Below are 60,012 nucleotides of genomic sequence, written 5' to 3'. Positions count from 1 at the left end.
TAGGATGTAAAACCCGGTTAATTAACGGCTAATTAACCCATAAATGAGAATTTATTCTAGAAAGCCTAAAATGTGATTTTTATGGCTAAATGTGATAGAGGAGACTGAGACGAGAATTTTGGTACCAATTTTATAGAATTCTGACCAAGATTGGACCGAACGGGCCAAACCGGGCCAACCGGACCCAAAGTGGGCCCTTGGCCCAACATAGCTTAACCAAAACCCTAGTTTTCAGCACTCTCTCTCCTCATTTGTTACACACACAAGCTGAAATTAGAAAGAAAGGGAGGAAGAACACTCTCTCAAGTTCTCTCCCTTGGTTGATCTTCAAACCACCATAACTTTTGATCTAGAGCTCCGATTGCCGCCCCGTTTGCGGCCACGCGTTCACCGCGGAGAGCTCTACAAAACCCATACAACCAATCTTGAGGTAAGCCACGTGTTGCTGTTCGAAATCTCAGCCCTTATTTTCGAGTTTCATGGGTTGAATGTTGAGATTTTGGGTTCTTTGATGTTATAGGACCCAACTCTCTTGAAGGAGAAGGTTAATCTTGTCTCCTTGGACCTTGGAGGTGGTAAGATTCTCAACCCTAGTGTATTTTTTTGTTCTATGATGTTTGGGTTTTGAGATGTTGTGTATGGGTATGATGATTGTGGCTTAGGTTGTGTATATGTAAATATTGGAGCTTGATTGGTGACTTTGAAAAGTTTGGGAAGGGTTGGTGGTGAAAAATCTGTTCTTGGAGGTGTTGAGGCCTTGAGAGCTTGTGGATAAGTGGTTTGGAAGGGCTCCGGTGGAGCTTGGGAAATTCGGCTAAGGTATGGTTTCGGTTTCCCGTATCTAATATGTAATGTGGTAGGAAATACTTAGGCTAGAGGCCCTAAGATAGGCATTGAATGGTTGATGTTGTTGAATGATTGAGATATATGATGTGGTCATATATGTGATGATGATTATTGATGCCTTGGTGGTATGATGTATGAGAAATATGCATGTTGTGATATATGCTTGATGATTGGTTATGGTTGAATTGTGTGTTGGACCATGTTGAAGGTGAGTATGATGTTGATTGTGTACAATAATGGTTTATTGGAATTGGTGTTGTTGAAAATTGGCATGAGGAATAGTATATGATATGTCAATATGTTTGAGTTTGAGCCACTTGGGTGAAGTGGGCTAAAATGATGAGATAGTGATTTTGGTAAATTGTGGTAATGTGTCAATGTGTGAGTTGAGGAGGCTTGATGTTGAGTTTGATACATTTTGATTGTTTTCAAAGAAAAGGGATGAAATTGGCATGTTTTGATTGACTTTGAAAGGAGTTGAAAATGGTTTGTTTTGAAAATGGCATATTGTGGTTTTGTATGAAAATATGGTTTTTGGGCATACTTTGACGGGACATAACTTGGACTACGGATCTCCGTTTTGTACCAAATCTATTTAGAAATGAAATTGGATCCGGGATGTCCATGCCGTTCGAAGAACGGGTGAAAAACGATTTAAAATGAGGAAGTTATGTCCGTTGGAAGATTGGGGTTTAAATCTGTGAATTCTGCAGCTTTTAACTTAGAAAATTTTTAGCAGAATGACCCCTTGCGCGTGGGCGCACCTGGCGCGTGCGCGCCGATCTTCCGAGAAGTGCCATCCACGCGTATGCGTGATGTGCGCGGGCGCGCCGATTGTGCTGCACCCAATGCCCAGTCATTTTCCCGAGAGTTATGCCAGAACTGTGCCTGTGTTGTGCCTGGGGCATGAGAGCACCCACGCGTACGCGTGGGTGACGCGTGCGCGTCGATTGGCAAGTTTTGAATCCACGCGTTAGCGTGCATGACGCTTGCGCGTCGATGAGTTTTCGAGGCCATCCACGCGTGCGCGTGGAGTGCGCGTACGCGTGGCCCTGTTTTCATCCCAAAGGTGATTTTTGAGTTTTAAAAGCCAAATCTCATACTTCTAAGCCTCCGATCTCACCATTTATGTCTTAAATCATTATGACATGCCTAGCTATTAGAAAGGGGCTAGTGAATGAGTTAACTTGCGAGTGAAGCAAGGGAAATATGTATGATCAATGAGGATCAAGATGATTATGTGAGATGCGGAGGATGGTGGTGGAAGTGCTTGTTATGCCATGGGCCGAAAGGCTGGAATTGTTAATGAATTGGCTGGTTATGGATTTAACCGTGAGCCGGAGTAGCTGTGTATGCTATGAATATTGGCTGGTTCTGGATTGAACCGTGAGCCGGAATGGCTGATATGGATGTTGATCCATGGATGAGAATTCATGCATGTTGATGCTGAATTATTGATAATTGTGATTTGCACTTCCACTATCAGAGATACGAGTTTCCCTGGGTAGTAGCAGTGGCTAGCCACCACGTGCTCCAGGTTGAGGCTTGAGACTCTGTTAACCCTATGTCGTAAGTGTGGCCGGGCACTGTGAAAGGCCCGGATGAGCTCGAACCCCCGTAAATATTCACCAGTGAGGGTGATGGATATGGATCATGTTTATGATCAAGTTTATAACGAGTATAACTCGAGTTTGGGGATGCACGACAGAGGGACAGTCCAATGGTTAGCGACCAGGACTTGTCGGGTTGGCTCTATAACCGACAAGATGATATCATCGGCCACTAGGGACAGGCATTCATCATATGCATACTATGTGAACTGTTTGAGATTGCCTATTTGACTGCATATTACTTGCTAATTGTCTAAATGTCTTATCTGCTACTATTTGTATATTCTTTGTTTGATATATCTGTGTTTGCTATAATATACTCCTGCTGGTGGTTGGGAGGTTTGAAGGAATTGGAAAGGGAAGTATTAGTTAGACTGAAGAATCTTTAGTCAGATACCCTGATATGGTTTAGCTTGTTTATAAGCTTTGATATTATCTGGAGGGAGTTATAGGATTGCCTTTGGCTTTCCTCTATTATTATGTATTATATATGTGGAAGCTGTTACCATGCTGGGGACCTCTGGTTCTCACCCATGCGGATTTTGTGGTTTTCAGATGCAGGACGTGAGGTGTCCCGCTGATGCATGCTGGAGACTCTATATTGCGAAGATCCTTTATTCTCGGGGCTATGTTTTGGTTTATATGTTTTTCTTAGATACTTTGATCTCCATTAAATAATACAAACTGTGATGACTCCTCTTATGGGAGATTTTGGAGAATAGGTTTTATGTATTTGTGTCCCTTTGGGTTTCCTTAAGGTTTTCCTTATTTTATCATATGTATATGTTGTTATGCTCGGACCGGTTATCTTCGCAGCCGGATTTTGAGCCTTGATATTCCTGTTTTTGACACTCTTTTATATATATATAATCTCGCGTTGGTTTATCCTTGTTCGTTACGTTATCGATCGGAGTGTTGCGCTTTTGAGTTGCGGTTTTTGTTTACCCCTTTTTCTACAAAGGCTCCTAGTTATAATTAATCATTCTTACTACTATACGTACTAAATTTTTATTTTTAGAGGTCGTAATACCTTGCCATCTCTGAATTATGACTTAAGCATAAGGCTCTGTATGGTAGGGTGTTACACCAAAGCTCTCACAAAAGGCTTCAAAAATTTTTTTTATAACACCAGCTTGCTCCACACTAGCTTCTGAGAAAATTATCAAATCATTAGCAAAGCATAGATGAGAAAGCTTCAGGCTGTTTTTATTAAGGCTAATTGGTTTCCAGAAATCATGTTCCACTGTAGCATTTATAAGTTGAGACTTGAGACAATCTTTTCATATAGAGCACAAACAAGTATGAGGATAAAGGGTTCCCTTGGTGAATTCTCCTAGTCGGGAGGAATTCTTCAAGGGCGTCCCCATTCCAGAGAACTCGCATACTAGCTGAAGATACACACATGTAGATAAGGTTAATAATGTGATTCGGCATACCAATATCCTCCAAAGTATCTTCAGATGAAGGACCACTTCAACCTGTCATACACCTTTTCAAGATCAATCTTAATTGCCATCCAAACTTTGGGCCCTTTCTTATTCTGCATAGAATGAATAACTTCTTGCGAGATAATAATATTGTTAGAACTTTGTCTTTCCAGCACAAAGCTACATTGGGCTAGACTTATGAGATGATCCATGATTTTCCTAAGATAGGTAGCAAGAAGTTTGGTAATAACCTTATAAGAGACATTACAAAGGCTAATGGTTCTTACCTGTTTCAAGTTGGAAACATGTTCAACTTTTGGAATAACAGTAATCAACGTATCATTTATCTCCCCTACTTTACTTGGATTAGCAAAAACATCTTGGATAAGCTTGCATAAATCGGCACCAACTATGTCCTAGTGTTTCTAATAGAAGATAGCCTGAATCCCATCTTTTCCTGGAGCTTTGAGGCTCCCCATTAGAAAAATCGCTTCCTTGATTTCCAAGCTAGTACATTTTTTTCCAATAAGCTCCTTATCAACTTGAGAAATTGCGAGAAAACATCCATTCAAAATGAATTTAATGTCCAAAGTATCATCAGTAAATAAGTTGCTATAGAAGGAGGTGGTCATGTTATCCAACTCAATTTTGTTTGAAATCCAATATCTATCACTATCCTGGAGAGATTCAATTTTATTTTTCCTCCTCCTAGCCATAGTAATGCCATGAAAATACTTAGTGTTACGATTACCGAAGAGCCAGTTACATCTCGATTTTTGGAACCAAAGGATCTCTTCTTGGATGAGGATCTTTTCATATTCTTCGCACAAAGATTTTTTCAAGTTCTACAGAAAAAGATTACAGTTGAGATTTATGTTAGCTAAAATTCTTTGTAACCTTGGTATTTTACTTTTCTTGTGATGAATGTTATCGAACACATTGAAGTTCCACTCCTTCAGGGACTTTTGAAAATCAGCAATACAACCAGACCAGGAATTATTAAAATTTCAGTGTTCATTAACCACATTAGCAAACTCAGGGTGTGTCAGCTAAGCAGCCAAGATTCTAAAAGGTCTCCTACCTTTATTAACAGGACATGGGAAATCTAATTGAAGATAGGGGGATGATCAGATTTAAAGCTTGAAAAATGCTTTACCCTTGATTCCGGAAAGGAGGTTTGCCATTCAAGATTACAAATAGCATGATTGAACCTTTCTAACAGATTTCTCCTCTTTTAGCTAAAAGGATAGACGGTGAAACCAAGATAAAATAAACCACAATCAGCAACACAATATTTAAAATTCATATAGGCTGTTCTTGTATTATTTTCATTCCCCCTAACGTTCGTAGTCATGGAGAAGAGTATTAAAATTTCCTAAAAAAACCCAAGGCAGGTTGGCTGTACTACTTAACTCCCTGATGTTGTTCCATAAATGTCTATTATTAGCTTTTTGTGGACTACCATACACAGCCGACAGTAGCCAGGGCCTCAAATTTTCTTTTACCACTTTCATGTGCACAAGCTACGCATTGTGTCAGATAATCTCAACATGCCAAAGATTACTATTCCAGAGGCACCAGATACCTCCAGAGATGCCCCTTACTTCTTCAATGAATACCTTATCAAAACCTAACTTCTCCTACACTACCTTCCCTCGATCACCACTGATATGGATTTCAAGAAGAATGACAATACTTGCTTCATATTCTTTCTTAAGATCCCTTATAAGAGAGGGAAACGACCTACCACCCGCACCCCAGCAATTCCAGGTAATGATATTCATTAGAAAAAGAGGAGAAAGATAGGAAAAATTCCCAAATTAACACTGGTCATCAACTCCATCAACCACTAGAAACTTATCCAGCATAACACTATCTTCCTTATCATCATCATCCACCAAAGTTACCATGTTTTCGTCAGAAGGGTCTCCTTGGGGCCCATGTTGGGGCAAAAACAAAAAAACAGATCTTCTTCTCCCAGAGAAGCGAATCCTCCTTCACCACATGGTTCTCAAGTATTTGGTTTGCCATCCTTTTAGCTTTGTACGCTTCAATTAGCTCTTGATGTAACCTTCTCATGTTATCCAGCATCTCCTTCTTCATAGCAATGATTTCAAGATTCTTTGAGGATAAGCGAGTCTTCTTATAGGTAATTATATTGTCATTGGTAGGTGTTTGAGTCCCCAAGGCTTCCTTTTCTTTTGACTTGGGTTGTCTATTGCTTGGCATGAGCCCAATTTTTCGACTAGTCTTTTTTCCACCTTGCGGGTTCTTTCCTGTACCTGGCCTTATAACCTTGCTTGTAGGCCTTTTGAAGGCCCCATTTTCTTTTTGGTTTGGAACCATGTCCATCCCATTTTACATGTTCTCTTTAATCCCATCTTCCACGTCTACAGTATCCTCAATTTCCTCTTTTTCACTTTTCTCGTACAAGGCATTATAACGTGATCCTTTTTCCATTGTAATTTCCTCCGGAACTATAGCCCTATCTTTATTTGAAATAGAGACCTTCCCATACTGAGCATATCTGTTCACCGGCGCATGTTTGTCTTGTTTTTTTTTGTGGTTTTCTAACCATCATCCACAGTCCGAAATTGGGTGGGTCTTGATTATCCCATGGTTTTTTTACGTTAGCCGTATCCTCTGGGATTCTTTCTTCATTTGGCTCTTGTCCTCCGTTAGCGTCGGCCTCCTTGTCGGAGACCATATCATCCGCAATGTTTTCTTCCTCTCAAAGTTCTTCCTTTTGCTCCGTTCTCTTGCTACATTCCTCTGCCCTGTGCTCGTACATCCCACAAGAAAAACAAATGAGGTGGAGACCCTCATACTCAATGTTCAACATGCTCCCCAGCACCGAGATCCTGGGCACAAACTTTTTGGTTAAGTCAATTTTGACACAAATTTTGGCGAACCTTCCTAAAGAATGTATTGATGTTGCTCTGTCGACCTTCAGTATTGTGCCAATAGCAGATCCAACTCTCCACAAGAACCTGTGGTTGTAGAGCTCTATTGGTAGATTGGGTATTCGGACCCAAGCTGCCATTTTTTTCATTGTTTTTTTGGATTTCAAAAAGAAAGGTCGCCACCTCTAAACAATAAGGTAGTGTCTTTCCACCATCCACGATCTTCCAAGCAAGGCATGCGAGTAGTCTTCTTCCTTTGTAAAGTGAACAAAAAAAAATAATCACAATCCATATCTGTAAGATTGATTTTACTTTTTTTTTTACCTAATCTCTATTTAAACGATGTTCCATGAAGCTAAGATGGACTCTTTTTTCAAGAACCTTCACGATCAGCGTTCCTTGTCATGGCTTACACCATTTATGGAATTCTTCTTTTGAGACGAAAATAACTAGACAAGGGTCAAATGGCTTCTCTTCCTTCCCATTCGATTCATCATCTTTATACCACTTATCTTCTGAATTTGAATCATTCTCATCGATATCGTCCTCAGCCATAGACGAACTCCCAAAAGCCACTAGAGAATCCTTATACGAGACTTTTTGCGTTGTCAAAGACGGTTGTTGATTTTCATGGATTTTGATCCTCTAAAGTTTGAATTTTACCTTAGAGAGTAAAGTGTGATTTTCTACCTTTGAATAGTTTCTCTTTCATATTTATTTTTGATCCCACCTATAAAATCAAAGATGAGAGATCACACTTTACTCTCTAAAGTGAAATTCAAAATTTAGAGGAGCCAAATCCGATTTTCAATACCCAACTCCACATCCATAGCTGGTTGAATTCGGTTAACGTTATCACCTAGTTCAGCATCGTCACGTGTTTTAACTTTCTTTGTACTGCGCGATTCATGAGATCCTCTTCCTGAGTGCAAATCTTTATATTTTTTGTTGAAAAAATTGGGTTATTATAATGGAGACATAAAGATATCAAAAAAGCCGAAATCATATATGGGCTCGAATGAATATTTGTAGTAGGCCCATTAATGCCTGACTCGATTCCTTCGTAGTTGTTTAACGCTTACAAGTTCGTGACCAAAAAGAAAAACACTTACAACTTACGAAAGCTGGAGAATTCAACCAAAAGCATCGTCATCAAAACTTGAAGAACCCCCAAACAACAAAAAAGAAGAAGCTTCTTATCTGATAGCAGTAAAATCAAGGTTTTTGTTTGCTTCTCTGTGATATCATATAACCTCTATTCGGTTTCTGCTTCCTGCGGTTGCTGATTTTGGAGCCATGAGTTTCATCTTCGGAAAAAGAAAAACCCCCGCAGGTACGTTCCTTCACTCTGATTCTCGAACTACTAAAATCTATCAATTTTATATGTTACTTGATTATGGAATTATTAAAATAAAATATATGTGAATTTTATATTTTTTACATTGAATTGTACCTTGGAGGCCTCTAATTCTTAATTGAGGTTGCTCAAATTCCTTGGATGATTATTCAAAATTTGCAGAGTGCTTTAATTGATTATGTTGAAACCTATTTGTCCTTGATATTATGCTAGTAAGGCATCACAATATATTTACTTGTCAAAATTTTATGCAAAAGTGGAACTCTTAGAATGATGGCAGATCCAACATTGTTTTGATATGGTGGTATTTACTTACTATTTGTTGATTTCCTATTATATGATGTTAATTGTTACTTTTCAGAATTGCTGCGGGAAAATAAGAGAATGTTGGACAAATCAATTAGAGAAATAGAGCGAGAGAGACAAGGATTACAATCACAGGAGAAGAAATTGATTTTAGAGATAAAGAAAAGTGCAAAACAAGGCCAGATGGTATGATGACTGTGTTTTGATAGTGTGTGTTGTAGCATTAATTGTGCTAGCTTAGCTATTTTTAATGCATGCAATGTTTTCCAGGGTGCTGTTAGAGTGATGGCAAAAGATCTTGTTAGAACAAGGCATCAAATTGAAAAGTTTTATAAGCTTAAATCGCAACTTCAGGGCGTATCACTCAGGATTCAAGTATGTCATTGTTGGTGTAGTTGTAAGAGTTCATGGCATTTTCATGCTCCTTAGAGAATGATAAAATCGTTATTACCATTTTTCAGACTTTGAAGTCAACACAAGCCATGGGGGAGGCAATGAAAGGTGTGACCAAGGCAATGGGACAGATGAATAGGCAGATGAACTTGCCATCTTTGCAGAAAATCATGCAAGAATTTGAGAGACAGAACGAGAAGATGGAATTGGTAACTGAGGTGATGGGAGATGCAATAGATGATGCTATGGAAGGGGATGAGGAAGAAGAAGAAACTGAAGAACTAGTGAACCAGGTTCTCGATGAGATCGGAATTGACATGAACCAAGAGGTATATAATATTATATTATGCCTTATTGCCTGTTCCACCTAGTTTAACAGGTTCAAAGTAATTGAGTTTGTCACCATGACATTGCCTGATGAATTCTGATTTGATATGCAGCTTGTGAATGCTCCCTCGTCGTCTGTTGCAGCGCCAGCTGCAAAGACTAAGGTGCCTCAAGTTGAAACTGCTGCGAATGATGATGCCGGGATAGATAGTGATTTACAGGCAAGATTAGACAATTTGAGAAGGATGTAATTTTGATTCTGATCCAGGGTCTCCAGTTCTACTGTGAATGATGGAGGTCGTGTTTACCATACTACCATGTAGTATAATTGAATTGAACAGAAGATCATGAACAAAATGGGTTTTTAAATATTAAATCCCCGAGTAATTATTGTATATGTTCCCACTAATGCTTCAATGCTGCATCATTTGAACATTTTCCCCCCATTCTTTTGACAGTCTCATTTGAACAATTTCTATGTAGCAAACTAGCATTAACCTGTTAGTTTTGACTTGTGCTGATTTTCGCGTGCACGAGTACAACGCAAGCTGTCATATAAGATACATGTCCAATGACTAATGAGTTTCAAATTAATTTTGGTCCCATCTACCGAAAGAAAACGAGTAGATCATTATTATGAAAATGAACTAATTTGCGCCAAATATGAGCATGGTTAAATTATATATATATGGTAGGTTCCCACTTCGCAATCAGAGCTTTCTTATCACTTTTTTTTCTTCCTTTTGAAGGACACCCTTTTTATCACTAATCTGGTGTTCGGCTCAGTTACTTTTGTCCTTTTAATTCTGTGTGTAGTGCTTTGGCAAACAAGACTTAGATTGAGATACCCAAGAGCATATCGGGGTAAAGATAAAGAGGAAAAATGAAAAATCTTTGAAGAGTGAATTTTTGTTTACAAAAAGAGGTAAGTAAAAGGACATAGCGAATTCTGACCAAAGAAAATATTGATTTTCACCACAACCTTGATGATAACCTCACAAAATATACGCAAGTTCTTAATAAATGTAGGAGGAGAATAATTGCCTTGCATGGGAAAAAAATTGGGTAAAATTGCCACTGTTAAAATTTGATCATACAAATTGCCTTGATTATATACCAAAAACCAAATTACCAACTAGAATCAGCAGCAGAAGCAGACAAATATAACCAAAACAAAATGGAAAAAAGTAAGACATGGACGCATGATGTACGAAATGAATGGTCTATATTCAACTTGTGATATTGATATTTTAACCCAAATGGAAAAATGCACAAAGAAAAAAAGGGATCAACTAAACTCATTGTGACACTAATGCTAATGCTATCCCTAATCTATTTATATATTTGCTACGGACTAAGATGCTGCTAGTATAAGTTCTTTTACTACTATTAATGGCTCAAGTACAATATTAGCAACATGACAATTACTCTTAACGATGATATATAAATAATAAATCAAAATTAACATATCAATTAATCAATTTAACACATACTATGTAAAAAAAAAAAAAGAAAGAAAGAAAGTAAAAGAGAAAAAATGGGAGTGTGTGTGTATATATATATCCATGAAACTCCCCATTGTCACGTAACATTCCAACGAGAAAACAAGTGGGCTGCTTTGTGTCGCTGTTCCTTCTTCAGAAAGTTGTCAACGACTCGTCCCAATTTCCCCAAAGCTGGCCAGGCCCCACCACCCTTAAACATCACACACCACCGGATTCCGGCAACTCCTCAACGGAATTATTATTATTATTAGTCTCCGGCGGAAAACGGCGGAAGAAAAGCCCCACCGGTGTACGGCAAACAGGGCAATCAAAATGAGAGTGAAGCCACATATCTATACACTGAGCATGAAAAGAGTGCTTGCATCTCGGAAGCTTCCTCACTTCTTCACCTTCTTCGAAAACGGATAAACAAACGGGGCACTCATCATAAGAACCATCATCATCAACTTCTTCTTCTTCTTCTTTTTGGGCTTTCTCCTTTTTCTCTGCTTCTTCTTTCTTGTACTTGAAGCTTGAGAGCAAGTTACTTTGCGAATTCTCGAAGCTCATGCTTCTTGACACGACAACCTCGACCAACCCACTTGTTGTTTCGGGCTGCGGTTGTTGTTGCCGGCTGCATCTTCTGATGACGCAGTAGTTGTAAAGTGCTAGCGCTATTGCGGCGGTTCCAACAACTGCCAGGCCATAATATAGCATGATAATGTTGGACTTTGTTGAAGAAGATGATGAAGAAGGTGGGGGTGAAAGTGTGTAGGGGCTTAGAACATCACCCATTTTTTTTGGTACTTGGGAGTGAAGAGGATTATAGGGAAGAGCAACTTGGAGAATATATTGTGTTTTTCATTAGATATAACAAGTTGACAACTAGATATTAAATCAAAAATCATGTAGCAACAATTATAATATCTAGATGGCACAATTTTAGAGGGATTAGGCTTTTTATTAAATTAAATTAATGTTAGTTGTTTATACTATAAAATGCCGTGGCGGTTATGTTGCCATGGAAAAGATATTATTATTTTTCCCCTCCTTTTCCTCCTTTTTCTTTCAAGTTACTATCATAAAGAGTTAACCATATAGTCTTTTATAAACCTTTTTAATCATCTTTTTGAGTGTATATTTATTAATTTAAAAGAAGTCTAAATAATTCAATTAAAAAGATATATCTATTAACTACCATAAAATATGCCATGGGGGTGTTCATTGTTTGTTGGAGACGAGGACACTAAGAAGTGTAAAAAGTGCTATTAACCATTAACCAAGGGGTGCAGAGATAAGTGATCAAATTAAAGATGGGTGAGAAGTGAGAAGTGGCAAACAATAGACGAGTCTGCTGTCCCTCTTGCACATTCTGTTCCGTTGCCTGCGGAATTGGTAATACTGTCTAATTATTAGCATTTGAAATTGGTCTTGGATCCATTGAGAAAGTAACTTTGTACTTTAGTACTTAGTATTTACCAATGAACATGTTACTGGTCGTTTATGATTGATATCCTCCGTGTATTGTCTATTTCCAAAAGGGATATTCTGATGATACATATTTAAAATTAGATATCAGAAAAGGGCATTCAAAATACGAAATTACTAAAGACAACACAAGTCGGTTGACCAACATTATAGTATTATACCCTTTCCCCGATACTAGAAATCAAATGTTAAGAACAACTTTAGCCATCTCAATTCAACTAATCTACACGATGTTTTAAATTACAAAAAACAAATTAACTAAAATGTTAGGATTCATTATATAAGCAGGGGGAAAAGATATTCAATGGATCTCTAGCAGATATTATTCTACATTCCTTATTATGAGAAAATATACTCAACACTCTTGCCTTTGTCACGAAACGGGCGAAACCCATGGCGATCTTATCATAAAGGATATTTTCGGGACAAGTAAGTACGCTGTTGGTCATTTCACAGAATATTTTCAATTTAGGTTGCCCAAGACATTTAACCATAACTTATATTAGATTTGCATTGAATTAAACAAGTCTTTTTTTATTTAAACTCGTGGTTATATTTCTTGCATACGTCAACTAGAACATATATTAAAATAACACAAAACACATCATTAATGTTTTAATGTAACGATGAATTTATAAATATGAGCTTGCTTAGAAGTAACCTAATTTTAACTAACAAGCGGACTAAATTAGACAGCGTGCCATTTTTCTAAGAAGGGACAATGAATATAGGTATTTACCAGGAGCCCAAACAGCAAAATATTCAGCCCAACAAAACTTTGAACAAAACAAATATTCTTACAAAAAACGAGGATTGATGAAACTTGAAATCCAATTAAAAACGCCCAGATTATACGTGGTGAATAGAACCAACAAGATAACGTTATCCAATTATTTTCAATGGAGAAGCTGCCACGTCGGACAGGCAAATATGCCAGAGATTTCAGCCTCTCATTCTCCACCACCGTCTCTCTCAAATCACATATCAGTTTCCTCACTCTTCAAAGCATTTTCATTTCACCAAAGTAAACCAAAGCAGTGGAAGCAGAAGAAGGAGAGAGAAAAGGAATGGCTTCAACTTCAGCAGTTTCGATGGCCATGCCACTAACTTACGCAGGCCAGAAGAGGGTGGTGCCATGCTCCGAGACATTCTTCAAGCCACTCCCACTGCGTAATTCAAAGGCCGTGGCAGTATCAAAACCCAGTGGAAGGGTTCAGGTGAGGGCATCCATGAAGGAGAAGGTCGTGACGGGGCTGACGGCGGCTGCATTGACGGCGTCGATGATGGTTCCTGATGTGGCTGAAGCTGCTGTCACTCCTTCTCTCAAGAACTTCTTGCTCAGCATCGCGGCTGGTGGAGTTGTGGCTGTAGCAATCGTTGGTGCCGTCATCGGTGTTGCGAATTTCGATCCTGTTAAGCGAAGCTGAGAGAACTTATGAGGCTCTCTGGGGAGTGTTAGATTTTCACTCATTTTATGATATGCATCTCTGTCTTGATCTTCCATTAATGATATTGAACTCTGTGTGTAATATATACTATATTACTATTCATCACCACAAGCTTTCTTATTCTTACAGCGTAATTTCTTTTTCTTATTCTTATTCTGCTGCATGGGAACAAATCTACCAGCATACGCGAGGTAGATAACACTCTTACATATAATATTAGACATTTTGAAGTTAGACTGCAGAATGATAATTGTCAAATATATTATTACCTTCATATCTCATCACATATTAAGGCATACTCCCAATCATGAAATGCAGAAATTCAGAACTTGAAATTAGTATCTAAATCTCAACCTTGTAATGAGCCCATCTCTCATGCTGACTGGTTCTATGTTAAATTGAACGCTAAATCGCTAATAGTGGTAGAGGGGGTTGTGTGTGAAGAAACATGGCGGAATTCAGATTACAATTAGTTAATTACTGCCTACCGAATTTCGAAATCAAATCAAGCACGTACTTACACTCCGAAGAGTAATCCACCTTATCTGCCTTTGCTACTGTAATCTTCAACCTCTGTTCATCACCATATAATTCCTCTTTGATTTTCAGCCTCAAGACAAACTCATTGAACAGTCTACTCTTGATTATTCCTATGAACTTCTCATCATCCTCTTGTTCATGCTTCAATAAGTACAATTCCTTCGCCGAGAAGCCCATAATCTCTTCCCCTGTTTCCTGAAAAGCAGTTACCCAAGCAATTCCAGTGTGATCCAGAATTTGAGCTTGAAGAAGAAACCGGTAATCGCACTCATCAAACTCTTGGTTGCACCTATCACACTGCCACCTCGAGTTTCCTGATTTGGTCACTTTCTTATTGCACTGTCGCTCTCCAATCTTCAGAGGGCAAGCTGTGTAACAGAACGAATCTGTCTTGATGAAAGATACAGCTGCCCTCACTGTTATCCAATCTGGCTTATCCGAACGCCCAAGACCTTCATCCTTGATCTGAGACAGAGTTTTACGTACATCATTCTTAGATCCTCCGGGTATGATATCCTTAGAAATGGACAGAGAAGCAGAATCTTTTCCCACTCGATCAAACCATTCTCTTAAGCTACGTGCCTCAGGAAAATCAGGATTTATGAAAAACTGTGTGGCAGAGATGGTCCCTATGGATTTTCCACTAAAGTCATTGACCTTCCCAGCTTTGACTGCCAGAATGGGAAACAATCCAGCATCGACCATTTCTTGCAAAATTTTCCCTTCCTTGTTGCAAAATTCACCCCAAAGGGTCAGTTCAACACTCCTTCCAGTCCAGTCCTTCAGATTCAAAATTCTTTTCTGGGTTTCCATTCCATTCTTCCTCAAGATGGGAACTGATGGATTCACACAAGTCACAACCCCAATGACATCAAGTATGGAGTTATTGTCAACGTTCTCAATATCATTGATAGGCTTAAACGAAAATTGCTGTTTAGGTATAGAACCATCTTCCTCGGGGAAAAGTTCAACAGTTGATGTCGACTCCAAAAGAATTTCCCAGTCATTCTTCAAATGGTTAAAGTTCTTCTGTGCAGGTTTCAGGCTACCTTTGGATATCAAGTAAACTCTTCCAACCTCAATCGCATCATAGAATCGATCAACAACAGCATTAAAACAGGTCACTCGTATTTCACCACCTTCAGAGTCAAGGAGATCAAAGGAGAAGACTTTACCATCTCCCCGGGCATTATTATAGCGGCGCAGATCCCCCTTTGCAGTCACCCTTGCCTTGATGGCCCACCGACCTTGATAAGGATTCAGAGCAGATATAGGAATAACACGTGATGGGGCCTCATTCCTCAGAATTGCACCTTGGCCTTTGTAAACTGGTGGCGGTTTGTAAGCAGTTTGAACAGTTGGCCGGGAATTTTGCACATAGGAACTTGCATTCTTCGGTGGCAGCTGGAAATTCTCGACATTATAACTTGTATTTTGCGGTGGCAGCTGATAATAACTACTCTTGGACAAGTTCTGCATTGTATTACTTAGTGAACCACCCTGGGATGGTAAATCAGATTCCACAAATGATATTGGATTTCCAATGATCTCGCATTCTGGTATTATAGTTTCCATGTTCAGCACCACAACAATCCTGTCAAGGAAGACAATTGTCAATCCACAGATCACAGCAGAACCACCATCAGCAAGACAAACAGTTTACATTTATAAACTAGCGTTTGAAAAACCTATTGTTGCAATTTTGAAGAGGCTCGGTTCCTAGTTCAACATGTTTATGACTCGAGCATATACGCAAAAACTTCAATAACAAATGAGGTTTTGCCAACTGTAACGAGGTTGAATTCTTTCTGCCTCGCAAAACTACAGAATATTAGAACGGAATGCCGAAATATTTTAGGATCAAAGTTGCAACTCATTTGGTCACGTCATTTTTAAAATTATTTAGTATCTATCTGGTAAAGAGGTTTTCAATTCACGTATTTCTCAAAAATTACCAGGAACTACAAGTGCATCTAAATATCTTCACCAACCAGTTTGAACTCTTGCCATATTTTAAATGTCCTTCTCTTACACATCCTAGTTAATCCAAAATTAAGCAAACTCTTGCTTCCATAAAGAACGTAAATCATTTGGTAAATCTTCTGGAACTGTTCAAACGACAGTATCCTCTTCAAATTGAAAAGCAAGTACTTCGTGTAAGCTAAAACCATACAAATCTAGGTATTATTATCCAAATCTCGGAGAGATCAAGTTTTTCCATCGAACATAACGTTCAAAGCCATATTGATATTTGATTATAATCCACTTCGAGGTTAATCCTTATTCCTTAAAGATATATTAATGATAATTGTAGTAATTAATCAGAGGTAATCAAATATAGAATTAGGAGCAGGAACGAGGGAGAGAAAGAGAGAAACTGACTTGCGGTTTTGAATAGGACTGCAAATGTACTCGATGAGCTGAACGATTGAACCTTTCTTAACGTGTCCGGTTGTGACCCGGTCGTTGAGCTGAGTGGCAAGCATAGCGTGCTGAGAAGAAACCGCATCGGATAGCAGAAGCCGGTACCTCTCCTGCTGCTTGCTGTTCGAAATCAACTTGATTTCCAGAACCTGCAACAGTGGCTTCGAGTTAACGTCGCCTGCTACGATCGCCGGGATCGCGTGCGCCGTCAGATTCACCGGCATCCTCCGACTGAGAGAGAAAGAGAGCTTGATTGATTTTGGAGGAAGAGCAGAATAGATTAGTTTTGGATCTGGCGCGGTTTTTGAAATGAAGCGTGCTGACGTAACCAAGCGGACTGGAACTTTATTCGCGCAAACACTTTTAGCTGCTCAAGTCCAACAACCCAATTTCATCGATCCAAGTCTATTTTCACGAAGGATAAAGTGACTTCTGTTTAAAAAAAATGGACACTTCGATCCTCAATTTTTTTATTTTAGGACAATACGATCCATCTATTAAAAAAATTATTTAAATAATAATAAAAATTAGTTTTGTAGGGTTTTATTTGTATTTTGTAGAGGTTTTAAACCTCCACAAACTATTAATAAATTTGTTTTTGAAAAATTCTTTTACTAATAGTGGTTAAGTGAAGAAAAACTATCAATAAAAATGATGCCACAAAAAAAATAATTGTAGTACAAATATTTTTTAAAAGAAAAAAATAACATCGAATAAGAAATAAAAAAATATAACTTTAATGTTGATAATATTGGTATTAGTGATGATGATGGTAGAGGAGATAATGATGATGATAAATCAATAAAAATAATAGAAATAGGAACGATAATAATGAGGATGAAGAAGGTAATGGTAGTAGTGGTAGTAATTAGCTATATTATTGAAAATAATTTTGTAAAGGTTTAAAACCCCCCACAAAATACAAATAAAACTCCCACAAAACCAATTTTTATTATTATTTAAATAATTTTTTTAACAGATGGATCTTATTGTCCCAAAATAAAAAGGTTGAGGATCGAAGTGTCCCTTTTTTTGGACAGGGATCACTTTGTCCTTCGTGAAAATGGACAAAGATCAGATTGGGTGTTTACTCTTATTTTTATTCAAACGGGCTTCCGAGCTGATGGATATCCCGGTGCAAACAAAAAAAAAAGTTGCTATTAATTTAAGAGAAATACTATTGTTTTCGGCCATCACTTAATCATTACTCAATTTCTTTAATTAAATAAGAATTTTTTTAATTTAATTCTCCAACAACATACGTTATCTTATACTTTTAAACATTGATGACTATTAATCCTAAAGCATTTTTCTTAATTTAATGTTTGGAAGATTAAGAGAATTATCTCAGAAAATTTTAAAGCTAAATGAGATAGCCGAATAAAATTTAGTCTTTACCAAAAGAAAGATTATTAACAAGTAGTTTTATTTTGCATTATCAAATAATCGATCATGTGTAAATGACCTACTTGTTGCATTAGAGAGACACGGGGGTTTTATTTAGGTGGTTTGTAGTTTGTATATAGTATTAATTTTGATTACGAAACTTGGAAAGGAGGGATTTCACGCAAGTCTTATTTTATTGTTTGGATGCCATGCATATATAATTAACAATCACTGTTATAATACTCCCTGTTCAACTTGTCTAAAACTGCGTTAAAAACATGATAAATCTACAAATTCCGGGGTTTAAACATAACTATAATACATCAGAAGCGGCAAATTCCCAATTGGAAAATTGTTGACATATATTTTAAGAGACGTGGCCACCTACAAACAGAAAAAGGGCACCGCTGCTAAAGGCAAAACGATTAAATTTTCATTCAAAACTTGTTTCTTGGCAGAGTATATAACAAAATTTCTGAAACAACTTAAGCAACTTAAAAACTTTAAATGTGTCTTTAAAGAAAACCACTACAAAATATTAAAAAACATTTCATGCAACCGGGACCGCAGGGGCCTCAATATCATTCGCCAAGGCTGGGACGGCAGCAGCAACAGGAATCCTGTTGTATTCTTCTTCCTCCTTCGGTGGGTGAATTGTGACAATATCAGGAAGGGGAGTTTTGGGACCAAGCTTCCCTTTGGGATCCCAATCAAGCATGATCTTGACCTTAATACCAAGAACACCCTAAAAGAAATAGAAACAAAATTTCTTAACCAAATCCCTCCATAACAAAAACAAAATGCATACACTATCAATGCAATCAAAGGAAGACTTGTCAAAAAAAGTATATACTGACCTGCCTAAGGAGTACATGTCTTACAGCAGAATCAATGTAGTCCTTGACTGGTTGCCCTGAGGAAATCATGTACCCATCCTTGAACTTCATGGATTTAGCTCGCTGAGCCCTCAACTTACCACTAACGATGACCTGCGCAGAATCAAAATGTTTTCACAACCTAAGTATAACAAGGAAACCTGAAATCAGTTGCTGTCAAGAACAAACCTCGCATCCCTTGGCGCCATTTTCCATAACAAACCTCAAAACACCATAGCAGGCCCTGCAAAAGTAGTTTTAGAAATAAATTTTATATTGTTTAGTGGTACAGATAAACAGCAAGGGAAGTATCCTATTCATTAGAAGAATGTGCATAGAGCAACCTGACTAACACCAGCCCCTAACATAAAAAAAAAATGAAGATCCAAATAAATACAAAACATCATTCATTCAAAAAATAAAATAAAATTTACAATGTAACAAACCAATCAGAGCAATATAATGACATAGCAAAAGAAGCAGTAGCTAAAGAGTTAATATTAAAAGATTTATCCCCCCAGCATTACAACATGAATATAATAGAATTTCATGAATATAGATGATATGGAGGACATAATGATTTAGTCATCTTCCGACACAAACTTGGTGGAGCAGGCACCAAATTTGCTTTAAAGATGACAAAGCATGCTATTCTTCAATCATCAAATCAAGCCAGAGAAATCCGAGAAAGCAGCCAGCACATTTTGATGTACAAAATAGCAGATTGATTCATGACGAAAAATCAAGTAATACATAGCATAGATTTTGATTTAAATATACACATCTAAATAACACTGACTAAAATTATATACCTTCTTACAGCAAGACCACCAAGAAGCTTGTAGCGTAGTGATTCGGCTTGAGCAATAGCGCACAGGCCCCTGTTGTTGACCCTCTCAGCATACAATTCAACACTGTTCTCAGGAAACTTAAATCTCTTCTGCACCACCGATGTTAGCTCCCTGATTCTCCTTCCCTTCTCACCTACATTTTGCATACAATAATATTAAATAACAAAATCCGAAGAAAAAAATATTTGGAAGGAAAAAAATCAGAAGAGAGATAATGGAAGCACGCACCAAGAACTGCTTGGGTTCTGGTAGCTCTGATAATGATCTCGGTACGCATTGGGGTAACTCTAACCTCAACACCGGAGTAGCCATCCTCAGCGAGCTCTCTTGTAAGAACCTCATTCAGCTCCGCGAAGAAAACTCCGTCAGCTACGAACTGCATAACATAGTTTTAGATCGAATGTAAATAAAAGGTGAATTCCATTTACGAATGGAGAAAGTGAGAGAGTTTAGACCTTTCGCTTCTTGCTCATCTGAATCGCCGCCATGGTGGAGAATTAGAGGTACAGATCGATACACCAACGGTGGCTGTAGCTGTGGATGAGTGCCTCTCTGCAAAGTGCAAACCCTAATTTACAAGCGATGGGGTTTTGTTGGAGTAAAGGTATCTGTTATATATGTAGAGCCTAAAGGGCCTCATCATTTGTTGTTGTATTGGGCCATTAATGGGCCTCATCATTTGTTTTTGTGTTGGGCCATTAGTGGGCCTCATCATTTGTGGATGTATTGGCCCATTAATTGGGCTTAAGGCACAGTATGGAAACCCAGTAAAGAGAAGTGTTTTGATATTTTGGATTTGTATTTAAATTAATTATTATATTTAAATTTAACGTTGCTAATTAAAAAGTTTAAAATGTTAAACCACAGATAATTTATGTTAAAAATAATGAGTTGATTTATACTTTCACACTAAAAAAATTAACTTCAAAGATAAAAAATATTAATCATATGACCAATAAAAAGTTTAGCAAAAATATGGAAGAAATGGAAAAGAGTAAACCACATATGATGATTGTTAATATATATAAAAAATTACATTTAAATAAGATAAATCAACAAAGATTCTGAAATTTGAAATTTCTCTACAAAGAACGTTTATTGTTGTTGATCTAGACATTACTGGATTATTATTCTAAATTAAAACGCTTAAATTCTCCTTGAACTTTATCTTAGATCAAACTAAATATAACTTTTCAAGTGAAAACACAGTTTTCAGCTGAATATGATTTACGAACGAAGCAAGGCAATGATATATATCTTTAAAGAACGAGATTATCTCAAATAAAGGATATCTATTATTTTATCTTCCTACTTCATATCATACATACACAAGGATAGTCTTAGTTATGTATTAGATTAATCAGTTAATTAATTGATGACACACACATAGACACAAGTTTACTCTGCGCAAATTGGAATTACTAAACAGTGGTTTACTTTATGAAGATTTAAGTAATCAGGGATACTAGCTAAGGTGATAGCGATGCGCTTTAATTATTACGAGATAAAAAAAAAGGAATAAAATAAAACGACAAGCGATGAGAGAAGATGATGAGTTTCGTTACCAGTTGGCAGGTGAAACCTCAGTGAGACACGATCTTTGTACCAAACCATTTCCCATATAGTATCACTCATGCAACTTTGCGACGTTAACGGATCACCTAACAGAGAGAGAAGCATAAGGTGAGGTCAACATTCTAAAGTTTATTGTTATTCTTAAAGTATGTATCCAATTTTTAAATAAAAAAAAATTATCTATATATTCCAAATACTATGTGAAGAGAGTGGCTTTGTGAAGCATCAACTCAATGGACTTTAGTTAAAGAGAGAAAGAGGGAAGGAAATTAAAGAAAGTAGAAAGGGATGATTACATATTAAAAATTATCGTCAAATTATTATAGTGCTCATTCGGGCATAATTAAACATTTGTGGCATGGGGTGTGGGATCATTAGTTTATTATACTACTTTGTATTACTTTAATTGGGTCCAACAAATGATGTAGATATATGCAAAGTTCCATTATTATAAAATAGCTTTCATGGGGCAAACTAGAGTTGAGCCTCCTTTCCAACCTATTTGCTGGAAATGCAAGGAACAAAGAGAAAGAAAGGCAAAAGTAGATTCCCACCGCACATGTCATGTACTACACAATGTCTAATTTGTCTTGGCTTGCCCTTGGGACCAATCCATTTATTTGTGTGTGATATTCTTCCCCTTTGATTATTGGAATTACCTCAAACATATAATATTATATTTTTCTTTTATTGTTACCTTTTTTTTTTACATTGCTCCCCCTACTAATACTAGGGATTTTTTTTCCTCCTTTGTTGGAAATTGGATTTTGGGTTTAATATTATTAGCTGCTACGTTATCTTCCCTTATTGGCGGCTGATGAGGAATTAATTAATTACTAAAAACAAATTTTGAGTCACCCAATTTGTTACCATTATTCTCATTTGGTCCTTCTCCACCGTTTGGTCATGATATGAGTCATTTCTATTTGTTAATTATATCAGCATCTTATCTTTTGAACGCAAGTGAAACAAAAAATAATGTAAAAAGAAATCCACTAGTTCTTGAATTGATACCTAGGGATAAGACTCCCACATCCACATCTATCATGAACCTTTGTAAGAAGAAAGCAACTCTTGTAGTCGTATTCCCCATAGAGATTTCAATGCATGGACCAATTAAAGCTTTAAATGTTACAATTAACCTTTCTTAAGTCATACTCTCAATAATTGTATATAGATATGATGATATGTAAATTATCATAGTTTTTGGGTTTCTGAGTGGTAGTCCAAGAGCCCCGTGAGGTCATGGTTAAAATGATTGTCCACCCAATTATAAAGAGGAAAAGAAAAAGAGGGATCTAACAATTATTTTAATCATTATTTTAGTTTATTATTATAAAAAAAATTATAATATTCTACAGTATCTTATAACGAGGATACAATAAATATGAAATGAATGAAGGGGAAAAGAAGGAGGAAGAGTTATGTTGATAATTAATGATGCAGAGTATTGGCATAGGATGAATGTACAAAAGGAGGAAAAGGTGCACTCCATGAATGTGCAAAATGTAAATCAGAAAGAGGCCATTGTCAGCAATCACTCATGTGGGCCTTTTTATCTCCTAAGATCAGGAAAATTAAACTACAATTAACTGGGTCCACCAACAACAAAGACATATGCGCAATCAGGGAGAAACAAAGAAAGAGAGAGAAAATACATATGCCAGGGAATTATCAAAGTATAAGGTTGTCATATAGGACATCAATAACATAAAGAGAATAAAAAGGAGGGGAGAAAATTTGGAAAGTAAAAAATAAGTGAAAAAGAACCTGAGCAGGAAGGGATAAGCATGGAGAAGTTCAAGTTTAGTTCCATCGCCAAAAGAGAAGAACCATTTGGGTCCCTTGTCATGTTGTTGGGCGTCACTGTTCACACACATCTGCATCTAGGGGACTCTAGTGCTTTGTATTTTTACTTTTTAATCTTAGAAGACTTTTATTTATTTCATACCTAACACTAGTCATTGGGTATAAGAAATAAAGAAATTAATAAAAACTTACACCTAGTCAAAAGACCTTTCATCTCTTATCTGAGATTCTGTTCTTTGTGGTGGTGCGTGATAGGGAACTTAACCAAGGTTTTTCTTTTTTTTTTTTTTCTTTCAAAATTTAAAGCTGCTTTGATTTCTTCCAAATGTTACAGAGCATCTTCACAGATATGTATGCAGTTCTCAGTTGTCACACCCCACAGGAACATATGATTAGTAAAACCAGGTTAGAGTTTTCTTAGTAAAAAGAAGAGAGGCACTGGTTACATGGGAATAGGCCTAAAACAGTATCTGCAACCCTCTTTCTCACTTTCAGTTCTTCTTAGGTAAGTATAGAACTAGAAACAACATTTTGGGGTTGAAGTTGAAATTGCAAAGCGAATAAAGGTACTATGAAGAGTTCCCATCAAAAGTAGATAAGGGATGGTCCTTGCAGAAGAAGGGGGAAAAAGTACCGAGGGCAAAAATTAATGTAGGTCTTTCTAAACAAGGAGAATCAGAAAAAGGTTTATTGAAGCTAAAAGCCCTTATCTCATGCAATCTACCTAATCATACAACAAACATAAACGAGAAAAAGCAGATCAGATTACATTATATTCCATCACATGTTCAAAAGAGAAAAATAAAATAAAATAAATTTAAAATAAGAATAAAAATGGATGGAATGATGAAAAGAAAAGGCATTTGCATTTAGCTTTTAAACAACACGGCATGATTACATTAGTAACACACACATGGTCGATTTCTATAAGATCAACAGTTACCAAGTTATGGGAGGAATTCTGGAAAATCATTCTTCTTCTTTTTTTTTCTTATTTTGAGTTGTAAGAAGTGATGACGAGATTCAGCCTAATGTTGTTCTACTACTCCACCAAGCAATAAAGAAAACAGAGAAGAAAAAGAAAAAGAAAATAAGGTGCCTAAGTAGGCCTGTGTCGCTTGTGGGTGGCTTTACCATCTGATTTCACAGCACCACTGGAATCCCCTTCAGAAGAAACTTCCATGGATTTGGTAAAGTTGCTTGAAAGATCAGCATAGAGGTCAACCACTCTTCTTATGTTGTTGTTGAGCTCCCTAATAAGGCCAACGTTCCTGCTTAGGTTGTCAGGCACCTTGGACTCATGATTCTGGTTTATCTCATTGATGAGAACCCTGTTCTGATCCAAGATGTTCTGCACTTGAACAAAGCTCTTCTGAAATGACTGCAAAATCTTGCTATCAATTTGAGTACCATTGCCAAGCCCAGAGAATGTGTCACCCTCCATTCTTTGTTTCTCCCAGTCAAAAGGTTAATCAAGTAAATCAGAACCAGCCCTGCATCATTGAAGGAGTAATAATAAGGATGTAGCAAAGATTGGAAGTGCTTGAAAATAAAAAATGAATAATATAATATAATATTAAATGTTAATATTTTATTTATGCATAATCATATCCTACTATCTGCACCTGCCTGCACTAACCAATACAGAGAGACAAAACACAAGCAGTTTTGGAATTGTTTAAGGCACTGTGCAGACGAGACAAGCTCTGTTGAAGAAATCATGACCACCATAAGGCCACTTTTTCAGAGGAATCAGATTATATAACTTATTGTTATTGTTATTATTACATGTTGTCATTGTTAGTTTTTGTTATTACTACTATAATAATTACTGATTCATGGTGTTACTATTAATTACTACAGTGGTATTATTTTGTTTTTTTATATTGTATCATTATTACGATGAGATGAAAAAAATAAAAATAAACTAAAAAGCAGATCCCATTTTCCATAAAAGGAACCTTTTTTATTGTACTCAGGAAATACCTACCTAAAGCACAGACTTCCAAAGAAGAATCTGAGAGGGAAAAAAGAAAAAAAAAACAGTCAATGATGCAGAAGGAGATGAGGCTATACGAAGGTACTACTGCAGAGACAGCATCATTAACCCTTTTCGAGCAAAATTACCAAAAACAAAACAAAAATAAAACCAAATTAACCGTCCAAATGTTCCATACATATGCACACACATTGAATAAAACCAACCGAAAAAAAAAATCTAATTTAATAATCTCAACTTGTCAATACTAAAAATTCGGGAAAAACAAAATTAAACCAAAAATATAAAATCCCCAAGACAACATTTTTAATACCGGGAACTGAAACTGTTTCTCAATTGTACTTGGAAGACTTGCACTTGCAGCAGCATAAATTCCTTTGAACAGGTAACAGGAAATCGGTTCAAGAGAAAAAATAAATAAATAAAAAAAGAACCTGATTGAGTTCCGAAGGTTCCAAGGCATCACAAAAGTAACTAAATGCAATTGAAGAGATCTCAACAAAAAAAGTATTATATTGAAAGAGTCACGAGGATGATGAAGAGGAGGAGGAAAAGAAAGAGCGGAACTGATAAAACCAAAGAGTGTGTGACCGGAGATTGAGAACACAGAATAATGGAAACAAAAGGCTAGAGAACAAAAATCGCATTTTTAGCTAAGCATAATTACCATGTTCACTGTTGTTTGTTTTGGAATATGGATATTAAGAAATAAAATATGAAATGATTCGGAAGGCTTATCGTTAATAGTATAATAAACAATAATAATTAATTATTAGTATAGGAATGAATGAATGAGAGAGAGAGAGAGAAATCGAAAGCGTACATACCTTGAAAATCTGGAACATTATAGTAGTGAGGGAGAAGGGACAGAGATTGAAAGAGGAAGACGAGGGATTCCCGAGGAGGAAGAAGAGAGTGATAATTGATAAAGATCGGCGATTGAATCGAATCTGTGAAGCGAAGGGTGTTGTGTGTTTGTGTGCCCTGTGAATGAATTTGAGAAAGAGAGAGAGAGAAAGAAAGAAAGAGAGAGAATGTAGATTTGACAGTCACGCTCGGACCCCTCTGTGCCTTAATATTTAGCACTATTCTATAATGAATATCCACCTGTTTTTTCCCCTTTTATAATTTCCCTATGTCACATTAAATATAGATACACCCTCACTCCCACCCAGAGGGACCTCCTCTTATGCTGCTCTAGCTTTTATCAACTTTTTTTTATGAGTAATTTTCAGACTAATTCAATCAAAATTATTATTCCTCTCATTTGATTTATACCTAAAAATTATTAAATTTTAGGTTTAATTATTCGATCGATCTCTGTAATTTTACTTGAATTTTTAATTAATTCTTTATACCAAAATTTTATAACTAAATCTTTATCTGTTCAATTTTCAAAGTTCGTTAAAAAGAAAAATTATGTAGGATGAGATTGGATTCTGAGCACGAGATCTGCATAGTAGAAGGCTGATTGGATTTGTCGATTAATCGGCTGGTAACCCTCAAAGACATTCCGATATTAAAGTAAGTGTCCGTACGATAAAGCGTTTAATTAATGTAAAATTGTGACGTACTTGGAAGAAGAATAGGTCTCTTCCTTTTATTCTTGCTTCTTGGGTGGGTCTTTCTGCTCAAGCCCATTTGTTAAGAAGCTTTCATCAGCTGTCCAGACCTTCACTATGAGATGGTATCACACTAGAGACACCTTGGCTTATACGGGTCGCGTATCCATTGGGTTACAAAGCCCGTCGAATGAACCTTCGGTTTTTATTGGGTTGGGCCAAAACACTATCTTAACAAAAGCGTTAAAAAAATAAAATATTCTATTAAACTATACAGAATATTCAACTAAGTATTAGACATATTCGTTTTGTTTAACGAAATATTTCCGTTAATTTCAATATTTTTATCACAGCAAGAACTTAATTACAAATCTGATATGGTATAAAGACCCAATCAAAAAAATATATAAATATCTAACTAAAAATTCAAGGAAACAATAGAAACCAACAGAATAATTAAACTTAAATTTTACAATCATTTTATTAAATGAAAAAGGCTTAAACTTTAATATTTTCAATCTAATAGTTTAACCAAAAATTATTGGGACTATTAGTTTTTAGCTATTTTGATTAATATTTGACCGGCATAAATATTAATTTGTCTTAAATAAATAAATTTTATTAATTTATGTATATAAATTATAATAAATATAGATATAAATTATATTAACTCGTGTGTATAAATTTATGAATATAAATATAAATTATATATTTTTTATGTATAAATTTTTATAAAAATAAATATAAATTATTACTAACTAAATATTTACTCAAAATAATAATATTTATTGATTATATAATATTATTATAATTTATTATATTTTTAATTATTACTAATTAATTACTAACTAAAGATAATAAATTGTACTGTAACATTAAGTATTTGTGTCGCATTTTAATTTGGCAGGTTTACAAGAAAATATTCCAAGAAGGTCGTCGAGAGGGTGAGATAATTAACTTGAATGGTAATACTTGATTAGGAAGGAAGCTTGTGTAAGGTCTCATTGTGGTCTTAGAGGATATAATGGATAAGAAACATGAATATCAGTATTTGACAGTTTTATGCTACTGCATTTTTTAACTCATAATTGGGAATATATGAGCTGTATGATTTAACTAGCATCAAATCGGTGAAGCCGCAGAGGACGAATCAATTTGCATAGAACTACAATGTTCATATTTTATATACATATTGCATGCTTGTTTATTTTCACCATTTGATATTTGAAGTTTATTTTCGTGTTGTTTTCTATAAAATCTGTTGTTCATTTTCCTTGACCTGCTAATATGCTCTTTTGTGAGCTTCTTTGCACCATCAAAAAATAAAAGTTAATTTATAAATCTAACTTTTATAGTTTTATGTATGTAATAGTTTAAATTTCATATAAAAAATTTACTTTTGTATTTTTAAACCTAATTCTTAATTCTTAAAAAATATTTATTTTTTTACTGAATAAACTAATCCAATCTGAATTATATGCTTTGAATTAGATTGATTTTTCTTTCAAACCATTCTAAAATGTACCATAATTATACCCGTACTTTTTCAAAGTACTACGGTAAGTAATTTAAATCTGTATATGTTATATTTATAGTTGTAAGTATTATCACATAAATAGTGATTCTACAATTTAATATTATTTATATTTTATATATTTGATAAGAAATTAATGTTTCATATTTGACTATTTTTAATTTATATCACAAACTAAAATATTTTTACTTATATATTTGTTAATAATCAACGAGTGATAAGTTACTACATTCAGTGATGAGACTCTATTTATAAAAAATAAAAATTAAAATTGTTACGATGGGTAACCGGAGAGTAATAAGATGGATGGCTTTGGTTGGCCCAATCGTCCGTGGATGATGGCTTCCGAGCTAGTTTGCACGTTGGAGCCTCCTTCCGACTTGTGCTCGTGAATGGATGGGGGGTGGTACCTGCAAAGACACTTCGATGCCTAAGTTAGCAAGGGTGTGAGCAGGTCTAGAGAGTATTGGGCTTAGAGATACCTGAGAGGTGTCAGTGTATTTATAGTGGTGAGCCAATAACCACCGTTGGAGTAGTGCCATATCTTTAGGGTGTTAACCGTCCCATTATCTTAGGGAGGTTAAGATATGGCTTTATGAAGCGGTTAGAGAGATTTTAGGGGCGGTTACACATTTGAATGAGTGTTTATCTGCCAACTAATCTCGTGCTCGACTTCTTTAGAGTAGGTCGTGGTCAACACCGACTTCTTATATGAAGGTCGGTGCTTAGCTAGGCTTAATTCTTCGGATCAGGCCTTTTATTTGGACCTGGGCCCTTATTATTGGGCCAGGATATGAACAGTGCCCCTACTTGAGCCCAAGATTCCTTTAGGGCTTGGGTTCAAGTATTTAACTCGGGTTCGTAGCCGACTTTCTCGGAGGAAACACGGATTTTTAAACCGACGTGATTTTCGCGACCTTTTGTTTCTCACAGTTACGTCTATTCAAGCGTTGTGTCCGTTAGGGATGCACTTAGGGATTGATGGCTTTGGTAACGGTGCACTCTCATTAATGACTGCTCCGTTTTTACCATTATGCCCCTTAGCATGTTTATAAATACTTTCCCTTTCTTTCATTTTTCCGTTTCTGCAATCTTTCAAATTTCTTCTTTTTTCGTTCGTACTGCCTTCTTGCGTTTGAAGTCTTCTGCTTCTTTCAACCTCCACCTTTTCAGTTAAAGGTTAGCTTTTCTTCTTTTATGATACGCCTTGTGTTTGCATGCTTTTATTTTGCGGGTAGATAGGTTGGTTTGTAGATTTTGGCTTCGTGTCTCCTCCTTTTAGAGACCGTGTTTTTTTATTTTTCTTTTCTTTTTTCTTTTTGTAGGTTTCTGTCACCTTTTATAAGAAAAAAGAAAATGGCTTCCGTAGATGTTCTTTCTCAGTGGGTTGATGTTACGGTCCTGGGGGAGGAACCCTTGGTCGATGCTGAATTTATTACTCATCTTCGTACTCACCACAGGGTTTGTACTTCGGAGGAGGACGAGCCAAAATATGAGTTGGTAATCCCGGGTCCGGAAGACCGGGTTTGTTTTGGGAGGGCCAATGAGGCGGCCCCCCATTTTTTCTTTATGTATGAATGTATGATCACCCGTTTGGGTGTTTTTCTTCCTTTTTCAGATTTTGAAATATCTGTTTTACACCACTGTCGAGTTGCCCCTACCCAACTTCACCCCAACTCTTGGGGTTTCTTGAAAATTTATCAGTTTATTAGCCATGCTTTGGACTTTCCGACCTCTTTGAGGATTTTCTTCTTTCTTTTTCACATGACTAAGCCCTTTAGTGGGCTGAACAATAAACAACAATGAGCATCCTTCCGAGCCATACAAGGTCGGAGAATTTTTACCCTTTTTGACGAGTTCTTCCATGACTTTAAAAATTACTTTTTCAAAGTGCAAGCTGTAGAGGGTCACCACCCCTTTTTTCTGGACGACAACTCCTCTCCTCGCTTTCCTTTATACTGGCTGGAGGCTTCTCCTTGTGAGAAGTACAGCCTAGACGACCTGGACAAGGTGGAGGCGGCCATTGTGGGGTTTTTCCGAGAAGTGTGGGGGAGGGCCCCATACTTGGACACTAGGAAATTCCTCCAGGGATCGCCGACCTTTGTTCAATCGCAACTAGGTAGTATATGTATTCCTTATTTCCGACTTGTATCTGCCGATTTTCGGTTTACCGACTTGTAATCTTTGCTATTTGTTTCTTTTGCAGACATGGCAAGGAAGAATGCTCAGGAATCTTACCAGAGAGTTCAGGAGGCTAAGGCAAAGTCCCGGGCCAGGACAGGTGGTGCCAGGGCAATCATCTCTCCTCCTCCTCCTCCTCCTCCTCCCCAAAACGTGGGGACTCCCTCTCAGCCTATTGTGATTTCTTCAACTTTGTCTCGACCACTCCCTTCCGCCCGACTTCTTCCTGAGCCGGAGAAGAAGAAGCACAAGACTTTAGAGTCTGGCTCTTCTTTTGATGGTGGGGTTAAGGCGGATGCTCTCGCATTCGTCCGAAATTAGGGGTGTTCGCGGTGCGGTTTGGTTCGGTTTTTGAAGAAAAAGTCATCCGATCCGATCGTGTAATTAAACTGCGGTTCGGTTTGGTTCGATTTTTTTATCGAAACCATCCGAACCAAACCAAACCAATTAAAATCGGTTTGGTTTGGTTCGGTTTGTTCGATTTTTTCAATCAATTAAAAAAAATACATCACGATTAGCAACGCTTTGAGCAAGGCTGATGGCCCTTTCACTATAATCCGTGCCAGTCAAATCAGAGAACTTGGAAAGGTAGCAAGAGTAATATATCTTATAAGTGTACCTTCCCTCCAAAAAAGCATATAATAGTATTAGTATATACATTTCCATGCCACCTTTATGTAGCAACTTTCTTTGTTTACTTGAATATATCTTTGTTTTTCATGATTTTCACATATTCACACCTTGGTTTTGATGCTATGGAATTCTCATTTAATTAGGAATTCTCATTTAATTAGGAATTAAATATATTTGTGTATGAACAAATTTATATGGCACAAGATTCACATGCCTTCCGATTTCCAACAATACACATTTTGTTATAACAAATAGTAATTCAGAAATTTGCTAACTTTTACAAAGTCTTTCTTTTCTCTTTTTTTATATAAAAGAATTATACAGCATATATTACTAAAAGTGCAGAACATCACAAGAAATACCATACCCTGTTTAGCTAATTCTTGGAGAAGGAAACCATTGCCTGTCCTAATGTGAAGTACACTCCAATTAGATAAAACTTTATTTCCTAAGTCACTAGCTTCAGCTTTGACATCATCAACATGATTTGGTATGCGGCCTTGAGAGATGTCAACGCACAAGGCTTTTGTCCAAGATGCAACTACTTCCATCACATCAGCCCCAAACCTGCACATGCAAAATAAAGGCAGAAAACATAAATGAAAGTTAAACAAGTCATAATGTTCATCATTATAGATAGCGCAACAATGTATCACTACCAAAAATTGCCTATAACAATAATGTTCATCACTGCCTAGAAGTTCTCTTAACCAAATTAACCAAGTCACAACAATGAATCAATAACCAGCAATGAATCAATAACCAACAAGGCAACAACAGTACCAAATTACCAAGTCAGCAATAAATCAATAAACAGCAATGATCAAGAATAAAGTGAACAAAACCTGAATAATAAACTGATAACCCTAAGCTGAACAAGAAATCAATAACAAGCAAGACCAAATTACCAACATAAACTGAACAATAAACCATTAACCAGCATTCCAGCAATACCAAATTATCAAGACTAAAGTGAACAAAACCTGAACAATAAACTGATAACCCTAAACTGAACAAGAAATCAATAACAAGCAAGACCAAATTACCAACATAAACTGAACAATAAATCAATAACCATTATCCAGCATTCCAGCAATAACAAATTATCAAGAATAAACTGAACAAAACCTTAACAATAAACTGATAACACTAAACTGAACAAGAATGGTAAACAGCTAAACATTACCTGAATAGATGGCTCGGGCTCCATATTCACTTGAATCGGCTGCTGGGTGGAAGTGGCAAGGTGCTGTGTTGATCGTGGGTGCTGTCTGTTGTGCTGCCCTATGCAAGTTTAATATAATTTGAAGATGAAAACATGTAAAATTACCAGAAATTCAAACAAAATTACACTGAACATAGAACAAAAATTATTCAAAGAAAAGCATAAATTCAAACAAAATTACACTGAACAAAGAACAGAAATTATTCAAACAAAAGCATAAATTCAAACAAAATAAAATTATTTAACAATGACCAGAAATTCAAACGAAAATTCACTGAACATGAAACAAAAATAATTCAAATTAATACCTGACTTGGATGAGTTGGATCCTCCATATCTGGTGTTCGGTGTTGGGAGGTGCTGCATGCTGGAAGGAGCTGGTCCGGCGCTACTGGGTGGCTGGTCCGACGCTTCTGGGAGGCGTTGCTGCGAGGCGCGGCTGGGAGGCGTTGCTGCGAGGCACTGGTTCGCGGGACTGGGAGGCGCTTGTTCGCGGGACTGGGAGGGGCTGGGAGGGGCTGGGAGGCGGGGCTAGGAGGCACTGCTGGGAGGGGGCTGGGAAGGGTTGGGGTAATGAGGTTTCTTGGCTGCGCTAGGGTAGGAGAATAGGAGTTAGTGAGTTAGTGGTTTAGGGTTATCTGATGGGTTGGGGTCATGTTAGGTTATCTGATGGGTTGGGCTTGGGCCGTTTGGGGGTGGGAGGTGAATGGTTTTTTATGGTTTTTAGTTGACCGGTTCGGTTCGGTTTGGTTAAGGTTTTTAGTATCAAAACCGAAAACCGAACCGAACCGCATAAAAAACAGCAAAATATAATTTTTTCGGTTTTTTCGGTTTTCGGTTTATTCGGTTCTCGATTTTTTCGGTTCGGTTGGCCGGTTTTATTCGGTCTGGTTCGGTTTTGAACACCCCTATCCGAAATAACATCTATCCTCATATAAGTATGGATGATGTTTCTGTTCGAAACCACCTCACCGCTCTGGCTGAGGAGAGTTTTAGGGCGGCAGGTGTTTGTGGGAAGCTTTTGGACATTTTTGAGAAGACTCCTCTCAGCTCTTTGGGGGTAACCTCGAAGGTTGAAGAGTTGGAGGGGAGGCTTCTTTCTTACCAGGACCACGAGAGGGAGTTGAAGGAGGAGGTAGCTAAACTGAGGGCGGAGAGAGATAGCCTTCGGGAGAAGGAGAGCAAGCTGCGGGCCCAATGCAACATGGAGGCGAACTTGAGGAAGACAGCACAGGAGAGTTATCAGAGTTTATTTCAAGATCTTGTGTCTGTGAAGAAGGATTTGCTAAATTCTCGGAATGCGTACGCCGAGTTGGAGGACTCTATCGCTGATGGTGCCGAGGAGTCTTGGAGGATTTTCCTGGAGCAAGTCAGAGTTATCGCTCCCGACTTGGATCTTTCTCCTTTACATCCTGATAAAGTTGTCATTGATGGTGCTATCGTGGATCCTCCTGTCCCCGTGATTGTTTCCGAGTAAGAATTGAAGACTCGGGGGCAGAGGATCATTGAGTCCCCTCCTCGTTCTAAGGACGCTCCGAGTTCTTCAGTTATTCCTCCGACTTTCTCTTCCTCTCCTGTGGGTGCTTCTCTTCCTGGTCCTGATGGCGCTCTTCCTGACTCTGGTGGTGGTGATCCGTCTACTCCTCTGAAAAAATAACTTTTTTATGGCTATATGGGGGCTCGGCCTGTGAGTCCCCCCTTTTTTAAACTCTTTTATTTCTTGTTGGTTGTTTGAACAATTTCTTTTGGCCTTTTAAGGCCGTAAACAAAATATTTTATAAGTATCATTTTTTAATAAGGGTTTTAACTTAACAAGATAAATACCCTTTTTTGGATAAGGGTTTAAGTTACCTTATGCGCGTATGCCTTTTTGATTTTCTGAATTCCCCTTGACCTTTTCTTGAAAAACTTTCTTTTTGGCTTTGTTTGTTTTTTTGAGCTTTTTGTTTAAGGACTTTTGGGACAGCCTTTAAACTTCTTCCTAGGTTTTCCTATCTCTTTTCGTTATCCCTCATACTCAACTTTGTTTTAGCGAGTTCTTATGACTTAGGTTATTTTTGCGATGCGTTTTTCTTCTACTCGGTTCTACACTCCGATTTATGGATCGAAGTGTTCCCGAGCTCTACTGCTCGGGACTTCGTTTCGACTTATGAGTCAGATTTGTTCCCGAGTTTTTACGATCGACTCATATAACCTCTTTACACCGACTTGTACCTCGTCGTTTTATCCTGACGACCACTTAGGTCGATTCATGGGATTTTCACGTTTTGTCGAGCTTAAGTCGGCGCGTTTCGTAGAAAGACTTAGAAAATAAAAAAAAATAAAAAGGATTTTATAAGAGATATTGTAGATGAAAAAGATCTTTATTTATTGGGTAGGTACCTTCTTGATACTAAGGGTTTTAATAGCCTATTTTTCCTTAGCCTCTACTATGATGCCTCGTTAAAAACCCTTCTCCAGAAAAAACCCTTTAATTTTGGGAAAAAATCATGAAGTTGGGAAAAGAGTACATCAGGGAGTAAAGTTCGCTTTTAACTGTAGTACCTTTTCATATTACAAGCATGCCACGACCTTGGTAACTTAGTGCCGTTCAGGTCGGTTACTTTGTAATAACCTTTTCCTAAAACTTCATTGACTTTGTATGGTCCCTTCCAATTTGCGGCGAGCTTTCCTTCCCCTGATTTGTTGACTCCAATGTCGTTTCTGATTAAGACCAAGTCATCCGGGGCAAATGTTCTTCGAATGACTTTTTTGTTGTACCTTGTAGTCATCCTTTGTTTCAATGCTGCTTCTCTTATCTGGGCATCCTCTCGGACTTCGGGGAGCAAGTCGAGCTCCTCTTTGTGCCCCCGTATGTTTCCGACCTCGTCATGGAGAGTTACCTTTGGGCTTTGCTCATTGATTTCTATTGGTATCATGACTTCTACGCCATAAACTAGTCGGAAAGGTGTTTCTCTCGTGGCGGATTGGGGGGTTGTCCTGTAGGCCCATAGCACTTGAGGAAGCTCTTCAGCCCAAGCTCCTTTTGCTTCTTGCAATCTTCTTTTTAGCCCTGCCAGTATGACTTTGTTAGCTGCCTCGGCTTGCCCATTGGCTTGTGGGTGCTCCACCGAGGTGAACTGATGTTTGATTTTCATACTGGCTACTAAGCTTCTGAAGGTGGCGTCGGTGAATTGGGTTCCATTGTCTGTAGTAATGGAATAAGGTATCCCATATCTTGTGATGATATTTTTGTAGAGGAACCTGCGACTTCTTTGAGCGGTGATGGTGGCCAATGGTTCTGCTTCTATCCACTTTGTGAAGTAATCTATCCCCACGATCAGGTATTTGACTTGTCCTGGCGCTTGGGGAAAAGGACCTAACAAATCCATTCCCCATTTCGCAAAAGGCCATGGAGAAGTGATACTGATGAGCTCTTCTGGTGGAGCTACGTGGAAATTTGCATGCATCTGACATGGTTGACACTTTTTCACAAATTCTGTGGCATCTTTCTGCAAGGTCGGCCAGTAGAATCCAGCTCAGATTACTTTCCTGGCTAGTGACCTTGCTCCGAGATGGTTTCCGCAGATCTCACTATGTACTTCCTCCAACACCTCGTCAGTTCTTGAGGTCGGTACACACTTTAATAGTGGTGTTGATATCCCCCTTCTGTAGAGGATATTTTTCACCAAGGTGTAGTGTTGTGCTTCCCTTCGGATCTTTTTAGCTTCTTTCTCCTCTTTAGGGAGGATGTCGAATTTCATGTATTCGACTAAGGGGTTCATCCATCCGAGGTTTAAACCGACTACCTCAAGTACTTCTTGTTTATCTTTCATTATTGAGGGTTCCTGGAGGGTTTCTTGGATCAGGCTTCTGTTGTTCCCTCCTGGTTTGGTACTTGCTAACTTGGATAGGGCGTCTGCTCTGCTGTTTAGATCCCGAGTTATGTGTTTGACCTCGGTTTCCTCAAAATGCCCGAGATACTCCAAAGTCTTTTCCAAGTACCTCTTCATATTTGGGTCTTTTGCCTGGTATTCTCCACTTATCTGGGAGATTATCACTTGTGAGTCGCTGTATATCATCACCTTTGTAGCACCGACTTCTTCTGCTAGTTTTAGTCCAGCAATCAAGGCTTCATATTCTGCCTGATTATTTGAAGCCGGAAATTCAAATTTTAAGGAAACCTCTATCTGGGTTCCTCTTTCATCCGCCAATATTATGCCTGCGCCGCTTCCCGTTTTGTTGGAGGATCCATCTACATAGAGTTCCCATGTAGTTGGTTTTTCCTCTTGATCCCCTGCGTATTTTGCAACGAAGTCGGCGAGGCATTGAGCTTTGATCGCTGTCCGAGTTTCATATCTTAAGTCGAACTCGGAGAGCTCTATTGCCCATTGAACCATTCTCCCTGCAACATCCGTTTTTTGGAGGATTTGCTTCATGGGTTGGTTCGTACGGACTCTTATGGTGTGAGCTTGAAAGTAAGGCCGTAACCTTCGCGAGGCTACTACCAAGGAGTAAGCAAACTTTTCTAGTTTGTGGTACCTTAGTTCGGGGCCTTGTAGGACTTTACTGATGAAGTAGACTGGATGTTGTCCAACCTCGTCTTCTTTTATCAGGGCTGACGAGACAGCCTTGTTTGCTACGGATAAGTATAGGACGAGGTCTTTCCCAGGTACAGGTCGGGTTAGAATAGGAGGTTGGCTTAAAAATTTTTTGAACTCCTGGAATGCCTCCTCGCATTCAGGAGTCCATTCGAACTGGCATCCCTTCCTTAATAAGGAAAATAGTGGAAGGAATTTCAGTGCCGATCCTGCCAGAAATTTGGAGAGGGCTGCGAGTCGGCCATTTAGCTGCTGGACTTCTCTCAAACAAGTCGGACTTTTCATTTCTAGAATGGCTCTACACTTGTCGGGATTGGCTTCGATCCCTCTTTGTGTTAGCATAAATCCTAGAAATTTCCCTGCTTCCACTGCGAAGGCGCACTTTGCGGGATTTAGTCTCATCCCGTGCAGCCTTATAGTGTCGAAGACTTGCGAGAGGTCTGTCAAGAGGTCGTCTTCTTTGTTGTACAGGTCGGGATCCTGGATAAACCGAGAGCTTGTGGGACACGAGCTCGGGGTCAATCCCAGGCATGTCAGAGGCCTTCCAGGCGAAGAGGTCGGAATTATCTCTTAGGAGCCTAGTCAACCCTTGTTTTAGAGTTTCCCCTAGGTTGGCTCCTATATGAATGTTCTTCCCTTCCTCTTTACCAACCTGTATCTCCTCGGTTTTTCCTCCCGGTTGTGGTCGCAGCTCTTCTCTGGCCCTTGCGCCACCGAGCTCTATTGTGTTAACTTCTCTGCCCTTTCCCCTTAGGTTTAGGCTTTCATTGTAGCACTTCCTTGCCAACTTTTGATCTCCCCTTACCGTTGTTATTCCCGCTGAGGTCGGAAATTTCATGCAGAGGTGAGGAGTAGATACCACTGCTCCGAGTCGATTGAGGGTAGCTCTGCCGATTAGAGCATTATATGCTGATCCCACATCGATGACTATGAAGTCTATACTCAGAGTCTTTGATTTTTCCCCTTTTCCAAAAGTAGTGTGAAGGGGTAAAAATCATAGTGGTTTTATTGGCGTGTCCCCTAATCCGTATAGGGTGTCGGGGCAAGCTCTTAATTCTTTCTCATCTAACCCTAGTTTGTCGAAGGCGGGCTTAAAAAGGATGTCCGCCGAGCTTCCTTGGTCCACCAGGGTTCTGTGGAGATGGGCATTTGCTAGGATCATGGTTATCACTACTGGATCATCATGTCCCGGGATTATTCCTCGCCCATCTTCTTTTGTGAATGAAATGGTAGGGAGGTCGGAGGGCTCTTCCCCGACCTGATAGACTCTTTTGAGATGTCTTTTGCGAGAGGATTTGGTGAGTCCTCCTCCCGCGAATCCTCCTGAGATCATGTGGATATGTCTCTCTGGTGTCTGCGGTGGTGGGTCTCTTCTATCCATGTCGTCTCGCTTTCTCTTTCCGTGACCGTCCGACCTCTCTATGAGATATCTATCAAGCCGACCTTCTCTAGCCAGCTTTTCTATCACATTTTTAAGGTCGTAACAGTCATTTGTGGAGTGACCATATATCTTATGGTATTCGCAGTAATCGTTGCGGATTCCCCCTTTTTTATTTTTAATGGGTCTAGGGGGTGGCAATCTCTCAGTGTTACAAATCTCTCTGTATACGTCCACTATAGAGACTTTTAGAGGAGTATAAGAGTGATATTTTCTTGGCCTTTCGAGACCGAGTTCTTCCTTTTTCTTGGTTTCCCTTTCCCTCTCTTTTGTTGAGGGAGGGGGTCCGGGTCGCCAACTCAGGTCTCTTAATTTGGCGTTTTCCTCCATGTTGATGTACTTTTCAGCTCTTTCCTGTACATCACTCAAGGAGGTGGGGTGTCTTTTGGATATGGACTGCGAGAAAGGACCTTCCCTAAGTCCATTGACTAACCCCATTATTACTGCTTCGTTGGGTAAGTCTTGAATCTCCAAACATGCTTTGTTGAACCTTTCCATATAGGTTCGTAAAGATTCTCCGACCTCCTGTTTTATTCGCAGGAGGCTCGGTGCATGTTTCACTTTGTCTTTCTGGATTGAGAACCTCATCAAAAACTTCCTCGAGAGGTCCTCAAAACTAGTAATCGACCTCGGGGGGAGGCTATCGAACCACTTCATCGCTGCTTTCGATAGATTGGTCGGGAAGGCCTTGCATCGTGTAGCGTCGGAAGCGTCAGCTAGGTACATCCGACTTTTGAAGTTGCTCAGGTGATGCTTCGGATCTGTGGTCCCGTCATAGAGGTCCATGTCAGGGCTTTTGAAGTTTCTCGGAACTTTAGCCCTCATGATGTCCTCGCTGAAGGGATCCTCCCCACCTAAGGGTGGTTCTTCCTGTTCATCGCGGGAGTTGCGACTTTTGAGGGAGGATTCCAACTGTAAGAGCTTTCTTTCTAACTCTTTTCATCGTTCCATCTCCTCTTTTAGGCTCTTTTCAGTTTCCTTTTGTCGTTCTCGCTCCTGCTCTAATTGTTCCAGGCGGCTGTGGACTAATCCCATGAGTTCAGTTACATGGGGTGGTCCTTCTTTTTCTGATTCGCGCCCTTCTGAGGAGTTCACCTTTGGATTCTTTATTCCGGAAGTGCCTTCCCTGTGCTGATTATCGATTTCTTGGTGGAGGGTGAGGTCCACATCATTGTTGCCTGTGTCCAGATTCTCTTGTTCAGAGTCTGTCTCCACATGGCCTTCTTCGTGGGATCTATCTGCCATCGTTGGATGATCTCTCAGGTCCCCGGCAACGGCGCCAATGTTACGGTAGGTAACCGGAGAGTAATAAGATGGATGGCTTTGGTTGGCCCAATCGTCCGTGGATGGTGGCTTCCGAGCTAGTTTGCACGTTGGAGCCTCCTTCCGACTTGTGCTCGTGAATGGATGGGGGGTGGTACCTGCAAAGACACTCCGATGCCTAAGTTAGCAAGGGTGTGAGCAGGTCTAGAGAGTATTGGGCTTAGAGATACCTGAGGGGTGTCAGTGTATTTATAGTGGTGAGCCAATAACCACCGTTGGAGTAGTGCCATATCTTTAGGGTGTTAACCGTCCCATTATCTTAGGGAGGTTAAGATATGGCTTTATGAAGCGGTTAGAGAGATTTTAGGGGTGGTTACACATTTGAATGAGTGTTTATCTGCCAACTAATCTCGTGCCCGACTTCTTTAGAGTAGGTCGTGGTCAACACCGACTTCTTATATGAAGGTCGGTGCTTAGCTAAGTTTAATTCTTCGGATCAGGCCTTTTATTTGGACCTGGGCCCTTATTATTGGGTCAGGGTATGAACAAAAATAAATATAAAATTTTAACAATTTAGTAAAAATATGTTACAAATTGTAATCTCTTTTTATAATTCCTTCCTGAAAAATGTAACTGCAAAATAAAACATGAAAATAGAAAAAAACACCAAACCTAACTAAAATTATCACAGACACAAAATTTCCTAGGAAAATAAAATACAAAGATAAGTAGAAAAAATTGTGTGGATCAAACTTTACACCTCATCAATATGTGCTCTTAACAATAATTACACGGAGGAGTTTAGTTAAACATATTTGTTAAAGTATTAAAAATTTATCGAGCACTGAAAAATTTTAAATCCTTATTTTAAAGTTTAGAAAAATTATAAAAAAAAAAAGTTAAATAGGTAATCTCAGGAAGTACTCATCATGTTTGCTGGTAAAACTGGATTTTTAAAAGTTCTGGTACAAGAATTTGTCCTCATTCTCAAGTCCTTTCCTAGCTCTGAAGCATCACTCCTTGATATTTTCCTTTTTTCTTATTGCCACGTGGCTCATTCCTGATGTCAAGTTTTCCATGATGATGCGATCCCGTTTCGCCAGCTAACAGCGAGTTTGGTCATTTTCAGCCCAATTAGTAAAAGCTTCTTAACAACCAACTTTGAATTAAATCAATTAATCCAGTAATCAGTTATTCCAACACTTAAATAAGTATTAAGAATTTAAATTTTATTTTATATATAAAAGTTATATATCAAAAATATTTTTTTTAAATATTTTTTAATAATTAAAATTTAATATATATAATTAATTAAATTATATTATTTTCGTTCAAATTAGATTAAATAAATAAATTTAACAAAAAAAAATAATAAATTAAATTTTGAATTAATCTAAATTAATATTATTTTTTATAAAAAATAATTACAATATTTTTATTATAAAAAATAACTAAAATATTCTTATTATATATATATATATTTTTTTTAAATTCTAAATTCTAATCTTATGACGACAGAGAAGTAATAGAATTTAGAATTTTTAAAATTAATATATATAATATAAGTATTTTTGTTATTTTATATAATAAAGATCTTGTAATAATTTTTTATAAAAAATAATACTAATTTAAACCAATTCAAGATTATTCATTATTTTTTCGGTCAAATTGATTTGTCTGGCCTAATTTTGATAAAAATAACACAATTTAATCAAAATTTTAATTACTAAAAAATATTTTTAAAAAAGACATTTTTAGACGTCTTTATCTAAATGGCTCCCTTATGTATATAACAACTAAAATTCACATGTGGAGCTGCAGCAACAGACTTTTTATGTATTGTATTGATATTTTTTGCATATCTATAAGACTATAATATATTTTAAATATTAATATTCAACTAAAATACTATTTTTATCATCGTATTAAAAATAATTTCTGTAAATATTTACTAAAATTTTGAAAATAATTTATTTATTAAAAAATTAAGAAATTTAAATATAATAAAATAATTGAATGATATTTTCTTTAGCTGTGGAAACATTATTTGATTAGGCAAGGAAGGAAGAAAGAAGAATGTTGAAGAAAGTGGGGTCCATGAATGAAGTGTGTGACGCTCACGGCGACGACACCAATGGGAGTTCGAGATTGAGTGAGTGGATACGCTTCCCCACACGGATGCCACCCTCTGCTGTTCTTCACACACTCCGCTACTTTGTCTTCACAAAGAGACCATCTCTTCCCCTTTCAGTGGCACTGTTAGTAAACAGTGCCATAAGTAACTCGTAAGTACGAGTGCAATATTCATTTCAACATTACTTTGACATGTTATAATCACCAATCAATCATGATATGTTGATTAACCTTCGATGCTTGATGTTAGGTTTCAGCTAACCTAACTTATTATAACAAGAAGTTGAAAACGCCAATTTTTTTCCAAGAGATCATGATATTAATCTTTCAACCAAATGAATTATAACAACCACTTAATTTGATAAATAAAATAAAATAAGCACCACTTAATACTATTTAAAAATTTAAGAAATTATCCAAAGAAGATACCTATGCTCTAAGCCTAGTAGTGTAGCATCTCCCGACAGCAGGTGCTTTGTTTTTTGCAATTTGCACCTAATCAATGAAGGCTTCTTTTGCTTTCACCATTTGCTATGGCTGTATGCTGCTGCGGCATAAGAAAACAATGAAAAAGAAAGGGTATCAAAGGACGTAACTGTGCATCATATGCTGACATATATTGCAATTTTAACTAATTTAAAAGTCTCAGTGATAACAATGATTATCTGGAATCACCAGAATTTGTTATCTCAGTTAGAGACACATCCACATTTCAACACAAATGCTTCAGTAGTTTAGGGCCAGTGGGCATAAATTCCCTCGTCCCTCCAAAGAAAAAGAAATATTACCTCAGTTTCACAATAGTTTAATACATCAATTTCAAATGTAACTAAAAACGGAGGATTTGACATTTTGGCTATAAGTGAAACAAATTAAAAGAGTAAACCAAAACCATGCTTTGTCTAATCATGTACTGACATTGTATATCATAAGCTTAATTTTATTTTATTTGGTCAGATAGCTTAATTTTACAATAAATGCTAAAAGATAATCAAAATTTATTATTTTTAGCTATTAATTAGTTATTAATATTTAAAAATATAAAATAAAATATGATGTTAAATTACTAAACTAAAAAAATTAGACTAAAATAATTGAATTAATTATTAGTTAATAATAAAAAACAATAAATTTTCATTATCTATGACATTTCTCTAATTTTATTTCTAAACGGCATTTTGTTTTGGACTGGTTCAAAAATGTCAACTTTGTTAAAGATATTTTTGTTGGGCCTCATGATTGTTTGTGAGCTAATATGAACGCGCACTTCTTTCCAAAATTCATATTTTAGCTTAGAGGACTTAGATAGTCCAAAATCCATTTCTTGTAGTTAAGGCCCAACTTAACCGAAACCATTTACAAGATACTTTTTAATAATTAAAATTCAATTCGATTAAATTATATTATTTTATCCAAATTAGATATAAATTAATTTGATAAAAAAATTAATAAACTAAATTTTCAGTCGATCTAAATTAATATTTTTTTATAAAAAATAACTATATTAATTTTATTATAAAAAATGACTAAAATATTTTTATTATATATATTTTAAATTTTGATAATTCTAAATCTTAATTCCATTACGACATAAAGAAAAAAGAAATATTAAGATTCAGGTTCTCAAAATTTATAATAATAATAATAATAATAATAATAATAAATTTTATAATAAAAATATTATAATAATTATTTTATAAAAAATATTAATTTAGATAAATTTAAAATATAATTTACTAATTTTTTAATTAAAATTAATTTATTTGATCTAATTTTAATAAAAATATTATGATTTAATTAATTATATATATAATTTTAATTACAAAAAATATCTTTAAAAATACACGTTTTAATAGTCTTTATCTCCTTTATTGAAGTTTTAGTGACATGTATACTATAAGGTAAATTATTATAATCGGGAGGGGGAACTGGGGAGGGAAGCCGCCCCTTTATTGAAATTTTAGTAACATGTATAATATAATGTAAATTATTATAACCCACAACTACAACCACAAAATATGAGTAAGTGAAGAAAACGTAGACGTTTATATATAGTGATAAGGATTCAGGATCAAGCGATCAACCAATCTCACAGGCTGATACAGCAACGATGTCAAACAATATAATCGAGCATGTGGTGTTGTTCAAGGTGAAGGACGATGTTGCCCCTTCGGAGGTGGACGCCATGGTCAACCGAATCAACTCCCTGAACTCCCTCGATCAGACCCTTCACCTCATCATGGCCCCACTCTTAAGCTTCCGATCCACACAAGCTTCCTTGAACTTCACTCACATCCTCCACGCCCGCTACAACTCCAAGCATGACCTTGAGGAATACACGGTGCACCCCAGCCACGTGGCAGTCGTCAAGGTCAACGCCCCCTTGTGCCAAGACATCATGGCTTTTGATTGGGTCGCCAATGAAAACCTCCGGGGTGAATCGGTAATTCTGGCACCGGGATCGGCCGTTCAGGTCACGTTGTTCAAGTTGAAGGAGGGTTTGGAAGATCGTGTTGATGAGATTCTGAGGGCAGTAATGGAAATTCAAGAGGAGCTGAAAACCAAAGGCGCTGTTCAGGTGACTTGCGGGGACAATTTTTCTCCTGGCAGAGCCAAAGGATTCTCCATGGCCTCGCTTGTGGTTTTTCCTGGCTTGAAGGAATTGGAGGCTGCGGTTTCTCATGTAGATATACACAAGAATCATAAGATTATGGACTATCTTGAGTGCGTTATGGTCCTTGATTTTGTGGTACCTTCACTCACAGCTTCTAATTAGTGTATTGGTGCTTGCTGTAATAATATTTTAATATTAAATGTTATAGTATTTGATTATTTGCGTACTTAATGAATAAACTTGGACAAGGTTTCAGTCTAATTAGGAAGTAGTATCTGGTTGCTAGAGCTGTTTTATGAGCATGGGCTGGGGCCCAATATATTACACCGGATTTAGAGGGATTCCATGAGCCCATGAAAGATTCCATGGGCCTAAGGTGTGGTCGGAAATAAAAAGGTGGAGAAATCACCCAGTTGCAATTACGCTAAGCTGTAAAATGCTGGGTGTCAGAACTCATCTGTCAGTGCCGGCTTTCTCATCTTCCAAACACCTTCTCCGTCAGCATCTAAAACCCCACTCCTACTCATCTGCATCAGCATCTAGACCCTCAATCAAGATGACGTCATCATCAACACCAACCCAGTCAGTGGTGGAGCACATCGTGCTCTTCAAGGTCAAAGATGACACTGAGCCTTCCAAGGTCTCTGCGATGGTCAACGGTCTCAGCTCCCTCCTCTCCCTCGACCAGGTACTCCATCTCACGGTGGGCCCCGTCCTCCGCAGCCGCTCCTCCACCCTAACCTTCACTCACATGCTCCACAGCCGCTACGCCACAAAGCAGGACCTCGACGCCTACTCCGCCCACCCTAGCCACGTCAGTGTCGTCAAGGGAAATGTCCTTCCCATCATCGATGACATCATGGCCGTCGATTGGGTCTCCCCTGCCCTCCCCGCCGACCACCTACTCACGCCGCCGGGATCGGCCATCCGCGTGAGCTTCCTGAAGCTTAAGGAGAACGCCGGTGATCACTCCAAGGACGAGATCTTGGGGGTTATCGGAGGGATGACGGAGAGATTCAAGCAGATCAGCCAGCTGAGTGTCGGTGAGAATTTCTCGCCGGCGAGGGCGAAGGGTTACTCGATTGCGTCCCTGGGGGTTTTTCCGGGGGTGGAGGAACTGGAGGCGGTGGTTTCAAATGAGGATGTGGTGAATGCTGAGAAGGATAAGGTTAGGGATCACATAGAGAGTGTGGTGGTGGTTGATTATGTTGTTCCACCTACTCAATCTGCTAGCCTTTGATTGAACATGCACTCCAACTGTTTGATCAATGTCCTTGAGTTTCTATGTGCTCATTTAATAAATTATTATGCATGTATTTGGAGGAGTAAACCAATTGTTCTGGCTGCAAATCATGATCATGCTTTTTCTGATCTACATCAAGTTTCTTTAATTTATATAGAAAGTAGTTTGCATGAAAACTAACACACATTTAGCAAACTTTAGAGTTCAAAATTGAATATTTGGAACAAAGTTGAGGCCTTGAGGGAGAAAATCTGCAAATCAGATTTGAGCAGGTTAAGGTCTTAAATATTTTAAAACAATTTTAAACTTAAAGCTTAAATTAGTGGTATAAATGCAGGTACTAGGTACAGGAGAAATTCTTAGTTGTATCTGCAGCAACAGCTTGACCTTTCATGTTATGGTATCTACTGATTGGTGATATGTTGCTATCCCAACCATGTGATATATGTTGTACCATTTTCATTCAAATGGCAGATTCGCTAATTATCTCATCCTACCAAATATATATATGACATGATAGTTGTGAATGAAACCTAAATATTTTTTGGAAGTACATTCAAAGAAAAACAATGTATACAAATAGTGAGAGGAGGGTTTAAAAGAGAGAAAGGGTAGTAAATATATCACCTAATTTTTCTTGCTTAAAACATGGGAATGTGAATAACAATTCTTCGCAGAGGCATTGCCGTTATTCTATCTCCTTGGCATTTGACTGGTGACAATGACGGTCAATGATTGAGTCATCATCATGATTAATGTGATCATCAGCATCATCGAAATAGCCATGTGTCCATTGATTGAGGATGTCATCGGAGAAGATGGTGGTGGGTTGGTCCGAATAAGGCGATAATAATAGCTCGTAGCAGAGATCAGAGACATCAGAATTGATAAGATCATTTAAGCCGCCATCAGCATCGGTAAGATTACAATAATCGTCTATTAGCAAATCTGTATTTGAGAGTATTTCTTTGTCATCATCTTCATTGAAGAAGGGCAAAAACTCATCATTACTATTGTAGTTCTTTGAGAGTACTTCTTTGTGGTTACTTGCTATTGATGAAACGATATTCTTATTGTTGTTGGCTTCAGAATCAGCAGCAGCAGCAGCAGCAGAAGCATCCAGAAGCAAAGGTACCGGTGTTGATTGTCGTGCATTGTTATTTATGAGTAATGGCTTTGAGCACTTTGTAGCCTTTGTTCGGATTACAGGGAAGTCAATCTTAAAAGGTGGGGTTGGTTCTGTTTGAGGGTGTTTTGGATTCGAAGAAGAGGTGGTTGTTTCTTTGTTGTGATCCTTGTTATCTTTCATCCTCTTACTCAAGTTGGTGTTCCAATAGTTCTTGATCTCATTGTCTGTTCTCCCCGGAAGCCTCCCAGCTATTAGAGACCACCTATGAATGAAGTTATATATAATAGTGATTAATGGTGATGGGGAGAGAAATTAGAGTAATGCTACACATCCAAATCTTTTTATGAACTAAGTCCAACCAAATTAAATAATAAGTAATGCTAGTCATAACTGATTTTTGTTATGTTAGACCAATTTAATTGGACTTGGTTAACAAAAAGACTTAGATGTGTAGTATTATTCGAGAAATTAATAAGCTAATAAGGTAGGTACCTATTTCCCAGGAGGTTGTGAAGTCTGATGATGAGTTCTTCTTCATCAGAGGATATATTGCCTCTTTTGATGTCTGGTCTTAGATAGTTCAACCATCGCAGTCTACAACTTTTGCCACATCTTTTTAAACCTGTTTGTGTCAACCAACATTCACATATATATATATATATATATATATATATATATATATATATATATATATATATATATATATATATATATACCAAATTATAAAAACATTGACAATAATAATGAAGTATGTACTATGTAGTGACTAATTAAGTACCTGCTTTTTGGGGGAGGTTTCTCCATCTTCCATGGCCATGGACCCTAATGTAGTCTATGAGGATTTTGTCTTCATCAGCAGTCCAAGCACCTCTTTTCAAGTCCTCATCTTTTGAGCAACAAGGGCTTCTCCCCATCTTAGAAGCTTTGATGCACTTAATTACTATACTAATCTCTCTGCTGCGATTACTTTATTTAATTTGAGGACACTAGTGTTTGCCTCCATCAAATTACTTATAAGCTACTATTAATTACTCCATCCACAAACTCCGGTCCCCTCTTCTTTATCATTTCAATTTGCAAAGCATTCAAGACATGGTCCTCACTATTTAATTAGCATCTATGTATAGACTATAACATCACTCTACTACTACTTCGCCTCTAATCATTTTTACTATTATTTTCAACTTTTTTTAATAAATTCTTAATTTCGTAACTATAACTGAATAAACATTAGTTGCATGTGTTGAGTAATTTTGTTTATTCATACAATTTTAGATATCATCAAAATATATTTTTTAATCCATAACTTTTCACGTGAAAATATTTTCATAAAAAAATTATAATTAAAAATTGTTAGATAATTTTAGATATTTAACTAAATTGTTTGTTATATTTTAACTATTATTTTTATCTAAAAACTTTTTCATATGAGTATCTACCTTTTTTGTTTTAAACATGCCGTTATTAAGATGTTATTTTTTTAAAAATGTGATGGTTTTCTTATTACTTTGAGATAAGTGTATTATCATTTGATTGAATCTTCAGTGGTATTGAGATTAAAAAAAAATCTCGAGACTTTGTTGGTTACGAAACTTATATATTAATACATAGAGTAAGGTAATAATGATGCTCTTGAAGTTTTTGACTTCAAACTAATTAATTCTTAAAAAAAATATTAATTTGATTCTTTATGATAGTACGGTAGATATATTATGTCATTCTATTAATTTATCATGTAAAATTTAACAGTGATATTTATATATAGCGTTAATTAATGTGACGTGTTTATTTATGAAAGATAATTATGTAGATAATAATTTTTGGAGTAAAATTTCATCTATTTTAATAGGATTCGTGATAAACCGAGAACAATTAATAAATATTATATAGAAATTCAAAAGATAATTAATGTTTTATTATCTAAAATTACATTATTTTCATACTCGTATTAACAATAAGACATATATTATATGTAAATAATAAAATACATAAACAACTCAATTTCGTTTCGCATTATCTATTAACAAAAGAAAATACATGTGTACATTTTGTTATTATAGAAGATCTAATTAATACTTTTTTTTCTTAAGAACTAATTAATCTGAGGTCTATCGAAATCCTTGAGAATATAATTGTTACTTTACTCTAATATATGTTTTCGCAGCTGTGATAATATTCTAAAAGAACAATGCTGAGTAGTTGCATAAAATTCAGTACACATGATACACAAATGGTAAATTAACCAATTAATGGTAAATTAACCAATTAGGGTTGGTGAAAGAAGGAGCACTCTAGCTACTTCATTATTGGTGTCTTATTGGAACAAACGAGTTTCGTACCAAAATCATTAAGCTAAGCAAGTTAAAAATATTATGAAATGTCACTTCCTAAAATTTCTTAGAATTCATTCTCCTATAATTTTAATGGGTGAATTTTATAGTGTTTTTGTTGTGGTGTCTAAATTATTTAATTTATTTTTTAAAATAAAAAATAAAATATTTAAACTAAAAAATAATTTATTTAGAATTAATTAAATATTATTTATTTATATTTTTTAGTAATTTGAGTATAATGTAATAGATACCATAGCATTCATTATTTTAATTTTGCACTAAAAAGAAACTTCTCTCAAATGCATAGTGTGTTATAGCAGTTGTCAGTTATCAATTTTATTACATCCCATCCGATCTTCTTGTGTTCGTTGTAAATATGAAAATGCGAGCAATACAGAGGAGGCGGAGTGTACCTGCAAAGGCACTCCAATGCTTAAGTCAGTAATGGTATATAGTTCAGAATGATCAAAAAGATACTTTACCTTCTTTTTTATAGGTATTTACTCGTCCGTTACGTCTTTGATGATTATTCGTCCATTTCTGATGATCGGTTTCGTAACCGACTCTATCCCTGCCGTTTGAGGCGTCGGTTATAATAGTTTTGATTTTGCCGAGTTATAGCTCATAAGGGCCGAATAATAACAGTAAATGACGAGTTATGATTCGTATTAAATGGTGACCATATCACAGCCCCCAAGCTTAGCCTGAGGAGGATTTTAATGAAGCAGGTTGAGCTTTATTTTTTATTTTTTTGATGAGTTATAACTCGGTTTGCGTGTGTTAGTGGATGAACCCCCAGATCAACTTACTTCATTAAAAGATGGTTCAGTGTATTTAATATTTGGGAACGTGGGGAGTCGTGTCCGTTATTCTCTGATGAAAGAGAAAGAGTGATGGTTGCATTTAAGTTTGTTGGTTCCCAATGTTAGGTTTGATGTGGCTTTTAGAGTGGGGGTTACTTTCTGTCCCTTTAGTTGCTTGGATTCCTTCAGATTTTCCGTGGGGTTTTGTTGGCTGTTTGATATATCCTTGCTTGTGTGAAGAATGAGCAAGAGAGGTATGAGTCTCTTTTTCTGTTTCTGATCCATTTCTGTGCTTTCTTCTTTCTTTCTTCTGCTTCTTTCTGTTATTCTGATAGTGTCATTCGAAGTAATGGGTTTTGAGAAAGAGAAAAAGGATAAGGTGGATTGGTCTTATGATTGGGTAGGTGAAGATGTTAAATCACGGGTGTCACTCTTCGCTAATGAAGCGGCGGTGAGGGAGGTTGATGTGAACGGGATAGTGAGGGCGGGTTCCGGGGTGAAGGTGGAATTGTTACCATGTAGTGCAGATGATAGGATTTATCACCAAGAGTTGGGGTTTGGCTTCTTTTACATGCATAGTTGTGTGCTTGAAGAGTTGCGGGTTAGGCTTCCGTTTACGGAGTTTGAGTGTCAGATTCTTAAGCAGCTGAACTGTGCTCCCTCACAGCTTCATCCCAATGGTTGGGCCTTCCTGAGATCGTTTGAAGTTTTGATGGAATTTCTAGAGGAAGTGCCGTCTGTGACTTTATTCTTTTCTTTATTTCAAGCTAAAGGAGTGTGGAAGGGGGGTGGGTGAATTTCAATAGTACTCCGGGGTTTGGAATTTTCAAACTTTACAAGTCTTCTTTTAAAGACTTCAAAGAGATGTATTTTAAGGTCAGGAGTTCGGAGGAGCAATTCCCGTTTTATATTGATGAGAATCTTGCTGAGAAGTTTCCTCTCTTTTGGTGCTCGGAGCCGCAAAATATACTCGGCCCAGAGGTGATATCGCCGAGGAATGAGTGTCTGATAGAGTATTTGGTGGAGAATGTTGATCGGAAAAATTTGATATTAATGTATGAGTTGCTGAAGTGGGAGGATGATAAAGATGCTGTTGTAGGGTATTTAGGTGAGTGTTTAGGGTTTACAATAATTTCCATCTTTTTTTCTGAGAGGTTTAACACAAATTGTTTTTCTGTAGGTGGAAAGTATCCAGGCGTTTCTGCTGCGTCGCTAAGGACGCGGTTCAAGAGTAAGAATCTAGAGAAGGAGGTATCTTCGTCAAATGCTGAGAAGGTTGTTGGGACGGGCGAAGTTTCGCAGATTCGTCAAGGTCGGCGGAAGGTAATTGTGAAGAAGAGAAAGAAGTCTAACCTTGTGGAGTTATCAGATGATTCTGATGAAAAAGAGTTGGCTGTCCCCTTGGAAGAGATACATGCCTTTATGGGGAATCAAAAAAGGCTGCATGAAATTTCTGAAGAGAGCGAGGCTTTTTCAGTGTGGGGAAAGGAGTATCCTTTCATGGCTGTTGTGGACGAGTATTGCCAATCGTCGGCTGATGTGAGTCTTGCAAAGGAGGTCGGGGATACGGCTATTGGTCAATATATGCAGGTAATAAGTTATTGATTTTCCTCATTTTTTCGGTAGCAGTCTTATGAGTTTATTTTGTTCTGTAGGTTGTTGGGTTACGGCTTGCAAGTCTTGGGCGAAGTCAGGAGCTGAAATATAAGGGAGTTGCTGCGGAAAAGGGGGAGGTGTCCGTTTTGAAGGAGGAGTTGGTTAAATATAAGAAACTTGCTGCTGAACTTCAAGGTCGTTTGACTGAGACCGAGAAGTTGCTGAAAGAGACTAAGGAGAATTATTCTAAGGATGTTGAGGACTTGAAGAAAAAGAAAAGTGATCTGGTGAGCGTGCAAAGCCGTCTGATTGAGGTGACTGCTCAGTTTAAGGATATGGAGAAGAAAAAGGGGGATGAGATTTTGGATTCATTTGTTGAAGGTTTCGAAAGGGCAAGGTTGCAGGTTAAGTTTTTGGTTCCGGATGCCGATCTCTCTGGCATGGATCCAGGGAAGATTGTTCGGGATGGTCAGCTTATTGAAGATGATGGGGATGCGGAAGACGAGGCTGATAATGTGTAGGGTTTTAGGAAAAAAGTTATGTTGGACTTGTTTTACATGTGTTTAGTTTGAATATTTATTGAGGAGTTGATAACAGTATGGCTCCTGTTTTTTGAACTTGTGTTAAAGTGACTTGTTTGAATGTTTGTTTGGTTGCTTTTTATAAAAGCTCTTTTGTGATTTGTTCGGATGTTTTTCCGAATTTATTGGTTTTGTATGTTATTTGTTTTGTAGCTTAGACGAGTAGTGGCATTTGTCCGAGCTGTATTGATAGATTGATAAGATCGATTTGATAGAGTAGCAAAGATAAGACATTGTTCGTCTCATTTATATTCGGAGTTGTTTTGAACCTTTTACATACAAAGGTGCAGGTAGGCTGGCCTCGTTAAAACCTCTCCAAGCAAAACCCTTTGGGATAAAATCTTGGTAGTAGGAAAAAGAGTACCAGCCTGTCCCTGTCTTTTAACTATAAAAGTTCTTTAAGGAAGACACGTTCCATGTATTAGGCAAGGGTTTACCATCTAGTGATTCTAGCTTGTATGCTCCTTGTCCGAGTGCTTCGGATACTCGGTATGGGCCGTCCCAATTAGCGGCTAGCTTTCCATGTGTTGGTGGCCTCCGAGCAGTTTCTGTTTTGCGGAGGACTAAGTCTCCTTTAGCGAATGATCTTTTTCTGACCGACTTGTTGTATTGTCGAGCTATGGCTTGTTGCGCTGCGCGTTGCCTCAAGGCCACGATGTCTCTAACTTCCTCGATGATGTCGAGCTCGGATCTCCGAGCTTCATCTTGATTATCGATATATGTTCGGATGGATTGTTGGGAGATTTCCAGAGGGATCATGGCTTCGGATCCATATACCAGTCTGAATGGTGTTTCCTTTGTTGATGTTTGTGGGGTGGTATTGTATCCCCAAAGTACCTCGGGAATTAGTTCGGCCCACAGCCCTTTGGCGTCATCTAGCTTTTTCTTTAGTGCGTGCAGGATGACCTTGTTTGCGGCCTCAGCTAGTCCGTTTGCTTGAGGATGCTCAACAGAGACAAAGTGTTGTTTTATTTTGAGATTCTGCAGAAAGGAATGAAATTTCTGATCGGCGAACTGGCGGCCGCTGTCAGTTGTGATATGTTGAGGTATGCCGAAGCGGCAAATAATATTTTTCCATATGAATGAAATTATTTGTTGTGATGTTATTCTGGCTAGGGGTTGGGCTTCAACCCATTTGGAGAAATAGTCAATTCCGACAATAAGAAACTTTACCTGGCCCGGTGCTGTAGGGAACGGTCCGAGTATATCCAAACTCCACTGGTTAAATGGCCAGCTGATATCTGAATGATGCATTTGCTCGGCAGGGATGTGTATCAGTGGTGCGTGTCTTTGGCATTTGTTGCAAGATCTTATTTTCTGCTCGCTGTCTTGTCTCAAACTTGGCCAGAAAAATCCGGCTCGGAGGATTTTTGATGCTAGGCTTCGAGCCCCTGTATGCGTGCCACAGATTCCTTCATGTGCTTCTGCTAATGCTATGTCTGCCTCTGACTTGTTGAGGCATTTGAGTAGAGGGCGAGTATATCCTCGTCGATACAACGTTCCGTTGAGTATTGTGAAGGAAGATGCTTGCCGTCGGAACTTTTTATCGCTCTTGACCCCTGCTGGTACATTACCTGTTTGTAAATAGTATATAAAGTCGTTCCTCCAATCTGTTTCCTGTGAAACACTTAACACGGTTGTTAGAGTAACAGTGGGTGATGTTATTGTGAACTGTTGTAGAGTGGATAGGTCGGATTGTGTACTGCCGAGCTTAGATAAGATATCTGCTCTTTGATTTTGTTCGCGTGGTATATGCTCTATTTCAAATTTGAAATTTTTTTTGTTAACTTTTTTACTGATAATAAGTATTTAGAGAGTAGGGGATCTTTTACCTGAAAAAGGTCATTTACCTGCTGTACGACTAACAATGAATCACAGTATACCTTGATCGTAGAGATCTGAAGTTCTAAACAGAGTCGTAGTCCGGCGAGTAGTGCTTCATACTCAGATTGGTTGTTGCTCGCTTTAAAAGCGAGGTGTATTGAATGTTCCAATATGAATCCATCGTCGGCTTCCAGACGAATTCCTGCCCCACAGCCTTCGTTATTTGAAGAGCCGTCCACATACAAGATCCACCGTTTTGCATGGTCCTCTTCTGATGGTATTGTAAGTTCGGCGATGAAATCCGCGAGGAATTGTGACTTGATCGGTCCTCGAGATTGGTATCTGATGTCGAATTCAGATAATTCGACTGCCCATTTTATGAGTCGACCTGCAATTTCAGGTTTGTGTAACACTTGTCTTAGTGGGTGATCGGTTCTGACGTGGATAACGTGGCTTTGGAAGTAAGGTCGGAGACGTCGTGCGGAGAATATTAGTGCAAGTGCGAGCTTCTCAATCCTTGGATAGTTGAGTTCGGCGTGCTGCAAGGTCTTACTGATGAAGTATACTGGATGCTGAACTTTGTTTCTCTCTGTAACAAGGGCCGTGCTTATCCCTAAATCAGTAACTGACAAATATAGAAATAAATCCTCCCCTTGTAGGGGTTTCTGTAAAATCGGCGGTTGTGAGAGGGTTGTTTTTAATTTTGAAAATGCCTTTTCACAATCGTCGCTCCATTCAAATTTATTTTTCTTTTTAATTGTTTGGAAAAAAGGAATAGAAGTTGAGGCAAGGCAAGGAACAAATCTGGAAAGGACAGCGAGTCGTCCTGTGAGGCGCTGAACTTCTTTTATTGTTTTAGGGCTGGCCATGTCCAGCACTGCTCGGCATTTATCTGGATTTGCCTCTATTCCCCTGCATGTTAGTAAAAAACCCAAAAACTTACCCCCTTGAACTGCGAATGCGCACTTCTCGGGATTGAGGCGCATGTTGTACTGGCGGACTTGGCCGAATATTTCGGTAAGGTCGCTGATGTGGTTATGTCCGACTTTTGTTTTGGCGACCATATCATCGACATAAACTTCGATGTTTCTGCCGATTTGTTTGGCGAACACCTTGTCCATAAGGCGTTGGTAAGTTGCACCTGCGTTCTTTAATCCAAATGGCATAACTTTATAACAATAGTTACCGAAATCGGTGATAAAAGCTGTTTTATTCTGATCAGAGGGATGCATCATTATTTGGTTATACCCTGAATATGCATCCATAAAACTTAGAGTAGCGTAGCCTGATGCATTGTCTACTAAAGAGTCTATGGATGGCAGAGGATAAGAGTCTTTTGGGCAAGCTTTGTTTAAATCAGTGAAATCGACGCACATGCGCCACTTACCGTTTTGTTTTCTTACCATTACCACATTGGCTAACCAGGTGGTGAATCTGATCTCTTTGATAAATTCGGCGTTGATGAGCTTTTGTGTTTCTTCCAGTGACGCTCTCTTTTTTTCTTCGCCCAATTTGCGTTTCTTCTGTTGTACTGGTCGGATTGCCGGGTTTATTGCCAGTCTATGACTGATGATCTGTGGGTCGATTCCGGGCATGTCCGATGGTGTCCAGGCGAAAAGGTCGGCATGTTGTTGTAGGAAGGTTGTTATAGCCTGCAACTCTGATGCATTGAGTGAGGTACCTACATATGTGAATTTATTAGAGTCATTGTTGAAATACACTTTTTGTAGGTCATCCGAGGGTTTTGGGCGATCGAGGAAATCAGCTCTTGGGTCAAGTTCGGCTAGCGTGTCCTCCTTTTGGTTTAGGCCGACGTTGTTGACCTGTTGCGTTGAGCGATTTTGGAATTTCATGCTGATGTTGTAGCATTGTCTTGCCTCTTTATGGTCTCCATGGATTGTGACAACCTGGTGGTCCTGCAGTGGGAACTTTACACAGAGATGAACTGTAGATACAATGGCGCCGAACTTATTTAAAAAAGGTCGGCCGAGGATAAGGTTATAAGGACTGAAACAGTCAACTACTAAATACTGAATATCATTAGTTTTTGAAAGAGGTTGCTCACCCAGTGTGGTTTGTAACCACACTGACCCGAGGACTGGAACCCGTTCTCCTGAGAAGCCGACCAAGTCTCCTCCTGTGGATTGTAGCGTGTTGTCGCTAAGCTTCATTTTTTGAAACGTGGAGTAAAACAGAACGTCGGCATTGCTTCCAGGATCTAAGAGTACTTTTTTCACTAATAGATCTCCTAGCTGAAGGGTGATTACCACAGGGTCGTCCAAATTTTGTATGTTGGAGTTGAAATCGGCATGTGTGAAAGTGACTTCTGGTTGTGGATTAGAGCTTGTTATATTTTGTTTCGTTCCGTCCGCTGAGTATATTGCTCTAAACGATCTTTTCCTTGCCGAGTTTGAGTATCCTCCACTCGCGTATCCTCCTGAAATGCAATTAATTATACCTCGTGGTCTTTCATATTGACTTGAAGATGTCTTTTCTTTTCCCCGGTGTTGTTCAGAGAGGTCGGTTGTTGTGGAATTAGGGCCGCGCTTTTGGATGTGACCACCAATGTATTTGTCAAGGTGCCCTTGTCGTGCCAGTCGCTCTAAAAGATCTTTGGCGACCACACAATCATCGGTATTGTGGCCGTGTTTCTGGTGGAAAGTGCAGTACTTTGATTTGTCCACGTTCTTTGCATCTTGATACGTGCCGGCTTTCCTCGGTGGCTTGATTAGTTTGGAGTTCAAGATTTCCTTGATTATGTCTTCCCTCTTGGTGTTAAACTGCGTATAAGAATCGAATCGAGGTGTTAGTTTAAAACTTTTCTTAAGGGATGAGCTCTTATCTTCTTCACGGAAATGTGACTTGTCGGACTTCCGAGCTTGTCGGAGCTCCTCGATGTCAATTTGCCCTTTTGCTTTCTCTCGAAATTCTGCTAGAGTTTTCGGTTTTGCCACTGCGATCGTCTCCTGGAACTTCCCGGGTCGGAGGCCGCTTTTGATTGCGTGCAGATGGACCTCGGGATGGAGGTCTGGTATGCTGATTGCGACCTTGGTGAAGCGAGTCATATAGTCCTTTAAGCTTTCGTTTGGCCCTTGCTTGATAGTATTCAAGTAATCGGAGTCGTGCAAATATATTGCGGATCCGGCGAAATGTTCTTCAAATAACTTCGCCAACTGATGGAAGCGCGAAATGGAACCTGCAGGCAAAGCACACAACCAATCAAGTGCAGGACCGTCTAAATAATTCGGAAAACAACGACATAAGACTGTATCTGATGCACCATTGACGATCATTATTGATCGGAATTTCTTTATGAACTTCTTCGGGTCACCGAGTCCATCATAAGGCGTGAGGGTCAACGGCAAGGTGAACCTCTTTGGTAATTCGAAGTTCATTACTTCTTCTGTAAAAGGGCCTACAGAGTCTTCGGACTCTTGTTTCTCGTCCTCTGGCTGCTGTTCTTCGTGTCGAGCGGTTTCTGAAACATGAGTCGGTTGGGATTGATGCTCCTCGTCTTCCGTCTGACGAGCATCGTCGTGTTCTATCCGATCATGATTTAGTTCGGCAATCTGAGCAGCCATTATTTGGTTCTCGTCAGCCATCCGTTGATTAGCTTGTTGCAGCTCAGCTACCATTCGCATGAGCTCGGACAGTGAAAGAGGTGGTACGTCAGCCATGGATGCAGATGAGAGCGATGGGACCAAAAGAAAAAATATGATTTCCTCGGCCCCACGGTGGGCGCCAATTGATCTTGCCTGGTAAATAGGTCGGCTCTAACTCCTCGAAATTAGCCGAGCTATGTGCTATCAGGTTGAACGTCTGTCCTCCAAGGTCCGATCTTCTTGTGTTCGTTGTAAATATGAAAATGCGAGCAATACAGAGGAGGCGGAGTGTACCTGCAAAGGCACTCCAATGCTTAAGTCAGTAATGGTATATAGTTCAGAATGATCAAAAAGATACTTTACCTTCTTTTTTATAGGTATTTACTCGTCCGTTACGTCTTTGATGATTATTCGTCCATTTCTGATGATCGGTTTCGTAACCGCCTCTATCCCTACCGTTTGAGGCGTCGGTTATAATAGTTTTGATTTTGCCGAGTTATAGCTCATAAGGGCCGAATAATAACGGTAAATGACGAGTTATGATTCGTATTAAATGGTGACCATATCAGTGTCAATTCTGAAACATGATATGATATGCCAAATCCCACTAAACCCACCTCATCATCAACTAACTGATGCGATAGATATGCATACAAAGCAACTATGAGTTGCGTATTCCTAACTTAACAATGTCTTTCTTCATTAGTCATTATTCTTTTTAATTTGCTGCCTACACTTATAATATAAGAGCTTTATGTGCCTTAAACATGATTATTGTCATGATGTCTCGCTAAGTAGTAATTAAACAGAAATACTACAAACATTATTTTTGTAAATACATCTCTTATATATATATTTTTTAAGTTTTGTATTAAAAATAATTAATAAAAATATTATTTCTCATAATTAAATACCTTGTCACCAACAAATATATATTTTGTTGTGGTTTTGCATGCATGGCATAATGTATAAGGTTATTGTCTAGCAATGCGGTGAATATCTCAAATTCTCAATTGAAAATTAATCCTAGCGACTATTGAAAACTTTTGAAAATACCACGAATATATTTAGCCTTTATATTTCATTTGAATATTTATTATTTTCTTCCTTTTTTAAAACTTTTTTTTATGCACTATATATAGGCTAAGCTAGAAATTTACGGTTGCTTGTAAACTCAACTTACAATCTTCGGGGGCATGAAAGTTAGATGGTTAGTTCATTTCCAAAAATCAATTTCTAAGTATTTTTGATATCGAAAATATTTGGTAACAAAAAAATTAACAAAAAACAGCCAAAACTTACCTTATTTAACATTTATTAATTATCGTAATAATTAAAAATATTAAATAAGACAAATTTTTTTTTTTTTTGTCTCCCTAATATTACCAGACTGATATATAGTCGTTGTCTTAGTCATGGTATCATGTTTAGACTTTCTCGTATAGTTGATTGGTAATTTGGTATTGATTTTAAGAAGAGAGATAATGCCATGATTACACATGATTATTGACGTTGAGATACAAGGCTGCTCGTACGGTTAGAATGATACTAAAATAGGTATTTGGTAGTTAATACAATTTTTAATCTATTTCAATTTTTATAACATTACACCTTAATAGTATAAATAAATAATGCTGACTAAAAATTTAATGGCAAAAAAAGAAGGAAGCAACAAAATCAATAGAATACATATTTGTAGCTATATATCATTGCCCAAAAACAAAATATATTAGGTAATTAAGAAATGATCGTCTCTATGTTAAGTGTCAGTGTGTTACCTAATAATTAAAGGTGATAAGTCAACAAATGTAATAACTAAAAAATAATTATTTTGTTGGATATTGACTTTTGGTCTTTTTGAGGCACTTGATTGTAACAAGCTAAGTGAAAATAATAATAGTAGCAGATTGTATATAGAATTATAGATAGCTTGTCGTGACGGAATGAAAGAGAGAAATTATCAATAGCCATATTACAATTAGCTAGATTGATATAGTAGGTAATTAATTAAGAAGTAATTGAAGTGAAATGGGTTGAAGATTTTAATTTGAAGGTTAACCACCAATATAGAATATACATTAAAAATGAGTTAAATTTAAATTATTTATATATATATTTATATATAAATATATAATAATTAATTTTAATGATTAATTTTAATATTTAAATAGAATTTTTTTTATAGAATTAGAGAAAACTCAAAATAATAATTATTTAGGAATGACAACATAATCTAAATTCGTAAATACCCATTTCTTTCTTACTCACTCGAGATAGATAATTATCTGTTCCAATGTAAAATAGATTTTTAATGGAACAAAGTCTTAGACGAGCAAGTAAGGTCGAGTTTAAATAATATTCGTTCTAGTCAGCCCCAGTATATATTTAATATATTATATAATTTTAATATATGATATATATAATATATGTAAAATAATTAATAAAATAATTAATAATATTATATTATATTTAAATTTTTATTTTAATTTATATTATATATGTGATTATATATATATAAATTTTAAAATTTTATTTTATTTATTAAATTTTAATAATTATAAAAACGGATAGAGACAAAATAAATTTTATGCAAATAATTGTAAGATAAAACAAAATAGAACAAGACAAAAATTTATCATTACCTGTCCTATTACCACCCTTATAGTTGTTAGAAAAATAAAGTTTTAACT

The 60,012-nt window shown here is 37.5% G+C and overlaps 10 protein-coding genes across 12 annotated transcripts; 4 read left to right on the top strand and 6 right to left on the bottom strand.

The window, feature by feature from the left end:
* Nucleotides 1-3,912: 3,912 nt before the first annotated feature.
* On the bottom strand, nucleotides 3,913-5,793 carry LOC130984081 (uncharacterized). Its single transcript, XM_057907572.1, has 3 exons — nucleotides 5,711-5,793; nucleotides 5,533-5,626; nucleotides 3,913-4,170 (listed from the first exon to the last, which is right to left on the bottom strand). The coding sequence occupies exons 1-3, from the start codon at nucleotides 5,791-5,793 to the stop codon at nucleotides 3,913-3,915; spliced, it is 435 nt and encodes a 144-aa protein (XP_057763555.1).
* A 2,096-nt stretch (nucleotides 5,794-7,889) lies between these two features.
* Nucleotides 7,890-9,763, top strand: LOC130937384 (vacuolar protein sorting-associated protein 2 homolog 1). The gene is made up of 5 exons (XM_057867076.1): nucleotides 7,890-8,119; nucleotides 8,505-8,635; nucleotides 8,720-8,824; nucleotides 8,911-9,171; nucleotides 9,283-9,763. The coding sequence occupies exons 1-5, from the start codon at nucleotides 8,083-8,085 to the stop codon at nucleotides 9,418-9,420; spliced, it is 672 nt and encodes a 223-aa protein (XP_057723059.1). The 5' UTR covers nucleotides 7,890-8,082; the 3' UTR covers nucleotides 9,421-9,763.
* A 633-nt stretch (nucleotides 9,764-10,396) lies between these two features.
* Nucleotides 10,397-11,585, bottom strand: LOC130940845 (E3 ubiquitin-protein ligase EL5-like). Its single transcript, XM_057869116.1, has one exon. The coding sequence runs from the start codon at nucleotides 11,446-11,448 to the stop codon at nucleotides 10,873-10,875; it is 576 nt and encodes a 191-aa protein (XP_057725099.1). The 5' UTR covers nucleotides 11,449-11,585; the 3' UTR covers nucleotides 10,397-10,872.
* Nucleotides 11,586-13,123: 1,538 nt separating this feature from the next.
* On the top strand, nucleotides 13,124-13,723 carry LOC130938864 (uncharacterized). Its single transcript, XM_057867187.1, has one exon. The coding sequence runs from the start codon at nucleotides 13,209-13,211 to the stop codon at nucleotides 13,566-13,568; it is 360 nt and encodes a 119-aa protein (XP_057723170.1). The 5' UTR covers nucleotides 13,124-13,208; the 3' UTR covers nucleotides 13,569-13,723.
* LOC130938848 (replication protein A 70 kDa DNA-binding subunit A-like) lies at nucleotides 13,164-16,836 on the bottom strand. The gene is made up of 2 exons (XM_057867186.1): nucleotides 16,512-16,836; nucleotides 13,164-15,723 (listed from the first exon to the last, which is right to left on the bottom strand). The coding sequence occupies exons 1-2, from the start codon at nucleotides 16,775-16,777 to the stop codon at nucleotides 14,067-14,069; spliced, it is 1,923 nt and encodes a 640-aa protein (XP_057723169.1). The 5' UTR covers nucleotides 16,778-16,836; the 3' UTR covers nucleotides 13,164-14,066.
* Nucleotides 16,837-18,350: 1,514 nt separating this feature from the next.
* On the bottom strand, nucleotides 18,351-20,302 carry LOC130971675 (40S ribosomal protein S3-2-like). Its single transcript, XM_057897127.1, has 6 exons — nucleotides 20,121-20,302; nucleotides 19,894-20,041; nucleotides 19,627-19,798; nucleotides 19,004-19,058; nucleotides 18,797-18,928; nucleotides 18,351-18,684 (listed from the first exon to the last, which is right to left on the bottom strand). The coding sequence occupies exons 1-6, from the start codon at nucleotides 20,151-20,153 to the stop codon at nucleotides 18,490-18,492; spliced, it is 735 nt and encodes a 244-aa protein (XP_057753110.1). The 5' UTR covers nucleotides 20,154-20,302; the 3' UTR covers nucleotides 18,351-18,489.
* A 3,588-nt stretch (nucleotides 20,303-23,890) lies between these two features.
* LOC130984805 (protein ELF4-LIKE 4-like) lies at nucleotides 23,891-26,148 on the bottom strand. Of its 3 annotated transcripts, XM_057861680.1 has the most exons (3): nucleotides 25,876-26,148; nucleotides 25,040-25,066; nucleotides 23,891-24,542 (listed from the first exon to the last, which is right to left on the bottom strand). In XM_057861680.1, the coding sequence occupies exon 3, from the start codon at nucleotides 24,491-24,493 to the stop codon at nucleotides 24,149-24,151; it is 345 nt and encodes a 114-aa protein (XP_057717663.1). In that variant the 5' UTR covers nucleotides 24,494-24,542; nucleotides 25,040-25,066; nucleotides 25,876-26,148; the 3' UTR covers nucleotides 23,891-24,148. The 3 variants fall into 3 exon arrangements, with proteins under 3 accessions (XP_057717663.1, XP_057763593.1, XP_057717667.1); XM_057907610.1 differs by lacking the exon at nucleotides 25,040-25,066 and having other exon boundaries at nucleotides 25,876-26,145; XM_057861684.1 differs by lacking the exons at nucleotides 25,040-25,066; nucleotides 25,876-26,148 and adding an exon at nucleotides 25,483-25,656.
* Nucleotides 26,149-43,707: 17,559 nt separating this feature from the next.
* On the top strand, nucleotides 43,708-44,373 carry LOC130984065 (stress-response A/B barrel domain-containing protein UP3-like). The gene has a single exon (XM_057907571.1). The coding sequence runs from the start codon at nucleotides 43,708-43,710 to the stop codon at nucleotides 44,371-44,373; it is 666 nt and encodes a 221-aa protein (XP_057763554.1).
* A 267-nt stretch (nucleotides 44,374-44,640) lies between these two features.
* Nucleotides 44,641-45,586, top strand: LOC130967115 (stress-response A/B barrel domain-containing protein UP3-like). The gene has a single exon (XM_057891937.1). It carries the CDS (start codon nucleotides 44,648-44,650, stop codon nucleotides 45,449-45,451), a length of 804 nt encoding a protein of 267 aa, XP_057747920.1. The 5' UTR covers nucleotides 44,641-44,647; the 3' UTR covers nucleotides 45,452-45,586.
* A 196-nt stretch (nucleotides 45,587-45,782) lies between these two features.
* On the bottom strand, nucleotides 45,783-47,632 carry LOC130967107 (transcription factor MYB123-like). The gene is made up of 3 exons (XM_057891931.1): nucleotides 47,362-47,632; nucleotides 47,076-47,205; nucleotides 45,783-46,845 (listed from the first exon to the last, which is right to left on the bottom strand). The coding sequence occupies exons 1-3, from the start codon at nucleotides 47,495-47,497 to the stop codon at nucleotides 46,143-46,145; spliced, it is 969 nt and encodes a 322-aa protein (XP_057747914.1). The 5' UTR covers nucleotides 47,498-47,632; the 3' UTR covers nucleotides 45,783-46,142.
* Nucleotides 47,633-60,012: the final 12,380 nt, after the last annotated feature.

The sequence above is a fragment of the Arachis stenosperma genome, chromosome 1 (genome assembly GCF_014773155.1).
Source record: "Arachis stenosperma cultivar V10309 chromosome 1, arast.V10309.gnm1.PFL2, whole genome shotgun sequence".
NCBI lineage: Eukaryota > Viridiplantae > Streptophyta > Magnoliopsida > Fabales > Fabaceae > Arachis > Arachis stenosperma.
Note: the sequence above shows the minus strand (reverse complement) of the source record. Positions and strands in the feature narration are given on the sequence as shown.

Bases quoted from the DNA above. Each gene is read 5' to 3' on its own strand.
- LOC130984081 (XM_057907572.1), bottom strand. From the start codon at position 5,793: ATGGTAACTTTGGTGGATGATGATGATAAGGAAGATAGTGTTATGCTG. The intron at 5,627-5,710 runs GTGTTAATTTGG...TGCGGGTGGTAG, and splicing joins GTTGATGGAGTTGATGACCA to GTCGTTTCCCTCTCTTATAA. The intron at 4,171-5,532 runs GTAGTGTAGGAG...AACTTGAAACAG, and splicing joins TCAGTGGTGATCGAGGGAAG to GTAAGAACCATTAGCCTTTG.
- LOC130937384 (XM_057867076.1), top strand. From the start codon at position 8,083: ATGAGTTTCATCTTCGGAAAAAGAAAAACCCCCGCAG. The intron at 8,120-8,504 runs GTACGTTCCTTC...GTTACTTTTCAG, and splicing joins AAAAAGAAAAACCCCCGCAG to AATTGCTGCGGGAAAATAAG. The intron at 8,636-8,719 runs GTATGATGACTG...AATGTTTTCCAG, and splicing joins GTGCAAAACAAGGCCAGATG to GGTGCTGTTAGAGTGATGGC.
- LOC130940845 (XM_057869116.1), bottom strand. From the start codon at position 11,448: ATGGGTGATGTTCTAAGCCCCTACACACTTTCACCCCCACCTTCTTCA.
- LOC130938864 (XM_057867187.1), top strand. From the start codon at position 13,209: ATGGCTTCAACTTCAGCAGTTTCGATGGCCATGCCACTAACTTACGCA.
- LOC130938848 (XM_057867186.1), bottom strand. From the start codon at position 16,777: ATGCCGGTGAATCTGACGGCGCACGCGATCCCGGCGATCGTAGCAGGC. The intron at 15,724-16,511 runs GTCAGTTTCTCT...CTTCCTTGACAG, and splicing joins AGTCCTATTCAAAACCGCAA to GATTGTTGTGGTGCTGAACA.
- LOC130971675 (XM_057897127.1), bottom strand. From the start codon at position 20,153: ATGGCGGCGATTCAGATGAGCAAGAAGCGAAAG. The intron at 20,042-20,120 runs GTCTAAACTCTC...TATGTTATGCAG, and splicing joins AGATGAGCAAGAAGCGAAAG to TTCGTAGCTGACGGAGTTTT. The intron at 18,929-19,003 runs GTTTGTTCTTGA...GATTCTGCGCAG, and splicing joins ATGGCGCCAAGGGATGCGAG to GTCATCGTTAGTGGTAAGTT.
- LOC130984805 (XM_057861680.1), bottom strand. From the start codon at position 24,493: ATGGAGGGTGACACATTCTCTGGGCTTGGCAATGGTACTCAAATTGAT.
- LOC130984065 (XM_057907571.1), top strand. From the start codon at position 43,708: ATGTCAAACAATATAATCGAGCATGTGGTGTTGTTCAAGGTGAAGGAC.
- LOC130967115 (XM_057891937.1), top strand. From the start codon at position 44,648: ATGCTGGGTGTCAGAACTCATCTGTCAGTGCCGGCTTTCTCATCTTCC.
- LOC130967107 (XM_057891931.1), bottom strand. From the start codon at position 47,497: ATGGGGAGAAGCCCTTGTTGCTCAAAAGATGAGGACTTGAAAAGAGGT. The intron at 47,206-47,361 runs GTACTTAATTAG...TGACACAAACAG, and splicing joins AAACCTCCCCCAAAAAGCAG to GTTTAAAAAGATGTGGCAAA. The intron at 46,846-47,075 runs GTACCTACCTTA...CTTCATTCATAG, and splicing joins CACAACCTCCTGGGAAATAG to GTGGTCTCTAATAGCTGGGA.